The sequence below is a fragment of the Pseudopipra pipra genome, chromosome 27, assembly GCF_036250125.1.
Source record: "Pseudopipra pipra isolate bDixPip1 chromosome 27, bDixPip1.hap1, whole genome shotgun sequence".
Lineage (NCBI taxonomy): Eukaryota > Metazoa > Chordata > Aves > Passeriformes > Pipridae > Pseudopipra > Pseudopipra pipra.
In genome coordinates, this window is record NC_087575.1 from 769,447 (window position 1) to 838,915 (window position 69,469).

Here is a 69,469-nt window from a genome sequence, read left to right on the forward strand (position 1 = left end):
CATTTGAAAACATCACAGCCCCAAATCTCCCTGTCCAAAATCAGCTTGGGCAGAGCATAGTGCTGCTAAACCAAGGCTGGGGGTTTGAGCCCCTTATGGGCAATTCACTTCAGAGCTGATGAGCCTTCCAACCCACAATATTCTGTGACTGTATTTGTGCTGGACTGACTTGTCTGTTCTATTATTTAAATTCAGATTTATCTGCCTGCACCCATCAAATCCTCCTCTTCCTCCTCCTCCTCCTCCTCTCCATGTCCCACCAGTGCCCACCACCTCGTACCCCCTCAGGCTGCTGCTCCCACCTCCCTGAGCTCACACTCACACTCGGCTTCTGAGTAACTCAACACCCATTCTCTTACTTAAATTGAGATTTATCTGGATGCACCCATCAACTGCTCCTGCTCCTCCTCCTCCTCTCCATGTCCCACCAGTGCCCACCACCCCATGATGGTCCCTGTGCTCTGTTCAGGCTGCTGTTCCCACCTCCCTGAGCTCTCACTCACACTTGACTTCTGAGTCGCTGAACACCCATTCTTTTATTTAAATTGAGATTTATCTGCCATCAACTCCTCCTCTCCCTCTTTCTCCTCCTCCTCTCCCTGTCCCACCAATGCCCACCACCCTGTGCCCCCCTTAGGCTGCTGCTTGTGCCTCCCTGAGCTCACACTCACACTCACACTTGGCTTCTGAGTAACTCAACACCCATCCTCTTACTTAAATTGAGATTTATCTGGATGGACCCATCGACTACTCCTCCTCTACCTCCTCCTCCTCCTCTCCACATCCCACTAGTGGAGACATCCATGGTGACCTCCGTGCCCCCCTCAGGCTGCTTCTCCCACCTCCCTGAGCTCACACTCACTCCTGGCTTCTAACTCAACACCCATCCTCTTTCTTAAATTAAGATTTATCTGGCTGCACCCATCAAATTCTCCTTGTCCTCCTCCTCCTCTCCATGTCCCACCAGTGCCCACCACCCCATGGTGGTCCCCCTGCCCCCCTCAGGCTGCTGCTCCCCCTCCCCGAGCTCCCGCTCACACTCTCACTCAGCCCGAGTGACTCAACACCTACAACAGGGGGTTGAGATTTTGAGCCTCAAGCGGAGCACAGACTCCCCCCCCCCCGCTGCCTTTTCGCTGTAAATGTTAACGGGAAGCTCGAAAGCAGCTTCAGGAGCCACCTGACCCCAGCCGGCGATGCCGCGGGCTCTGTCCCCGCTGTCACCGCCTCTTACGTAACCGGACAGGAGCGCAGCGCTCCCGGGCTGCCCGGGCCAGAAAAAAGTGACAAACTAAAACCAAAAGAGCCTAAAAAGGAATCCCCGGTGAGGCGCGGAGGCACCTGGGGGTGCGGGGCTGCCCCAGGAGGGGTGAGGTGAGGAAGGGATGGGACAGGAGGAGTTCTGGCCGTGCTCCGGGGGGCTCCGGGCTCAGGAGCCGGGTGACTCCAGGGGCTGTGTCCGACCCGCAGGGTAAGTCCTGCCCACGTTGGTGCCGGGGAGTTCATGGAATTGGGGCTTTTTCGGGTGTTGTGGGGCAAAGAAGGCAACAACTCTCCAAAAAACCACTTCTGTGCTCGTCCCTGAAGCTCTGCATCTCTCCCGAACCATGGATGGCTTGTGGCATGAAAACTGCTGGCTTTTTGATTTTTTCATATTTTTTTTATTCTTTCCTTTTTCTCCTTTTTTATCTTTTTTCTCCCCCACTTTTTATTTTTACGTATTTTTTAATCTTTTTTTAATCTCTTTCATTCTAATCTTTCATTACTTATCTTTTTCATCTTTCTTTTTTTCTTCTTTTTCTTCTCTTTCCCTTTTCCCTCCTTCCTCTCTCTCTCTCCCCTGCATATATTATCTCCACGCACTCTCTGCTTTCCTCCACCATTCCCTGAATTTCTCTAAATTTTTGGCATCCGGGACCCCTCCCTGCCACACCTGCCCACCCAGGGACACCTGGCTGTGCCCACACCTGAGTGCTCACACCCTCCCCATAATTCATTTTCCAAATTCTTCCTTCCCAATTTCTCTTCCCATCCTCGGAAGGAGTCATGGAAGTGGTTATATTAATAGGTTTTATTGTATTATTCTACTTTGTTTTCCTGATTGTTGAGGTTGGACACTTTTGTTGCCTTTTCTTTCCTCTGTGCTTATTTTAGTAGCTGGTGTTGCTTTTGATTTAAAGAGAGTTTGACAGCAAATAACTATTCTGTTGATAAAAAACCTGTTTGAAGGACAATTCTTGGGTCTTCCCAGACTAAGAAGTGACCACTGGGCTCCCACCCAAAGGTTGAAAGCTCCTGTTCCACATGTGACAAATCCCTTGTTGGTTCAGACAGAATACAACACTTAATTTTTGAAATATCAAATTTTTTTGTAAATTTTTTGCCACTCTAAATTTGAATTTTGCTGTGCTGAGCCTTCTGAAAGGCTGAATATCTTGGGGGCAGTCAAAGATTTTTTGGGAGAAGGGACACACAGTTCCAAATTATCCAACTATCCCATATCTAGAACTCTGCTCATCAGAAATCACTGTCGGAATAATTAATTGTAGGGTGGCTTCCATGCCATTGTGAGTGGAAGAATCTGTAGCTGTCAGGCAGATAAAATTAATCACTCCAATCTCTGACATTTCTATTGTCAAATGTAACAGGTTTCATTTGGAAAAGACCACTTTTAAAATTCAGGCATCTCTCGAGACATCTCAGAACTGCAGTTCTCCAATAAAGACACTCTAAAACATGAACTATTTTAAAAAACCACTCCAGTCTTAACTTTAACTTTGCAGCGTGTCTTTAAAAGCCAAATTCAAGTGATGTTGAGTGGTAAAATCAAATGTGAAGAACTTTTGGGTTGGTTTTGTTGGTGGGGTCAGGTTTGTTGTTGTTGAAGAGGAGTTTTCTACTTGTTTTTGGGGCTCCTCAGTGTTCCATTTTTAATCCTCAAGAATTAACCACAGTTTTCTTTAACTGAAAGCTGACACTTCAGTGTAATGAGGTACCTTCAGGAAAACAGCAGATATTGGGAAAGTCTTATTAAACTTCAGGATTTTTTTTCTTGAACAACTGTAAAACATCTGTTCAGCTGCAAAAAACAACCCAAGGACTTGACCTCATCCTTGTGATTCCTGCCCGGACTTCTTCCCTGGAGGAGAAGCCTCTGGAACACAGTCCAGTTCCTGCTGTTCAGCCTTTCTATCTTATAATATATATCTTTATAATTTATCTCTTTATAAATTATCTCCTCATAATTTGCGCTCCCTCACTGCGTTGTCCTGTAGGGTTGGTCTGAGATGGGCTCTTGCTGTGCCACCATGTCAGTGTGGCCACAGCACCTGGGAGGGTGAAGTAACCCCTGATTTTCAGTCTTTGGGGGCTCAAGGACTCATCCTGTGCTCCTGGGGGTCCCTGAGAACTGTGGCAGGTGAAAACCCTTGGGTGATGTGCGTCGCTGAAATCGGTGCCAAGGTCACAGCTCCCTTCTCCAAACCTGTGCCCTAACTTTAATAAAGTGAGATAATAGCAATATATATAGCAATAGGAGCAATAATAACAGAAATAAGTCAGGTAAGGTGCAGTTAACATCAGAATTTGGCTTTGTGTTTTGAGAAGGAACAGTATCTTTATTTTCTTATGGAGTCAAGAAACTCCCACTTCTTCCATTTTGTGACAGTGCACTGTGAATATTAATATTAATTCTAATATTGCACAGAATAACCCAAGGGATGCAAGGGAGAGTTAATTGGTTTTTGCTGGTTTCTGTAAAGGTTATTAAAGCTTGGCTGCTGATTTCTGCTGCTGGGATGGCTGTGCAGCACTAGTGGAGTCACTCCAGATTTGGCTCGAGTGCAGTTTCAGACAAAACCCAACCCCTAATTTAGAGCCCTCACTTCAGTTCCCCAGCAGTATTTTGAGACTGATGAAGCACTGATAAGCACCTTGGTGCTTGGGGCACAGAGGACTCCAAGATTTCGGGTGGAAATGAGCAGTTTCACCTTTCGTGGGTTGTCATGGGTTGTGTGTGTTATAGAAACTCATCAGAGGTGACTCTGCCCGAAAAGTCTTCAGAAGTTTCATTTATTTCCTGCAATAACACAGTGAAAGGGAAACCTCTGACAGAAAATCTTGATATTAGCAATTAATGAACGAGGGAGGTGATCAGGCTGGGTCGAGAGTGCCAGTGATGGAGGAGGCCTGGTGGCCTTCAAGATGAGCCCGTAACGATGACTTACTTCCTTTAAGGAGCACAGAGAAAGCTTTTAGAGAACTTCAGATCCCATGACAGGATTTCTGCAAAAGAACACAAGGATGGGAGTGTTCCTGCCAGAAAATGATCATGGAATCATAGAATGGTTGGGGTTGGAAGGGAACTTGAAGCTCATCCAGTCCCACCCTCTGCCATGGGCAGGGACACCTTCCACTGTCCCAGGTTGCTCCAAGCCCTGTCCAGCCTGGCCTTGGACACTTCCAGGGCTGGGGCAGCCACAGCTTCTCTGGGCAACCTGCAAACATCATGAGATGATGGGAAAGATGCCACATGCAGAAATTTGTGATCCTTGATAAACTCCACTGCTAATCTGCTAAATATTTCTACACATCTCATTGTGAATGGCCCAAAACAGGAGGGTAAAAATAGGATCAGTTTTATTTTGGTTCTTCAAGAAACTTCTGTAAATGGGACCTTGTGATCAGCCCTTCTGGAAGTGCTTGTGCTGTAGGTGGGAGCAGGAAAGACTGGGAGAAGGAGAGAGCTGGACTTGCTTTAAGTTTGTGTATTTAAAACAGAATAATTTCTTAGGGTTAGAATCTGGATGCCAGCACTGCTGGATAAGAAAAATCCCATGGGATTTACTGCCTGTGTGTGTCTCTGTGGCTCAGCCATGAGTTAAAGGCCTCATTCAGTTTTGTAAATGAGGAATAATGTGCAGCTGCTGCTGTAACTGCCCAAGGAGCAGGATAATGGGGATGGAACAGGTCCTGGAAGTTTTACTGGCTGAGGAAATTATGTTGGGTTGGGCATTTTGAAACAGATACGTGAAAAGATGAAGAAAGGAATCAGGAATATCAAATATAGGAGAAGGCTGTGCTTCCTGGTGTTGGATTTTGAAAATGGAGGGTAAGTCCTTGTTTTTACCAGGATTTGTTTTGCTTTTCCTCTTGAGGTGTTGTCACAGACATGGTGACTGGGGTGTCTTTGCAGCTGCTGCAGAGCGGGGGTTTGGTCATTTGCAAGTGACCCCATTCCATTTTTAGAACAGGGATTTTATGCGCCCTGAAGACCTAGTGACCACAGATGATTGAATCTATGAAAGATCAGAAATGTGTTCAATACTATCCTGGTGGTTCTTGACTTCTAATTTCCAGGACAGAAAGCCACTGACTTGCAAATGCCAGCAGCAGATCTGCTTAAGCCAGTGTTTCTGGCCTTGCCTCAGCTCTCAGCCTCAGTTTAATTTTTAAAATAAGGCTTCTGCTGAATGTTAAATTTAAATTTAGGCCCCATCATAGCCTGCAATGACATTCGTGACCTGTGGAGAGGAAGGGACTTACCTTTGGGTCTTGGCCGCCTCTCACTTCTTCCTCATGACGAGGCATCACCGTAACTTGTGGGGTAACCTTCAGATAATTATGAGCTTTATCTCTATGAATCAATCTTTACTTTAAAAAAACCCTATTGTGACAGCAGTTTTTGTCACATTCAGTATGAAGCAGATGGAATTTTCCATTCCTCTGGGTAGGCAGAGAGAGGTGGAGAGCGGATGCAGGGCTGCACATCCTGCACGTCGCACACGAGCATCCCACTGCTCCTTCAGCCAGCCTTGTGAGCTCCTGGGCCTGCTCTCCTCTTCTCCCATCAGTTGTGAGAGCGAAGACCCAGTGACTGGAAAAGGCTTCCTGCAGGTCCACCAAGGTAAATGCAGCCACACCTTCCTGGTTCTTGTCAGCGAAAGCGCCGCTTCAAACGTCCTTGCGCGGGAATTAAGGGGTTTGTGCCTTCCCTCTGTGCTGCTGTGTGGCATAAATATGTTATTTACTGCTTTATTGTGAATGGTAGGACACAGGTCTGATACAGAGGGGCTGCTCCTGCAATCTGTGCACTGTGACTGTGGTCTCAGTGAGGCAGCTTCAGTACTTGGTGGTGGCAGCGGTGCCAAGTTGGGTTTGTTGGCATTAGTGAGCCTGGGGAATTCCAGTCTGTCTCAGCATCGTTGGGTCTGAATGAAACACCTCAGATACCCCTGTGCTGCCCTGTGTCATGCAGAGAAGAAATGGCAAAGGGAAGAAGAATATTTGGGTTATTCATGTTCTATGTTCCTGGAGCAGGGCCCATCATAAGGTGCTCAAACTAAAGGAATAGCTAAAAATGTTTGGAAAATACTTGGAGTATCCAGATTGTTTTTCAGGCACAAATAGCATTCCAAGGAAAGTTTTAGTTGTTTTAAAAAAAAGACCAAAAATTATATGAAAATACTAAGATGTTGATTGGTTTGCATTTTCATAGAATCCCAGGATGGTTTGGGATGGAAGGGACCTTAAAGATCATCTTGTTCCACCCCATGCCATGGGCAGGGACACCTTCCACTAGCCCAGGTTGTTCCAAGCCCCGTCCAACCTGGCCTTGGACTTCTAGAGATGGGGCAGCCACAGCTTCTCTGGGCAACCTGTGCCAGGGCCTCCCCATGCTCACAGGGAACAATTTCTTCCTAATATCTAATCTGAACCCACTCTCTTTCAGTTTGAAGCCATTCCCCCTGTCCTGTCCCTTCAGGCCCTTGGAAATAGTCTCTCTCCATCTTCCTTGTTGACCCCTTCAGGCCCTGCAAGGTCACAATCAGATCACCCCAAAGCTTCTCTTCTCCAGCTGAACAATCCCAATTCTCTCACCTTTCCTCCCAGCAGAGCTGCTCCAGCCCTCTGACCATCTCAGTGCCTCCTCTGGACTTGCTCCAACAGCTCCGTGTCCTTCCTGAGCTGAGAACCCCAGAGCTGGTTTCAGTTTTGAGCTGAAAGCCTTGAGTCCCCAGTTGTACTATTTCAGAATTGAACTAAACTGTCCCTGTCAAGCACAGTCTGCCCAAAAGTCAAGACTTTCAACCCAAACTATGAAACAAAGCAGAGGAAGAAAAAGGATTTCTTTAAAGTCCTTTCCCAGAGGAAAAAAAACCCCACATCTATGAAGTACCTTATACTGAGCTACGGTGGGAAGGGGTTCAGATTTCTTGGGTGCAGAGGCAAGTTAAGAGAAGCAAATACCATGAAGACTTCATTATTTTGAGATTCTTCAGCAGCAGCACTCACTGAAGCATTTGCAGACCAAGAAATGTGAAAGTTGGTCAAAGATCATTAGTGAGGTGGGGGGTTTTAGGGCTTTGCAATACATTTCCATCTTACGGTCTTTGTAGACCCACAGGAAAGTTTAGAGGTCAGTTTGTTCCAACCTGAGTAATACCTGAGCTGGTTTTGAGGCTTGTTACCATGAGAGTGCAGCCTCAGGGCTGTGGCTCTGGCCACAAGGACTGAGGGATCAAGGAGGGCTCATGCAGCACTTTTGCTGCCACTGGTTTGGTAATTTTGGGTAGGTTTGCATGGTTTGAAGTCTCTACCTCAAGACCAAGAGACAAAATTAATCCTCCCAAGCTCCCAAACAAACCACCCATTGTGAATAAGTTGCACAGACAGTGATTTAATATCTTTGAGTTCAATATGTCCTTCAGACCAGGAATCTGTAGAGAAAAATGTGATTTTGGGGAGTTCAGCATCTGTGATTATGTCCAGGTTTCAAGAATAATCCACTCCAGAGAATCCTTACGGATTCTTGAGTCCGAACTTACAAACAAGTGCCTAAACAAGTGCAAAGTTTCAGTGGAGACCAGATTTTAGAAAAGCTGGTGGTGAAAATCCTTGGGTTTGAAATTCTGGGATGCACTGACAGACTTGCAGCAACATTCGGCGCTTTGAGCCAACAATCATTTGGTGTTTTCAAAACAGACACGCAGCAAACTGTGACTTTGGCATGGTGGGGCTGTGTCTGAGTCAGTTTTGGTTTGAATTTGAGTTTAAAGCTTCGCAGCAAGAGCAATTCCTCCACCAGGAGCTGCCACAGAAGTTGTTGGCCCTGAGTTCATCGGGTTCTGCTCTGTTTTCTCCTTTTCTGCCTCCTTTCATCACTAGACCACGTTATTTCCCACTGAGACACAAGAAGTGAGTAAGAGCTGTTCCTCAACAGCTCCTGTTAACCACTGCTTTAGTGTGAACATGAAATACTCAGGAATATGAGTAATTAGAATGAAGCCCTTTTATCTTGAACAGACCAGGAGGTTTAGAGAGTTCTCTCAGATACCACCAAACCACAGGTTTAATTTTTTTTTCTTATTACTGAGATGAAGAAGCAGCACCAAGGATCAAAACTTGTTTGTACAGTGCAGTGTCCCTGGGAGAAGTTTTCAGAGGTTTCTGTTGTAAAATCATTGTCTCATTTTATGAGCATAAATTCTTAACTCCTGTGGGTCAGACACTGATGTGCTGGAGGAGCTTGAGATGAACAGCTGAGTTCTGATTTAGTTCAGGGTGAACTAATTTAAGAGTGAAAAGAACTAGAATTAATATTAGAACTAATTCAAGAGTGAAAAATAGGCAGCTCTCAAGCTCCTTTAAATTAGTGTAAAGCAAGGACAGCTTGGCTCAAACTTTGTGCTCTAAATGCTAAATTCTAAATTCTCTTCCCAGCTCAACAAAGGCAGGTAAACTGTGATGTTTCCATGGATTGGCTCTTATATATATGGATGCTGAACTGAGTGTGATCAGGAAACTGGGAATGAAAATTTGATCCAAAAATTGCCTGTAGGGGAGGGAATTTCATAATGGAATTATGTCTTTTATGAAAAATAATAGGAAACTTCCTTCCCTTTTGTTGTTTAAAGTTATATTGGAAATCAAATATATTGAAATTCAAGGGTACAAGTTATATTGAAAAACAAATATACAAGTTATATCGAAAATCAAATTTACAGTATATTCAATTTGTATTGGATTCAAACACAATATATGTCCTGCAGTCTGAGCATGTGGTTTAGTTTTAGGAAGTCTTGCAAGGAGAAGTTGATGATCCTTATGGATCCCTTTCAACTTGAGATATTCTATGATTCTGGCATGGGAATATCACAGCAAATCACCCATTTGCACTTCAGAGTGAAGAACAGAAATGCTCAACACAGGGAAGATCTGCCAAGTCACTCTGTGCCCTTTTATATTACATTGACTTCCCTACTTAATTTAAATATATGCAGATTTATGCTTGGATTTTCATTCTTGAGATTTTAGTGATGAATTCTCCTCTCAGCTGTGTTTTTAATCGAGGCTCCAAACTGCAAATCATTATCAATGGTTGTAGATATGAATTTGTGGTATACATAGGGGCAAATAAACAGATCTAAGAATGATTTTGCAACTTACAGAAAGCGAAGCCATAGTGAGAGGCAGTAAAATTTCGAGTCATACATTAAAAATAGCAAATTGAGAATAATAAAATACAGATATTCACTATATTATGACAATCCACTTCATCCTGTCTTCTGATGCAAGGAAAAGGTAAAACCCATGACTGTGGTTCAGTTATGGAGCATCAAGAACCTTCTTGCTGTGTGGTGGGTGGACCCTGGATGGTTGCCCACATGACCTGATCTTTTGCCTGATATTCCCTTGTCATTTCCTTTTAGTTATCTACATTTTATTTTATTTTAAATTCTATTTGTATTGTAGACAAATTTTAATTGTCTCCGTTATCCTGAGGCAATGAACTCCAAATTTTAGATAGAAGATGTGCTTCCCTTTGCTGCTTTGAAATCCACTGCCTGATAATTCCAGCTCGTGTTCTTTATTCATGAGAAATATTGAGGTAACCTTTCTGTTTAGAGAAACTGTTCTGAATCTGCAGCTGTTCTGGTGGCCCTTTGCAGGATCTGTTTTAATTTGACTCCATCCCTGGAAAAAAGAATAATCTGAGGGTCAAGGGCTTGACACACTCAGAGAAAAGGGAGGTTCACCTGCTGTTTTCTGTGTGGTTTGATTAAAGAAAAGTGTGTATCAACTCAGAGATCTGCAATGAATCAGTTCCTGTGAGAGATAAGTCTTTTCTGGAGGGTTCTGCACAACCTGCTGGAAAGCACAATTCATCAGTCTGCTCCTATCTGCTGCTCAGAGGGGAGATAAGGAAAGAAAGAGAGATAAGTTTGAACAACTCACTGAAGGCTGAGCCCTAAGATGGTCCTCTGTCAGTGTAAGGAAATAGTTTTAGCAGAAATGAGGATATTTTGACGAGGCAGATGAAGAGCAGGTACAAACCCCTCAGTCCAGCACGTCCTCACTGCCACAGAGGTGCACATTCAACCAGGACATTGCACATTTAGCCCATCACAGCTGATCAGATGCATTGTAGAGGTGATAAGGATAATTTTATTGTGTATCTTCATGTATTTAACAGTCTTTATATAAAAAAATGTGACTTGTTTTCTGCCTGCTCAGAAATGCGAGAGGCTGGAAAAGCTCCAAGGCTGCTCCCCAGAGAAGCAGAGCTTCAGAGAGATGCTCTGTCTGACCAGATCCAGTAGATTTAGTGCAAATCAGAGGTGAAAAATGAAGGAATGCCATCATTTCCCAGCATTCATCACCCCACCTCTCCATTGGGGGTGCAGAGGACACAGAACACAGCCCGTGTTCTGCCAGGATGGTGGTGAATGTCTTTCACTTTTTGGCCACAGGAGCAACGCATACCAAAGCACCTTTAGAGAGCACTGGTTGCATAATGCCCTCGGCCAAAATGTTCTGCTGTCATTGCTGATATTAAGGTCTCCAGCAGCCCTGTGGGCACGGGCTGAATGTCACTTTGTGCACTCGACTGCTGGAGGCTGCGCCCGAGAAGAGCCCCGAGACACTCGTCGTGTGGGCATAGGTGTGAGTTTGTGGGCTGCAGATATAAATAACAGGTAGAGTTTAGACTCTGTGGCCTAAGCCTTGATGCTTTCACATACTGGCCCAGCTAAGCCTTCATTCCTTGACCTTAAAAGGCCAGATCCTGCCTCGGATAAGAACTTCTCCTGCCTCCCACTCCACACCCAACCTTCTCCCAGACCTTCCCCCCTCCAACCCAGAAGAGCTGTGTCCTCCCTCTGGTTTGGCTCCCTGGACTCGACTCTTACTTCTCACTATTTCCCTTCCATTTGCTGCAAGTGTTGGGGTCTGAAGGAAATTTCACCTTGGCACAGCCAGTTTGAGTGTGAGGGATTGAGCAAACGTGGGAAAGGTTAAACAAAATGAGTTTTCTGGAAGGTTCATCGTTCAGGTTCGTTGTGACTTCCTGTTCTGTCTCACAAATGCCTCTTTTGGGTCCCTTTTATTTCCCAAGCTTCCCAGCTCTACTGGACAGGGAATACTGGGTGCAATGACCTTGAAACTTCTTATAGGATCTCCTTATAGCACCAGGAGAAAGAGAAGGACAGGGAGAAAACAACCCGTTTTGTCTTCTTTGGGTGACGAGTTTACACAGAGAAAAAGCCACCTGTTGATCCTTGACTCATTTGACAAACAAGCCATGTCACATCCTAACCTGAAACTTTCCTTGTAAGTGAGGAAACCCTGAAAAAACCCTGTATTTCTGCCTCTTGACACTGTGAGAAACCACAAGTACACTTGCTGAAATTCTCCTTTTGATGCTTTGAGCTCAGAAGAAATTTTGATTGAAAGCTAAAGGAATTGCCCCAAACTTCTTTGTGCTAAAGGACATTCTTTGTTTTGGTTACACTCAGAACCTTTACTTACTCTTTGAGGACAGTTGATAAATTTAAATAAATGTATTTAATTACAAAATCCCACTGATTTGGACAGAGAATACTTGCGTGGGACTTGTCCTGATTTAAACCAGAACAAAACTGATCACACTGAGCAAACTTAGAGGGTGAAGAAATGTAGATTTGTCTGTTTTGCAGGTCTAGGTTGTGCAGAGATCACTGTTGATGACAACCTGCCAGTTCTGAAGGTCTCTAAATCTGCATAAATAAATAGCTGATATTTCATCTGCAATCAGCAGAATATTTAATCAAAGAGCTTCTACAGCAGTTTTCGGCTCGGTGTTGACATTTCTGCTGTACAGGGTGTGTGTAACCGTGTGTGTGTGTGGTGGAACTCCTTCACATCCATCCTCACACTTTGATTTTTCTGCCCCATTTGTTGGGTGCTGTCTTGGGATACCTTAAAAAGGGATCTGATTTTCAGGAAGAGCTTTAAACTGACAGAGAGGAGGTTCAGATTAGATATTTGGAAGAAATTGTTGGCTGTGAGGGTGGGGAGGCCCTGGCACAGGTTGCCCAGAGCAGCTGTGGCTGCCCCATCCCTGGAAGTGTCCAAGGCCAGGTTGGACGGGGCTTGGAGCAACCTGGGCTGGTGGAAGGTGTCCCTGTCCATGGCAGGGGGTGGCACTGGATGAGCTTTATGGTCCCTTCCAACCCAAACCTTTCTATGATTCTATATTTTGCTTCCAAACTTTTTATGATTTATGACTTGGATTCTTATGGAATCACTAGTTACTCTTGGAAAATCTGACCACATTTAAATGTGATCTTTTTACATGAAACTTTGAAAGTGAAGAACCCCGGAAGTTTTCAAAACCTCCAGACACAAAATACAACTGGGCAGTGTTTAGGAATTATTTACTTTCCACACCCAATGTGAACTCTTTTGATTTGTGTTGATGTGAACATTCAGGAAGAAAAGTGGAGCATCCAAACATCCTAATTTCTGTTTCTGTTCACTCTTCTGTGTTCAGAGGGACACACAGACTCTGCAATTCAAAATCCTGAATGACTTGGGATTATTGCCTTTTGCTTGAGGATGGTTGTCACTCCTTGAGAAAGAGCAATTCACATCTGTCACACAATAAATTGATTTAACAAGAAGGTTGGCTCTTAGTCATGTGGATTTGCCCTGTTGATTTGCAGAAGGTCACATTTCACAGCTCACAGCATCTGGCTGCACAAACCCATGCGAGCCAAGAAGAGTTGGAGCTCTCACTTCACCGGTACCTCTAAACATCTCCATTTCTGTTGACTCTTAAATAGCTCTTTGAAATTTCTGGCTGGCTTTTGGAAGTTATTTTGGTTTCTTTCCTCTGAGTCTGGGCACTTTTCAGCACAAAACATTTCATTTCTTAGGGGTAAGATGGTAGGTAAGTTTTCAGCTGAAAGTGTCGGCCAGGCCTCTTCACCCCAACAGTGTGAGCAGCCCTGCCAGGAACCTCGATGATGCTGTGCCATGACTCAGAAAAGCACTTTGCAGTTCTCTAAACAGCTACTGTGTCTATTTGGTGTATTTGGTGAACCATGAGTGCATTTCAGTGCTAATAGTGGGGGGGAGGGCATCTTGGCCACCATTTGTGCATTGGTGTTTTTGGGTCCCGACAGGAAGGAGGCTGAAATGAAGGGCCTTGTGCAAGGGCTGTGGGGATTGAAACGTGGCCAAAGCCCCAGTGCACCAGCTGCTAATCAAAGTGAAACAATCATGCCTTTCTTTACCATTTTAGGGCAATCCTGTAGAGGTGATGGTTTATCAGGCTCCATGGTGGTTGTCCCTCTGGCCCAGCTTTCTGTTGGTTGGGATTGTTCAGCCTGGAGAAGAGAAGGTTCCAGGCTGGAATTGTGGCCTTCCAGTACCTGAAGGAGATACAGGAAAGAAGGAGAGAGAATATTTACAAGGGCCTGGAGTGACAGGAAAAGGGGGAATGGCTTCAAATTGAAATACAATAGGTTCAGATTAGATATTGGGAAGAAATCCTTCCCTGTGAGGGTGGGGAGGCCCTGGCACAGGTTGCCCAGAGAAGCTGTGGTTGCCCCATCCCTGGAAGTGTCCAAGGCCAGGTTGGAGCAACCTGGGATAGTGGAAGATGTCCCTGCCCATGGCATGGGGTGGAACAAGATGATCTTTAAGGTCCCTTCCAACCCAACCATTCTATGATTTGCTTACAGATCTACCAAAGTCACAGACTTCACCAAATCCAGCTTTCCAGGGTGGGACAAGGGGTTTTGGGGAAATCTGGGGGCTGAGTCCACTCAATGGATTTGTAATCCTGCTTCAGCTGCTGACTCAACTACGTGACTGAGGTAAATCAGTTCTTCTCCCTGTGCCTCTCTTATCTGTGAACCAGGGGTAAATGACTCTTATTTCCTTTGTAAGGCATCTGGAGATTAGTGGGAGATAAGTACTAATTTTTGTTATCTTGATTGAAGTTACTCAGACAAAATGTTCGTGATTGTTCCCTGAGTCGGCAAAATATGTGGGGTTTAACTCTGCTCAGTCACACACATTTTTGGGTGTCCTGTGCTGGACTTTGCAGATGTTGGTGAGATGTGAGTGATTGATGTGCTAATACAGCAGAATCTGAATACATTGAGAATGTGGCTCCAAAATGAGAGAAATAACTGAGGGCAAGTGTCCCCAGTTTATATGTGTGTGGTGCTCTACTGGGATGACTGGAATAGACACAAAACAACCATGTGGCAAGATTAATTTATTCATTACATTAATGAACCTTTAGTGGTAACAGCTTGTGTTGTAGAGAACATCCAAAGGAGGCAAGAAAGATGGTGAAGGGCCTTGATTTGAAGCTGTGTGAGGACATTGAGGGCACTTGGTGTGTTCAGCTGGACAAGAGGAGACTGAGGGGAGACCTCAGTGCAGTTCCAACTGCCGGGGCAGGGGCAGAAGAGGGGCAGGGACTGAGCTCTGCTCTGGGGGGACCAGGGACAGCACCCAGGGAATGGCTGGAGCTGTGTCAGGGCAGGCTCAGGTTGGATCTCAGGGAAAGATTCTTCCCCCAGAGGGTGCTGGGGCACTGCCCAGGCTCCCCAGGGCAGTGGGCACGGCCCCAAGGCTGCCAGAGCTCCAGGAGCGTTTGGACAACGCTGGGTGGGATTGTTGGGGTGTCTGGGCAGGGCTGAGGGTTGGACTGGATGATCCTTGTGAGTCCCTTCCAACTCAATATTTTCATGACTCTGTGACCCTTTAGTGGTACCATATTTGTGTTCCAACCCTGGCAGAGCCCTGGCCGCATTCACCACCATGGAGAACTTCCTGGCCCCACTGAGCTCCGTCACTGAGCTGACTCTCCAGCCCAACAAGGCCCAGCTCCTGCTAGGCAAGGCTGGCGGTGCCTCCCGGCGCAAGCGGGAGTTCATGCCCGACGAGAAGAAGGACAACACGTACTGGGAGAAGCGGCGCAAGAACAACGAGGCCGCCAAGCGCTCGCGGGAGAAGCGGCGCCTCAACGACGTGGCCATGGAGACCCAGCTGGCCGCCCTCAGCAAGGAGAATGCCGTGCTCAGGATGGAGCTGCTCTCCCTCAAGCTGCGCTTCGGGCTCATCAGCCCGGACACCACCTCCTACCAGGGCCGCCCCCTCGGGATCTACCTCAGAGGGCACAGGGCCACCTCCCCGCTCCGTGGGCTGGAGCCCTTGGTGGCAGAGTCCTGCTTCCCTGTGCGGAAGAGCTTCATGCCCAGAGTGGTGGAACCTGCTGACTTCTCCTGCAAAACCTTTGGCCCGCCCAGAAACATCCTGGGGTGTGACTCGAAGCCGCTTCCCGTGGACACACCGGGCCTCCAGCAGCCAAAAAGTCTTGAAGCATCCTTGGGCTCTCCATTCCTCAGCTACCACTGGCCAGATAAATACCCCTTCCCTTGGCCTTGGTCGGGCAGCTCCTGCCTGTTGTGCCCTTCCCCCAGTGCCACCGAGGGGAGCAAAGAAAGCAGCATCACTGTGTCGGACGAAGATGATGAGCAACAAGTACCCAAGACTTCTCCACTGCCCCCCTGCAGCCTGCCCTGCCCTTCTGAGGATCACCTCAAGGGCCGAAGCCATGCCGCCCTCCCTCACAAGCTCAGGATTAAGACCAAAGCCCTCAGCAGTTTGGAGGAGGGTGGCCTGGACTCCCACTGAGGCAGCAGAGGAATGACCCATCACGAGGCCAGTGCAAGACTTTGGAAAGACATGAAGGGTTTGGAAAGGTGGGGTGGGAGGGGAATGTCTTATTCTTCAAAGAGGGATGTGATTTTTCCTGCTCTGCAGAAATGCCATGGGGGTTCTATGCCTGGGCTGCTCCACTACAGCTCAAGTGCAGCTGGCCATGGGGTTCCTCTTGCTGGGTGAGACTGTCAGACCCTGCAGTCCCCGAGTACCACCTGGCTGCTCTGCTGACACAACAAGCTCAAGTGGGAGGTGTGAAGGGGCAGGAAGGTGCCAAGACAGTGGAGGTGGTTCCCACACCACATAACACAATCGCAGGTGCTTGGGGTGGCAACCCTTGTAATCATCTTTGCTTCATCATCACCTTCATCTTCAAGGTTGTGCCTCAACTCTTGATTGCTCCACATGGGAAAATATTGATGGAAACAGCTTCAGACCCCTGGAGAAAATAAAATGGGATAGTGACTCTGTGACTATGGATTTACACTGGCATGAAAGGAGAGCAGGACCTTGTCCACTTTATTCACAGTTTATCATAATTTATCTTCAGAGACAATGAACTCTTTCTCTGTGACCATGCAGAGTGTGGTCCAGAATATAGTTTCATTTATATTTGCAACAGTTATTTTGAAAGACTAAATTTTCTACTTTTTTTTAAATTGAAATGCAAAAAATATTTTACTTTAGCTTCTTACTTTTTAAATAAGACATTTTAAAAAATGAGCTTTTTATATTTGGGAATTTCCCTTAGAAAACACAGGCAACTTTTACCTATGCACGTGTTGCACATAGTGTATGTACTCCTATATCTGCAGGGATGTTCTCCCTGTCCATCCTGACTGCTTTGCCTTTGGGAAAACCTCAGGAAAGCCTTTGGGAAAACCTCAGTGAGCAGCAGCCTCGCAGAAGGTTCTAGAGCCTACTTGATGCTGTTCCTCAGCCACCTCAGTTTTCCAGCCAAAGATAATTCTCAGGGATACATTCCAGGCATAGCTATAACTTCTTATCCTCAGTTCTTTCATGCTTTGTCTTTTTTTTCCCAAGGAAAGGAGGCTGATGTAGTTTGGATGGTGCTGTGTCCAAACATTTTTTGACATGATGGACAAACACAGCCCAACCCGATGATTCCATCAGCCCAGCCTGATGGAAGACATCTCAAAGTGAATAAGCAACTCCAAACTGTTCTCCTCTGCCCCAAGCACACATTTTCATGCAATCTACAGTGTTCCTAATGACAGAAAAGCTGCACTGTCTGCTCAGCCCTAAAGGAAACCAGAGATGACACCGGGAACTCAGATCCTGGGAGTCTTCACTTCACCAGTTGTGCTGCTCACAGGACTGTCCTATTCCTTTTGTGTCTGGAGCGAGTCCTGACACCTTCCTGATTCCTCTGCCCATAAATGTGTTTGCCCCACGTCTGTGTCTCCGTTCTCACAGCAGGACCCTCATTTCTTCACCCCAGAGTCCTCCTGCAGCCCCACACTGCTGGTGGGGTGGGGTGGGGCTCTCACACAGCTCACCATTGTTTGTAGGGATATCCCACAAAGACCAACCCTTCTGACTTTGTTACTGGATGAAACATCCATCATCTTTGATTGTTTTATCTGTGTTTTAGATATTTTAGGGAAGGTGACATATTTAAGAAGCTTCTCTTTACACACAGGCAGGACAGTTCCTAAAATACTAAAATTGAACAGGTTCTCATGAGCAAGAAGCTGCAATTTTAGGACAGAAGACAGCAAACCTTTTAAAAAGTATCACAACATCTATAAAGCAGACACTGGAGCTTTCTAAATATCCTCATTTCCTCCCCTTCCCCTTCAGAAGACATTTTTCAGTGTTTACTAAAAACCAATTAGATATTCTGAGGCTACAAGACAAATATTTTTCAAGCAATGGTATAATATTTCAGGACTTCTTTTGGCTCAACATTGGAAGAAATAAAAAAGACTATGAAATACCACAGCAGCACACAGGCACTAACTTTAATTCTACAATAAAATACTGTTGAATTTCTAACACCCTCTAATTTAGTTGGGGATTCATTTCAGAAGATAAGTAGATGGTGCTGGGGCACTGCCCAGGCTCCCCAGGGCAGTGGGCACGGCCCCAAGGCTGCCAGAGCTCCAGGATCATTTGGACAACGCTCTGAGGGACAGGGTGGGATTGTTGGGGTGTCTGTGCAGGGCCAGGAGTTGGACTGGATGGTCCTTGTGAGTCCCTTCCAACTCAGGATATTCTGTGGTTCTATGCCTGTCCATCTCCCCCATTTCTGTGCTGAGATGGGTGCAGAGGAATGGGCAGAGCTTCGGGCTCGCGGCTGCCAGGGCATGAGGGGGCAGCTCTGCTGTACCCAGTGCCATGAGGGGAAACCAGAGCATGGCAACAGCTCCTCAGGTGTGAAACTCGACGTAGTGATGCTTTCAGATGAAAAGAAACCACAAGTGGTTCCATTTCCTGGCTCATTCCCTCTGTCCTCTCTTCCCCTCAGAGCTGGGAGGGACAGCCCACAGCAAGAAGGGGGCTCAGAAAATGTTTTGCCTCCTCCCACCTCTTGCTCATCCCCCTCACAGCGGGACCAGCTTTTCTCGGGGCTGGGCAGGGCTGTTCAAAGGGTCACCTGGGCTGGAGACACATCAACGTGTGCCTAATAAAACTGTTTCCACGAGCTGCCAGCGGTGTCCTGGCCTGTCTGTTGGGATTGTATCCACTCGGAAATTCCCTCCTCAGGAACAGCCAGTGTGAGAAACCCACCCTGTGGAGCCAAGCCCTGCTCAGCAGCAGCACAGGGCACAGATGAAGTGAGTTGTGGGGCACACACACCTTCCTGATTCCTCTGCCCATAAATGGGTTTGCCCCCTGCCTGAGAAAAGGATCAGTTTTTCTCAGGACTGGGCAGGGCAGGCTCCATGTGCTGCAAATGTTTCAGGGGGCAGCAAGTGGGTGTGAGGGAGCTCAGCCTGCTCTGGAGGGTGGGTTTGGTGTTTGCAGGGAAAGGGTGGCCCCCAGAATCTGCTGTACCTCCTAATCCTGCTGTACCCCCTAATCCTGTGTACATCCTAATCCTGCTGTATTTCCTAATCCTGCTGTACCCCCTAATCCTGCTGTACATCCTAATCCTGCTGCACCTCCTAATCCTGTGTACATCCTAATCCTGCTGTACATCCTAATCCTGCTGCACCTCCTAATCCTGCTGTACCCCCTAATCCTGCTGTACATCCTAATCCTGCTGCACATCCTAAGTCTGCTCTACATCCTAATCCTGCTGTCCCTCCTAACCCTACTGTACCTGCTGCCTGGGGCCCAGGGAGAGCCAGCCCTGAGAGATTTAAACTTGCAGGTGCCCAAAGGTGCATTTTTGTGGGGAGCAGGCAGAGTTGGTCTGAAAATGATGCAGCAGTGAGTAACATTTCCTGTTTGCTGTGTCCCTGCTGTTGCACAAACCAAGGGCCAAACACGGTTTGGAGCTGGGGTTCATGGCAGTGGGAGCTTTTGGGCCCTCGTGGAGGGAGAGGAAGGGTGGGACAGCAGGAAAAGCAGCAGGAGAGAAGGAAAGGCTATGGAATGAGCCAGCCCTGGCCCCACATCTGGCTCAGCTCACACCTACTTACAAACCTTTTCCACTCTTTCTCTTGCTCCAGGTTTGGCTTTTCCTCTCCTCCAGGGCCACTCACCTGGAGGACATCCACAGGGGAGGGTGTTTCCTCTCCCTCCACACCTGAACTTCTCCTTGTCCTGAAGAGTTTCCTACCTGGGGGAGATCCAGCCATCTCTATCCATTCTCCCATCCCCAAATCCCACATTTAGTAACATCCTCAGAGAAGAGTCCTTATTGTACTGATTGTTTCAGGTGATGGTGGCTGTGAGCCTTGCCTGGAAGGGAGCTGAGCTGTTTCTGCTCCTGCTCAGGCTTCGAAGTTAATTCTTTAGTCTTGTTCCAAAGTAATCTCATATAGTTTTCAAGCTGGTTATTACTGGGCTGAGTGTTATATAAGAAAAAAACCTCTGTGTGTTTCAAGAGGGGAAGACAAAGAAAATATTTCTTGTTTGTATCACTTTGGAAAACTGTTCTAGTATTTTTTAATCTGTCTACCAGAATGGGAAGAAGAAAGGGACATGTTACAGGTATCTAAATATACATCAATGGGAGAGCTGCAGAACCTGAGCAGGGGAAAATTGCTCACTGGTTTCCACAACGCAGAACGAGTGAAAGTGGGCAGAGGCTTTAAGAAAAAAAGCCAAAGAATGTACTTTATTTATGCAGCATGTGGTTAAACCAGGCAAATTATTGCCACAGGATGGGGTGGTAACATGGATATAAATGAGGACAAAGCAGTATTTCAGGGAGGATTAGTCTGAGCAGTGGTGAGACTTTAGCTCAGGACACCCCAAAGCTCAGCAGGCTCAGCTCAGCTGCTGCTCTCACAGGTTTTTGGAAAGCATCCACCAGCTTTGGACACAAGCTGGATGGAGGCAAAGTCTGATCCGAGTGCTCCTCCATCCCTGTGCCTCTGAAAAGGAAATTTCTCTGTCACCTGATGAACTCCAAAACCCCCTGACAAATCTCACACCTTTCAGGCTCTGTTTGTCACACTTTGCAGTATTAGGCAGAGAAATGACTACAGAGGCTTCCCTTAAGAGCATGAGTTAATGATGACCTTTAGCTCAGGCTTAGGACCCAAACTGAATCATTACTGATGGAGGAAAAGTTAGCAATGACTTCTGGAAAGAGATGCTGCACTCAGAGGACCCTGTGACAGACTGTGGAGCTCCTGGTTGCACCTGTAAGGGCAATCCTGCTCCAAAAATCTGTTTTAAATTGAATCTTTCCCTTTAGGAGGGAAAATTCCAAACTATATACAATTATCAGTGTTAATCATCTGTGAAAGGAACTGCATCGTGTCCCCCACTCACACAGGAGACCAGGGGATTTTAACACTTGTCAGGGAGCTGGGAGGCTGAACTGGGGATATCTTTTGGCATTTGCCTCTAAATTTCTCTGATTTTGAGCAGCCCAAAAGTCAAGGGCTCTCATGAAGAATTTACTGCTGTGGCTGTAAATGGAAGTGAAAAAGTAGTGTCTTCAATGGAAGAAATGATTGGTTTTCATGCAGCTTTTGTTTTTGTCCTGCAATGCTCATGTACAGGGCTCACCATGAATAAATATTAAATTTAAGTAATTATTCTAATTTCACACCTGAATTTGGTTTGGGGAAAGGGTTGTTGTTAAACTGCTGTGTTTTTAGTACAGTGGCATTTCTTACATTGGTGGGTCAGATGTTCTTTAAATAATGTTTCTCAGCCTCAGGTTTGTTTCCCTTCTCCCATCCTATAAGAGCCTTCCAGTTTAATCTTATGTGAATCCTAGATTATTTCCAGATAAGAGGGTTGATCTTTTAGTGGAAAACAAAATAATCAGCATGTTCTTTGTTGGTGTTTCCACTATCAGAAATCCCAGGTGAGCTCAGCAGGATCAGGGCCTGGAGTGCAGCTCGGCCAGGTGGAGCTGCTTCGAAATCCTTTGAGAGCAGAGGGTTGGGTTTCTTTCCAAATCCCAGTCTGGAGGTGATTCCTGGTGCCTGGGGGGCTGTTTGCAGCGGGAAGGTGATGGTCCAACCCTTCTGGGGAGTCACAGCTTATGGACACTGGAGCTGGGGCTGGGTTTTTTTGTTTCCAGCAGAGAGATCCTGTGGGGTTGGGTTGAGTGACCACAGGCAGCAAGAGCATTTCTACCTCTTATCTCATTCTGGCCTTATCCTCGTGTGATCTGCTCTGCTCTGAGCTGCTGGATCACACCCCTATTTCTTTCCTGCTGAACTTCACCCTTATCTTTATATCCAGGTGCCTTCTTCGCACGCTCTCCTGCAGCCCCTATAAATCCCCTGCCTGTGCTTTGCACGTCTCACCAACTCTGCAAACTCTTGGCTCAGTTACCCCAGGGCTGTTTGGGCACCATCTGTGAAAGCTTGGAAAAGTGTTTAGAAGAACTGGTTTTAACAGGAAGGGTGTTGGAGGCTGTTTGTAAAATACCACCAGGAAACCAGGCAGGATTTTCATGCCCACCTACGTCTCTGTTACTGGAACAGGCAAAAGGTGGTGCTCAGCACCTTGGTGAGAGCTGAGTGCACAGTAACTTGCACAAGACAATGTTTTGGTGCCTGTGGTTTTGGGTTTGCAGGGACTAAGTCCTGTGGTGGAGATGTGCATGGCCATGGGCTTCTTGGCCTGATTTATCCCAGGGGGATTTAGGGAGGATAAACTTCAAAATGCCTGTGAGTTCTGTCCATCCTTCACTGCAAGGTCAGGCTGAAGAAATGATCTTGAGACACCCACTGGCCAACATCTGGGGTGCCCTTCAGCCTCCTGTGTCACCTGAACTGCAGCTCCACCCTTTGACTTGCAAAAGATAAAGCAGATCATGCAATTTAGCTCCTTTTAATGCAAAACACTGCGAGTTTCTGTCTAAATTCCTTATCCTACCAAAAAATATCCTTGTCTATGAGCAACAATGTGCAAAAATGTGTTAAGATGAAGTGATTATTAGAAATGTCTTGGGTACAGAGGTCAATATTTATGTACTACCTTCCAGCTTCCATCTTTCTCTTATCAGATTCTCAGTCTTTTAAATTCATATTTGTGTGCAGAAAAAAAAAAATAAGAGAAAAAGAAAGATTTCCTTTACATTAACCTGTAGAAATGATGTTGTAAATGCAACTGAAGAAGTGTGAACACACTGAGTTATTCCTCTTCAACCAGGTTTCTCATATCAGTTCCTCTGAAGGCCACAAGCTCTCCTTTCTGGGGCTCAGTGTTACTCATACCTGGGCAGTGATGAAACATCAGAGGGAACCTCAAACAAACTATTCAGACAGCAACACTCCAGGATGAATCAAGCTTGCCTGGTTCTTATTTTTGTTCTTTTCAGGCACTGAAAATGCCAGTTGTGATGTGTTTGGGCTGGGTGGGGTAAAGGAACAGCTGAAAAACCTGCACCTAAACTCAACCTAGGCCCCCAAATTCAAACTTGGCCCCCAAACCTATAGCAAGAGGTGTTTCCACCCCAACTTCTCCTTGTGTCTGGTGCAGCCCTGGCTCACTGGGGCAGACACAGTCCCAGTGCCCTGCTGACGAGGGTCTTTTTCCTGATTTTCAGGCTATGGCAGAGCAGGGTGCTGAGCTCCACTTCTCACACACACATCACTCAGGGTTGTGGTGTCTTTATTTCTGCTTCTTTCTGCCCAGCTCCTTCATTTAGTGATGGCTGCAACAACCAGCTTGGACTAAAGTGTGATCCAAGCCTTCCTGGAAATCCTGCAAATTCTCCAGAACTCAGGTCTTACTGTGCTGGGCTAAACCTGGAAGTTGTCTGGTATTCCTGTACTGCTGTTCTATCCCTCTCTTTCCATGGACCCAGAGCTCTGGGGGCTGGCTCAGCACTGGTTCCTGCAGAGATCAACCCCCTCCCTCACATCTGGGGCACAGCTGGAATGGTTAGATCTTTAAGGTCCCTTCCAACCCTTCCATGTGCAGGTGGTGCTTTGGCCCAACAAAATGCAGCTTTTTTTGATGTCCAGCTGGTGTCATCTGCACCCCGGGGGAGAGGGGAAGGAGAAGCCTGACAGAGGATTTCTTGCTTGCAGATGAACCAGTTGCATTGTGGCAAGAGGTGTGAGGAGCTTGGTGGTTGTTCCTGTGTGTCCATATCCCCCCAAACAGGAGGGAAGAGCCCTGTCAGCCACATCTGTGCCTGAGATGGTGGGACACTGAGCACAGGAGAGGAGGCTCTGCTTGTCAGGAATCTGAGACCCCTTCCTATGCTGGGTTTCTTCCCGGATCTTCTCTCTATGGTGACCAGTGACAGGACCCCAGGGAATGACATGAAGTCGTGCCAGGGAAGTTTTGGAATGGATCTCAGGGAAAGGTTCTTCCCCCAGAGGGTGCTGGGGCACTGCCCAGGCTCCCCAGGGCAATGGGCATGGCCCCAAGGCTGCCAGAGCTCCAGGAGCGTTTGGACAAGGAGTGTTTGGATTGTTGGGGTGTCCCGGGCAGGGCAGGAGTTGGACTGGATGATTCTTGCAGGTCATAACTCAGGATATTCCATGATTCTATGATTCCATGCACTGAGCCTCCCCCTGCTCTGACCCCTCTGCTGGGTTTCCACATCCATAACCCTGAATATTCAGTGGTGACACAGACCCATGGCTCTGGCTGCTGGAGGTTCCGCCTCTGGAAGAGATCAGGGGAAAAAAATTAGGGTTTTCTTGATCCCCTCAGATTTCCTGTGGAATTCAGTCACAGGATGTCAATGCAGCAATCCAGATGTGGCCTCCTGGTCACCCCCAGCTCCAGATGTGCTGCCTCTGCACTCTTTGCACTCCAGCTAAAGGACAGGGAAATCCCTCCTGGGCAGTTTTCCTGCTCATCAGCAATTACAGCTGTTGAGGGAATTTTCTTTTTCCTCCCTGGCAGGTGAAAGCCACATGAGCTGATAATGGTTTTCATGTTGTCAGCATTTCCCTCCCTCCACCCCCCAAAATGTCAAGGGTTTAAATTTGAAGTTGCACCTATTTATTTCTGTAACCAAAATAAAAGAGAGAGAGAATCTCTTTACTGTAATTTGCTTGGAAAATGTGGTGATGGAGGAGGTGTTCAGGACAAAATAACCTTTCTATGGAATGTTTTGCCAGGAGCTGGATGGGATTATTTGATTAATTCCTACTGTAACTGTCTGTCTTTCTTAATCTCCTTCTGGACCAAATGGGAATGTGAGACATGGCTGAGGGCACCACGGATTCATCCTCTGTATGACCTGGGTCTATTAATGCACAAGTTATATCAAAACTTTCTTATTTTGTCTAACCCAGGGCAATTTTCCTCATTTGTCTCAGCATTTTTCCTGCTGGCATAAATAATCTTCCTGAATTGTTCAGTGTTTGAAAGCAGTGGGAATAAAAAAAGCTTGAAAATGAGGAGGGAGGAACAGCAAAACACAAAATCCAGAAGTGAATAGAAGTGCTGTTGCATTATTTATTTCATGCCTTGAAGAAACAGGGAAAATAATCCTTTTTGGTAAACACCACTGTGAAATTAAGCATGATCTGCCCACAGCTTGTGTCCCAGGTGTGTGGGGGTGAAATGAGGGACTTGTTTGAGCCCCACAGTGGCCCCAAAATTCTGAACAACTGCACAGTAACACAAAACCAGCTCCAGAGTCCCGGGTGGCCTCGTGTTTGTCACAAGAGGATTAATTATCTTTGGAGCACAACCACAGGGCTTGAGGCTCCTGAGCCCCCAGCTATGGTAGCAAGGAATCTCCCTACCAAGCTGGGTAGAATTTGGGAGATTTCCTTTAAAATATGTTATTTTCTCACTGCTTGCATGATGCTGGTGATGGACTGAGGATGCTGGTGATGCTCTGAGGATGTTGGTGATGCTCTGAGGATGTTGGTGATGCTCTGATAGTGCTGGTGATGGACTGAGTGTGCTGATGATAGACTGAGGATGCTGGTGATGCTCTGAGGGTGCTGGTGATGGACTGAGGGTGCAGAGGATGTTGATGTGGCTGCACTGCAGGAGGGGCTGAGGTGGGAGATGTGGGGGAGGCAGATGGTGCTCAGAGCATCTCACTGACCACATACCTACAGCCTGGACATCTGTGAAAGAGGGGAATTCACCTCCTGTAAACACTCTGTGGGTTGGTTTTAATTTCTTAGCCTAAATCCAAGCCAAGGTCCCACTCCCAGGGCTGTGCTGTTCTGCCTCTGCTGCCAAAGCTAAAGAAGCTGAGCTGGATTTGTGCTGCAAATACAGCCCTCTCTGGGGCTGTGAAATGTGGACTAGGTTGGAAGATTTAAGTTATTTAGGTTTCTAATAATCTTTTTGACCCAGATCCTAAAGAGTTGGGGATGGGCTTCATTGAGAGGGACTCGGGAGTCTTTGGGGACACTTGGTGACAAAAGCTGAGTCTCCCCAGGAGAGAACAAGCAGCTTCCTCTCCTGACTTTCTGGGGCACTTGGCACTAGAGCAGCAGTTGAAAACTCTTAATGAGTCACAGTCTGTTTCATCAGAAAAAAACTATTTCAGTTCTTAATGCCTTTGAAGCAGAGGCTGCAACTTCAGGAGTTTAAAGGGTTTTGATAAAAAAAAAAGCCTCTTATTGCCTTTTTAAAGTGAATAAACACGGAGCTGAGTGCCCAGAGTGAGGCAGTCAGAGCATGAGGAGCTGTGGGCACCCACAGCGATGCCTCCTTGCTTGGGGGGGGGTTTCACAGCTCCCTCCACACCTTCAGTCCTCCCTCAGGAAATTGTGGTGGGTTGTGAGCAAGAAGTTGCACAATACAGATACAATCCCTTTATCTCAGAGATTCTCCTCCCTTTCTGCACCTTCCCAAGGCACCTGCTCCTCCTCCCCTGGGCTCAGCCCCTCGTTGTAGCCTCTGGCCATGAGCCTGGGCCAAGGGAGCTGCACCAAAGGGTGCAGGATAAGGCACAGCTGGAGGAGCTGTGCTGGCAGCTCAGCCTCATCCTGCTTTTCTTTAAATTGGGTAAAGGATGTGCAAAGGCACATCCATCTCTCTGGACTGGGGTGCTCTGGGGGGTGCAAGACTGAGGCTGGGGCTCCCAATAGCCACCCCCAGCTGGTGCTGGGAGGTGCATTCCTGAGCTGTGCCCGTGTGCTGCAGGCAGGGATCTTCCTCCATCCAGTGTCCAGCCTTCAGCCCCCTGATCCAAAACACTGGGAGTGCAGCATGGAGTGAAGATGTGATGTGATATCAGGGATATTAAAGCAATTTGTGGCACTTGATGCTCCTTCTCCCTGCAAGGCCATTTCCCCTCACCACCAACGACCAGGAGATGCTCCCTGGAAATGAGGGAACTGCATTTCCCCTGTCCCAGCTCACTTTTTGAGCTCTTTTTCTTGCCCTTGCAGCTGGGACAAGAAGCAACAGTGTGGACAAGTTTGTCCCTCAGAAACCTCCCTGGGAGGTTTCACACTGTTAGGTCTTTCCTGCAGCTGGAAAAACACCTTCCAAGCAGGGAGACAGCCCTGAGTGTGCAGGAATCTGTAACAGTGGGACAGTCAAGGGGATGCTCGTGGCCAGCTCCCCTGGGAAGGTTCAGCTCCATCTGCCTTCCCAGGAAATCTGGCCCAGAGATGGCAAGAAATGAAGCTGATTTCCAAGCCCTGGGTGCCACAAGTAGATTTTTGCTGCCCATTTTTTTTGCAGAAGAAATTTTGCAGCGCAGGGATGGAGGTGGTGGCTGTGGATGGAGCAGCTCTGGGCACGGTGTGTCACAGCACAGCAGCACAGTGACAGCCACAGGCTCTTGCTGGGGAAACACGAGAGATTTTGGCAAGTGGGGAGCAGGAGGAGGAAAAAATACGTGAGTGAAAGGGAAGGGAGCTGAAAGGCAGCATTTAAAGGTTAACACTTGCCCCAGGCGAGAGGAGGTGAATGTCTGTGCTCCTAAATAGCATTTGCTGACGAGGTTGTCTCACAGCTCTTTGCTTTGGGTTTTTTTCTTAAAAGACCAGTTATGTCCCTTTTTTTTCCACTGTACTTGCTCAAACCCGGCGATGAGGGAGCTGCTGTTCATCATTGTGAGATCTCCGGTCGTCACCACCTTCCCAGTGCGGTAACATTAGTTCACACCTCCCACGCTCGTTGCGTTTCTTTAACACAGCAGGAACAAACCTGGCAGGAGAGGGAGATTACAGCAGAAAAATACTTTCCGCTGAATTACCGCAAAAATCACACCAGCCCTTTCTTCCTGGGCCATTCCTTCCCACAGACATGAGGATGAGGGGGTTTTACATCCCAGTTTTAGTGGGGTCCCGGGGGGTTGCTGTGTCAGGGCTCCAGCACTGAGCTCATGGGGGTTACCCTGCGCCCTGTAGGCCCTGAGCCTGTGACGTGCTGATGGGTGACTAATTCAGTGTGAATTTTTATCACTTTATATATCATATATTATATGAATAAATGTATATAATTTATATTATTTTATATATTTATAATTATATATTTATATATGCACATATACAAGATATATATTCTATGTTTATTTGTATATATTTATATTTTTATATATTATATAATTTCTATTATATAAATTGTCATTTTATATATTATATAAACATATATTTTTATGTATAACTTTATATAGAAATATATATTATTTATATAATAATTTACACCTCTCCCATATGATTGTTATTATTATTGTTATTTATTGTTTATTATTATTATTATTATTATTATTATTATTATTATTATTATTATTATTATTATTATTATTTAACCTGGAAGCTGCCATCAGCTCTGGGCTGGACCAATCCCTTTGGCACAAAAATGTCATATCCATCACTGCCTGGATGAGATAGCCCCTGATTGCAGCTGGCCAGGATGCCAGAGCTGAGCACCAGTCCCTGGCATCTTGCTGGGCTGTGCCAGTGCCCCAAATTCTCTTTGCACATCTGCACAGTGTCACCCCTTGATGTGCAGGGGCTGTGTCAGCCCAGAGAGTCGGTGGGGGGGTGTTTCTGGGGGGCTGGGCAAGGCAGGATTTGAGGCAGAGCTGCCCCGGGGGTGGTGCAGAGTGGGCAGGGAGGGCTCTGGCAGTGCTTGAATTCGAACTCTCAAAAAGCCCCTCAGGAACTGCTGCTGCCTGCCGTGGAGCCTCTTCCCAAACACTCGGTGAAAGGAGCCATCCTTCTCCATGGGAGAGGGCGGGTGGGTGACAGAAAGTACCTCTGGGAAGATGAGAGGGGGATCATGGAATCACAGGATGTCCTGAGTGGGAAGGGACCCACAAGGATCATCCAGTCCAACTCCTGCCCTGCCCAGGACACCCCAACAATCCCACCCTGTCCCTCAGAGCATTGTCCAAACGCTCCTGGAGCTCTGGCAGCCTTGGGGCCGTGCCCACTGCCCTGGGGAGCCTGGGCAGTGCCCCAGCACCCTGTGGGGGAAAAGCAGTGTGGCAGTGCCCAGGTTTTCCCCGGGAGAGGGCAGAGGAGCTGCTCTGAGAGCACTCGCAGCTCGTGGTGAGGGGGAGCAGAAAGGCTGAGCCCAACTCCCCCCTCCTGCCCCTGCCCCCCGGGTGAGCTGGGGGTGAAGCAGGAGGGAAAGGTGCTGCTGCTCCAGCTTTTTGCTGAGCAGCAACAGGAAAAGGGGGATTTTCTGGGCTGCAGCTGTGCCCAGATGTACCTTGCTGGGGCAGGTCCTGGGACTGGCTGGCTCTGCCTGGCTCTGTCTGCACCCTGGGAATGCCCCCTGTGCCCACACACAGCAGTTGTGGCCCTGCTGCCTGGCCTGGCCCCTGGCAGTGCCAGAGTGGGGCAGAGGCCGGAGTGGGATGTCCCTGGGACATGTCAGGAGCTGGGCTGGGTCCTGCAGAACAACGTGGGTGGTGATGGTGGCCCAGGTGGGATCCAGGTCCTGCACTGCTGGGAGTCTCTTCAAACCCAGTAAGAGGAACCGGAAAGGGGTGGTTAGAGGGGGGGAAGCACCTCCAGCCCCAGTGATGGGATTTTCTGCCTCTGTGTGCTGAGCAAGTTCAGTCCCACCAGGATGCTCCTGCTGTTGGGCAGGAGTGTGGTGGAAAAGGAACTGGTGCTGCCTCACCAGTGTGCCTCACTGGTGCTGGCTCACACCAGCCCAAGTGTCCTAGGGGGTTTCCTGATCTGCTTGGGGAATTTTTTGTTGTTGATATTTTTTGTAATGCTGTGGCTCAGTGGTGTCCATGTCCAGAGGAGGTGACACCCGTGGGCACACGGTGCCACCAGCTCAGCCCACAGGTGACACCTGGGGAGGCAGCAGCCAGTGGGTGTCCAGGGCTGGGAGTGTCTCCGTGGGATCCCAGAGCTGCTCCTTCCTCCAGGCAGCCCAGATCTGGGGCTGAGTCTGTAATGAGAGATGAATTTGTGTTCTCTGGAAAGTTTCAAGGGAAATGAAGTGGCCACTTTGAGTCAATCTGAGAGGAAAGCACTCTTTACTTGGCAGAGAGCCGTGGGAAGGTGTCCTGCAAGATGCCTCCTGTATTCTTGCGCCATCCCTGCAGCATCCTCCTGCATCCTTCTGGTATCCCTGCAACATTCCTGCATGTCCTAGTTAGAACAACTGGGACCAGTTCATCACTGGATGGGTGGAATCCAAAACTGTGTATTCTACAGCCTTCCATGCCATTTCCCAGAAACTGTTATCAATGAACCATTTACACCCTCTGCCCAGAGCAGCCCTGACTCCTCAGGCTGTAAACTGTGTGTTCAGAGGCCTGTGAGACAGGAGGATGCTCCTGTGCTCACACCTAGTGTGGAACTCCCCGCCCTGAGGGAGGCACTGGGCATTCCTGCCTGAACCTGAGGATATATAATCTTGGAGTCTTGGGACCTTTTTAACCACTCGTGGGATCCAGAGGAAGACTGCAGATCACCACTCTCAACCAGACTGCAACCACCACTTTTCAACCAGACTGCACCAGCACTCTCACCAACAGGTTTTTCCCTCTCCTTTTCCTTTGGACTCAGGGGGCCCAAAGAACACCATTCTGTTCATGCCCCAGGGTGCTGGGTTATACATTTGGGTTTTGTGGGTTAAAACCAATTGTTTGTCTGTATAATCATACTTATTGTATTATTTTATTAAGTTGTTATTCTGACTTATAATCTCTCTTTTGAGTTGGGTTCATTTCCCCTGCTGGTTTACCTTTAAACCAGCACACTGCAGCATCCCTGTGCCATCCCCTCCGCAGCGCTGCAATGTCCCTGTCACATCCCTCCCTCCTCCATCCCGAGTCCCTCCCACGTTCCCTCCAGTCCCCAGCTCATGGCAGTGCCTTTCCTGGCCCCCTGGGCAAGTTAGGAAAATCCTTTCCATGGTGTGGGAGAGGTGTCCTGACGTTGTGGTGCTCCCAGAGCCCAGGCCTGGTGATCCTGGTGCCACTGGAACAGTGCAAACCCCGGGGTGCGAGTCCCTGCTCCAGGCTGGGCCTGGGACTGGATTTGGGGAGCCCCAGCCCAGGGTCCCTGCAGAGCTGGGTGGCAACACATCCCCAGGGAGAGGGGACACATTCCATGAGGCTCCACCACCAGTGGGATTGGGGGGAATGTCACAAAGGGAACTGTGACATCACCAGCTCTGAGGTGGTGCCAATGGAACCCCTGCCTGTGTTAGAGGGTCTTACCAGGCACCTCAGCCCTGCCCCAAAAAGGACCCAGACATGCCTTGCTGGGGCAGGTCCTGGGGCTGGCTGGCTCTGTCTGCACCCTGGGAATGCCCCCTGTGCCCACACAGCAGTTGTGGCCCTGCTGCCTGGCCTGGCCCCTGGCAGTGCCAGAGTGGGGCAGAGGCCAGAGCGGGATGTCCCTGGGACAAGTCAGGAGCTGGGCTGGGTCCTGCAGAACAACGTGGGTGGTGATGGTGGCCCAGGTGGGATCCCTGCATTGCTGGGAGGCTCTTCAGACCCGGTAAGAGGAACTGGGAAGGGGTGGATACAGGGTGGGAGGCACCTCCAGCCCCAGTGATGGGATTTTCTGCCTCTGTGTGCTGAGTGAGTTCAGTCCCACCAGGATGCTCAAGGTTGTTTGAGCAGCATGTAGGTGACAGTAAGCCACCCAGGTGACACCAGGCCACAGGACCTGTGTGGTGTGGTCACTGTCTGGCCGTTTGCAGCACAGATCCAGCTGCTTTTCCAACAGGGAAGCCCCAGCAGAGCTGAAACCTTGTATTGCCTCTGTGCTCCTTCTACTGATGCTTTGGGGAAACTCCCAAATGAAGCATAAAAATGCAATTTCCTAATTTTCTTCCTCCTGCTGCCCCTAAATCTGGTGTTTTTACCAGAGAGGACCAGGTGAGTTTGTGCAAAGGCCCAGCAGTGGCTCAGAGCGAAATTTGTATTTGCTTCTTGCAGGCTGATGGGAGGGGAATAGAATTCAGTGATTGGCTTTGACAAAATGATACATTTGCCGATGAAGCAGCCATTTCACAAATTAAATTGCTGTCTGGGCACCCTGGGGCTCCCCTGGCTGAGGTTCCTAGCGGGGCAGGGCAGGGGAAAGGCTGATGAGATGTAATTAGTGATGGAGGAATGAGGGGGGAGCAGGAAGGATATGCCCTTTCCTAGGGAGCTGTAAATCCCAGCAGTGAAGCTGGGACCACGTGGGAGATGGAGTGGGTGGTCTGGATCCTACCATGGACAAGCAGCTCAGGTTGTTCCTGTTTTTCCCATGGAAGATGGAACAGGAGGGAGTTCTGCTGCTGGGAAATGGTGCTGGGTTGGTGCTGAGAACACGAGGTTACAGTGTGTGAGTCCCTGAAGGGTGTCCTTGCTGCACACAGGGCTTTTTGGCCTCTATTTCCAAAGCAGATGGAGCATTTTCCTAACTCTGAGAGCCAAATTGACTAGGAATTGCTGGAGAGAATGATGAGAGGCAGCTGAATCTTATCTCTGCGCTTCAGGCTTGTTTCCAGTGTTCAGCACAACGTGTTTAAAGAGCTGAAAAGGAGATTGATAAACTGTCTGACTTGACAGTGATTACCAAGGCAGTGCCAGGCAGGTCCAGAACAGGAGAAGAGGTGATCCTGGTGCTGCCAGATGCCAGTTCACACCTGGTAGCAGCAGGGACTCTTGAGATGAGTGGAATGAGGACAAATACAAGGACAGAAATGCTCAGGAACAAGCCCTGGTGCATCTGCAGGAGAAGAGGGGCAATAAAGGCAAAGGTGGTGCTGGGTCAGACTGAGCCTCTTCACCCACTGAGGGTGGCAGGGTGAGCCCCCTGTGTCACTGTTTAGCTGGCCTGGCCCCACAGGAGCCCCTGTTTGCAAGAGCAGCCCCACAGCAAATGTGGGCTGGTGTCCAACCTCACCTTGGAGCTCACGGCCACCCCAGGCAGGGGCTGCTGAAGAGGACCACGGTGTGTGGAGCCTCCTTCCTTCTGGAAAGCAGCCTCAGTGAGGCTCGTGGGCACCAGCCGTGCCCAGGGTGTGCTTGAGCTCGGCCCTTCTCCCTGCAACTGCTGCTTTCTCAGCTCCTCAGCCACTTTCCCCTCTCTTGGTGCCCCTTCCTCGGAGGGTTTCAGTTTTAGTTGTGGGGGTTGGGGTTTGACTCCCTGCCCATGTTGGCAGAGGTCTGTGGGGTTGGAGGTACCTGGCACAGCCCGGTCTGCCAGTGAGTGCTGGTACCAGGGGGATGTTTGGCATGTTCCTGCAGAAAGGCATGTTTGAACAATTCCTTAGGGAAATGGGGTCTCACAGGAAGGTTTCCTTGGCTCTTTGGATCCCCACAGACAGGTCAGGCAGAGCTGAGTGCTGCTGTGTTGCATCAGGGCTAAAGCTTCTCTGCATTAGATCAGCTCCATGTGCCCCGTGCTCCCAGTTTGTCCTGGACCTGGAGTTCTTCCCAGAGCTCCCCTGGGAAACTACTGTATTTTCTGCCCTCCCTTTTGTCCCTGAGCTGGACAATGGTGCCAGCTCTGCCCTGCTGGGTGTGTTGAGCCTCTCCTCTGGTCCCAGCAAATCCTGGGAAGAGCCTGTGGGAAGAGGTGACTGACGTGGCTCATGATGCTGAGGGGCAGCTCTTCCCCCATGGCCGTGGTGTAAAATAGAAAATTCAGAGTATCTACCAAACAGGTCCAAAAAATAGCCCCTTCCTCTCCCAGTGCTCACTGCCACATTTCCACAGCCTGTGGCACCACTTGTGTGTTTTTGGGAGTAAGAAACTCTGTGGGGAGAGGGGAGCCAGGGTGAAGGAGGCAGAGGCACAGCAGGGATAGTTGGATGAAGATCCCGGGGGTTTCCCAAGGCTGTCAAGGCAGGAGCTGGTGCTCTCATGGCAGAAAGCTGTGCCAGGGGGGTTGGGATGGATCTCAGGGAAAGGTTCTTCCCCCACAGGGTGCTGGGGCACTGCCCAGGCTCCCCAGGGCAGTGGGCACGGCCCCAAGGCTGCCAGAGCTCCAGGAGGGTTTGGACAACGCTCTGAGGGACAGGGTGGGATTGTTGGGGTGTCCTGGGCAGGGCCAGGGGTCGGGCTGATGATCCCTGTGGGTCCCTTCCAGCTCAGGACATCCCATGATTCTGTGATTAGACCCAGCTTTTACTGAGTGCCCCTGGTCAGACCCCGAGCTGGGAAGTCCTTCCCACCCCCAGAGTTCCTGTCACACGGTGGCAGCTCCAGCCAGGACACCCCCAGTGACAGGACACCTGCAGAGGTGTTTTGCAAGCAGCTCTGCAGGCGTTTAATCTGATGTTTGCTGACATAATTGGTGCTTGAAAGCCTTTGTTTGATCGAGCAAACAGGTTTCTAATCCTCTGTGGAGGAAACTGAGCCGGGGGAAGAACTAGTCCAACCTGAGCTTTACTTTGAAAGCCCAAAAGTCAGTTTGGTTTTGTAGAAACATTGCCTCGAGTGGGAGGATTAATGACTAATCGTGGTTTCATTAATTCTAATGCTTTCACTTTCAGTGGGGAGTTCATCTAATGGTAGTATCATATAATTACACAGAGATCAGCTCTGTCCCCTGCAGAGAGCTGGGGCAGAAAAAGGGAATTTTGGGGGAATTCTGTCTGGCTGAGCTGGAGGAGCAGAAGGAGGTCCTGGTCTCTGAATCAGACCCCACACTCTGGGCTGACAACCAAGGAGCAAACAACCAGGGATTTCCACAGGGCATAATTTGTGATTAGGGGTGAAAAGTGTCAATGCAGAGGAAACAGGACTTCATGGCAGTAAATGTTGCATTTATTCAACTGGAATCAGCAGCAATCTCCACAGACACAGCCTGGCTGCATCCCACTCAGATTTAACAATGCATCTGTATCTCATCTCTTGTCATAATTATAAATAGAAATATTTTAATTAATTTAAGATATGAAATATTTTAGTTAATTTAAGATATTTACATTTCAAAAGCTAAGTCATGACAAAGCTAAAATCTAGGTGAAATTTCTAAGGCTACAACAGTCAGTCCCCAAAAATCTACAAATTAGTATAATTTTAAGCCTTTTTCAGAAAACTGACGTTAACACTGAAGGGCCTTGCAAACTGCAGCTCTGTAGAGCAGAATTTTACCTTTTTGTGGTCTTTATTCTCTGTTGATTGTGCAATAGTTTAAAATACTGCAGTGCTTTAAAAAAACCCACTTTCCTCAGCATCTGCATTATTGGCAGTTTCCTGTAGTATGGAAATAATTCTGGCAATAGTGCAAAGATTCGTCTCAAGATGAGAGAAAATGCTGAAAATAATTTATTAAAGAAACATTTTTCTAGTATTTATAAATATTCTTCCTTCATCAGTGGACAAACAGGTCTGTGAGGACCCAACTTCATCTGTCAATGCACTTTTCCTGTGCTCAGGTGTGGGAAGTACAACCCATACAAGCCTTGCTGGACCTGGTATAAGTGGGACTTTCTTCTCAGGCAAGAGATGACCTGGAGAGAAAAGGACAAAATTAATGGCAAAAATAGGAATCTGTGCTTTGCCCATCATTAGATGCCTCCAAACTACATTTGGAGGGTGGGAATGGAGGGACTTTGGGAATGAGACATTTGTCTAAAGCTGCGAGGATGACACTGGCACAACCCCCAGCTCTGAGATGGAGGTTTTTCCTCTCCTAAATCTCCCTGGCTGGAATTTTCACTCCTGAACCTCTAAGGAGAGTAATTCTTATTCTCTGTAGATATAGCCCTTCCCTTTAGCTGCTGCAAAGCAAACAGCTGCTTTTGAAACAGTGCTGTTAAGATTTTGATGCCCATTAAACCACCCCCAGAGATGGGAAGGGGAGGTACTGACTTTTCCAAGGATATACAGCTGGAGTTTGGCCCTGCAAGGCTGCACAATCTGCAGGTTAAGAGCACTAAGCACGAAATACTTGATGTGGTTATGAAATATGTTGTCTTTGGCCCTCCCTTGCCTGTAACCTGATCATTCTGCAGATACCGAAGAGGGAAGAGGTTTAAGAAGTGCTGCAGGGGATGCCCTAATTCCACCTGTCCTCTTGGGCTTGGCCTCACCTTTGGGTTTCTGTTTTTCTCTCTGCAAAAACTCGAGCTCAGTCATGATCCTGCTGCTTTTCTAGAAAGAAGATCCTGCTTCCTTTCCTAGAAATCTACTCAGCTGACTATAAATTCCCTTCCCCATCCTCCTGTGCTCAAGTCCTTGGAAGAGTTGGCAGTAACAACAGGATTTGGCATCTCATTTGCTGTTGGGGTGTTAAATACTGTTCCCACTGGGCCTCTTGGGAATGTGAATGTCCCTCCTGTGAGTCCCCAGGTGTCTGGGCACTGCTGGAGTCCAGGGAGAGGTAGGACAGCGAAGGGGACACTCACCAGGAAGCATAAGAAGAGGAGGAGGATGAAGCCAAGCAGGGTGAAAACACAGATGAGGATGATGGCCCAGAACTGAAGCTCTGCAAAGGGAAAATAAGAGCACATCAGATGTTTGGACTCATCCACAGGGGATTCAGAGTGGGAAATCTCTCCCTGGCAAAGTTCAACAGTGCTGAGGCCAAATTACAGAAACTTGGGTAAAATGGAGTGAGGGTCTGAGGATCTACCACTTTAAATGTGACAGTCTGAGCCCTCAGAGGGTTTCAAGGATGTTCAGAGAGACAAAGTTCTCTCTTAGCTGCTGGCTGGACTCTTTTGGGGAAGGAGACAGGGCTAAGGGTGGCAGCAAAAGCTGTCATTTTGCCAATGTGTTTGTGGTGCACAAAAAAGCAACACTTCAGAGTACTTTTTTTCTTTCTCCTGTTTACTGTTAGCTCTGGGGTGGTGGCTGTCTTTACAACACCATATCTGGGTATTTTTAGGTTTTTTTTTTTTTTATAAATACTGCAGTTATAAACATTTATTGGTGCCAGAGCTTTAAAACATCTTCCCACATTGGACTGGTTTTGCCTGTCCTTCATCTCCTCAGGCTGGCTGGCTCTGGTGGTACCCACTGTTTGCTGCCAGCCTACCAAGAGGCCCAGATTTTGGGTCTCTTCCATGGGTTTAGTTTCCATTTCAAGGGTCTAGTCTCCATTTCAAGGCATGTAATGCTAATTTATTCTAGTTCAAGTCTGCAGTGGCTGTAGGGTCAATCCCTTCCAAAAAGCACTTACCAGATCTTTCAGACTCTGGTTCATTTGTCTTGAGTGGAGAATAACCTGGAAATAAAGAATGGGACAGATGAGAAACAGAAGCCTCTGGAGCTTATTAAAACCAAGAAGAATCTCCCAAATGTCACTGCAGAGCTCTCACCTTCAACAACCAGACTCTGCTCCTCCAGCTCGTAGCTGGGGCCCAGCTTGGTGAACCCCTGGGTCAGTTGTTTCAGCTCCTCAAACACCTCTTGCTTTTGTAAAGACCCTGAGAGGGGATCCAGGGTGAACTTGCAGATGGAGAAGACTTCTGTGTATCCTCTCCCATGGACAGGCCTGGAGAATGACAGGCACAGAGTCATTATGGAGAAGAGAGGAAGAAGCAGAGCTGAGTGGGAGATTCAGGTTTGCAGATGTCTCAGCGGTGTTTTATTAGCAAGGGATCACTTTTTGAGTTGATTCCAGGCGAGACAGGAGCTCTTGCAGCCTTGTGAAACCACCCACTGAGTTAATCCCCATTTCTAAGAGGTAAATCAACTCGGCTTCTTTGTTCCTCCAAAGAGGTGTTGGAGGAGACACACACAGCAGATCCTGTCCTTGGGCAGGGTCAGTCCCACTCATTGTTTTGCTAATGTGTGTCTGTGGAATTTTAGTGTATTTGAGTACTTGAAATAAGAGAATGAACGTGTTTGTTTTCCTCCGGAATTGTTTATGCTGTGCAAGCACGGAAACAAAACCACCTCTCGTTTGGACAGAAACCTTTTGTGGTAAAAGCAGAACTTGAATGAAGGTGCTTCCTGTGTGTGATCTGGAGCACAAAGGTCCCCAGGGAGGCGTGAACACCCTGCTGTGACCCTGAATGACTTCCTGAACTGCTCTTTGGGGCTCAAGGAAAAGCCACTTCCAAGCAGGACTTACCCAAAACTCTCCACGGTACAACCGGCAAAGTGCTCCTTCAGGCGGCCGGTCCTGAACACATCGAGCTGACAGGAAACACAAAACAGTGGAGGAAAACAGAGTCAGTTGAACACATCCTTTGGACAGGGAGCTCGAGCTACTGCTGCTCAGTTCACCTCTTTCTCGATGTTCTCTTTGTTCACTCGGTACACGTGTGACCTGGGGTCCTGCAGCTGTGCCGAGAAGGGCAGGCTGGAGATCTGGAAATTCAAGCCAAAGTTTTCTTTCCCAGATTTGAGGGGTGTTTTGTAAGTTGCTGCCTCAATTGCTAATTCCAAGGCTGGAAAATGGAGGGGAAAAGTCAGTATAAATTCTAACAGAGAGAAACTAGGGCTCTTCTACCAAAGACTTTCACTAGTCTGACAGGAAATTCCCAATCAGTCCTTCAGCCACTCCTTTATTTGGGATGCTGTACGTTGGAAAAAAACCCTGAAAGTCTGTTTATCTCTAAATGGTTGAAGTTCTGATGAGTAGTTGCCACTTCATTTTCTAATTATTTAATATTGAATAACACCTTAAAAATTAATAACACCTTAAAATTGAATAACATTTTAAAATTGAATAACACCTTAATACTGAATTACACCTTAATATTGAATAACACCTTAATATCGAGTAACTACTTATCATTGAATAAGATCTTAAGCCATTGAAGACTCAAGGGCTACACTGAGCCAGACTAAATGTCTGAATGGCCCAACTTAGAGCTGAACTCAGCAGTTCAACTTAAAACCAGATTTATTTCCACTCTAATAGGCCAGAAATTGGGGAATTCTGAGCATTCCATGGCAAAGTGAGGTGACTGGGTGGACACTGGGCAGAGATTTGAGCTCTACATACTGTCCACTGAGAATTCCTGCAGCCTGTAGCTGCTCCCCAGCCACAGCCCAGTTTCATTGGAAGTCCCATCCTGGAAGGTCCTTTCAACCACGGCCCTGTTGATGCTGGGTTCAGGGTGGAAGAAACACTGGCAGTCGACCACTATGGATCCAGCCCTGTGGGCAGAGGAACAGAGGTTCTGTGGTAAAGAGGCTGATGATCACAAAACTTCACATGGGAAAGAGTTTCCTGAAAGGTTCCTGCTCTGTTTGGAAGTGACGGGGTGGAATGATGGCGTGGAATGGGCTGATGGGGGGTTTGCCTTGGGCAGGGACAGCAAAGGAAATACCACCTGTTCTCTCTAGGAACTTAGGCTTTACTGCATGAACACAATGAAAGATCAGCAGTTTGGGGTTTTTAAAAGCTTTTACCCTCTGGGAGGGTCCCTTGTCCAAGCCTCTTTCCACCCAGAGCTGGACACTACGGCTATACCTGAAGCCCACTTTTAAAGCCTAGTGGAGTTCAAGTGAAGAGGGGGAGTGCAGAGGTTACAGGATCATCAGCTCCCATTAAGAGGATGGGAATCAGAAATTCCTGGGATAGTCAGCAACCTGAGAATGCCTGACTGAGACTGAGAAAAATATCAGTTTATAATAAGTCAGAAAAAATTCAAACCGACAAATGAAGCCTAGAAATGACTTCTTAGGGCATAAAGTTCCAACATGAGAAGGAAGGGGAGGAATTCCACAGGGGACAATGGCACTTGGCCATGGGGGGAGGGGTGCCAGGGAGTGGCAACCCTTCAGCCACACTCAGACCCCACCCCAGACCTCAGGCGGGTGATGTTGCAGCCCAGGAACTGGTCCCGCAGGTCGCTCTGCCGGTACAGCTGATTCATCTGCAACACAAATGTCATGGTAAAGATTCATGAGCCCAGGGCACTCTGCAAGGTGCTTCAGGCCAGCAGGAGGGACTTGAATGCTGGGGAAAGCCCAGGCTTTGGGGGGTTTTTTTGCTTGTTGGATTTCATGGGAATTGGTTTTGACTTTGGAACGTGCCTTCTAGTGATGGAATCTGACTCCCAGCCTGGCAGATCTTCTGCCTTATCTGAGCGAGCTGCCAGTGTTAAAGAGCCCAGTCTGCTGACTGGCAGCTGTCAACTCATGCACACCTCACACACCCAGAATTCCAAGTACAGTGTGTTACAGTTTCACCTAAAGAGCAAAATTAGGGCGTGATCAGTCTGGTAGGTTGGGTTGGGGCTGAAGGGAATGTGTTGGATTCCCAGCAGTGAGTTATGGGTGTGTTGACTCTGAGCTGGCAGGGATTTGCAAACACTTCTGGAGATGGGACTGAAATGCTGAGTCCCTGTGCATTGAACAGATCACCCAAACCTCCTGTATTTCATTGTCCGTGTCTTTGGCTGGACGTAATTTATTAATCCAGATTCCCAGGATTGTTTGGGTTGGAAGGGACCTTAAAGATCATCCAGGTCCAACCCCCTGCCATGGGCAGGGATGGCACCCACGAGGTGCAACATCCAACATAACAAAAAGTGATTCAAAGGTCAATCTCATCTTTAGGATTCTAGAAATTTTTGTTCCTAAATGTTGATTTTTTTTTTTAATTAAGACATAAAACTATGGCAAAAAATTGACCAAACATGGTGGTATTTGAGCTGCAATTCCTCACCTTGTTAGTGATGCTTTCCACTGCTGCTTTGTACTCTGGAGACTGAGAGTCTGGGTTGGTTAGATTTTCATTGACTATTCTAAAGCTCAGTCTGTAGCCCTGTTTGGCTGGAGCTTCAACAAAGACTGGCTTTCTGGTGGTAGCTGTTTCTGTGAGGGGAAAACCTAAATAGAAAAGACAGAGTGCATTTATTTTTACATCAGATCTATCCATACCATAAAAACAATATATGTGTGGCTCTGCTTAGATTATATAATATAATAATGAAATTCTCCAGGAATTTGTATGATTTAAGGGTTGGAGATGCTTCTAGAATGGCAAGATGCTGCTGGATTGGTTTTGCCACAGTGTCAAAACCTACAGAAAACCAACAAACCAGAGGGTTCCTCAGTGCTCCAGCCCCAGTGGAGTGATGGGGAGTGATCTCCAAGAGATCCCAAAATCCTGATCTGTTCATGGATACTCACCATTGACATACAGGCTGTTCTGGTCCAGGCTGTAGTGCCCCAGTTTGGTGACACCCTCTGTCATGGTGCTCAGCTCCCGATAAACCTGTTCCCTGTCAAACCTGGCCAGGCTGGCACTGTCCTGGTAGCTGCAGATGGCATCTACTCCTGTGTCATCCCTGTGTCTCCCAGACCTGAGCAAAAACATCAGACACATTCTTTAGGACACTCTGTGTGATTTGTATGACCAGGAATGACACCAAAATCACTGTAATTGGGCTCCTACATCTTTCACCACACTTTAGAATTGTGCTGATGACATTTAGATCCCAAAATGATTTTACCATCGTGAATGGACAGGGAGGTGTCCACAGGGAGGCTTCTCTATTCTGACATCAGAACAAGTATGATAATTTATGCAAATTTAAGGTATGTAAGAGCAGATAAAGGTTAATTCCACTTTCAGGAGTCTTTTAAGGTACTTTCAGACACTTTTAGTATCAGAAAAATAAAGATACTTTCAGTATCTTTATTAGGGAGGTGTCAGGGGGCGGAGCCAGACTTCTGTTGGTGTCAAGTATTAAGATGCAACAGACAGGAACTGATGCCCAGGAAGTTCCACCTGAACATGAGGAAGAACTTCCCTGTGCAGTGACCAAGCACCAAGAGAGGGTGTGGAGCCTCCTTCCCCGGAGATATTCCAGAACCATCTGGACACACTCCTGTGCCATGTGCTCCAGGCACACTGTGGGCCCTTCCAACCTGACCCATCCTGAGATTCTGAGTCTTACCTGAACCTCATAGTTTTACATCCTGTGTAGGCAGAGCTTACGCTGCTTCTTTTGAACAGAGGGTCAATCTGTCAGGGGAAACAATAGTACAGCTGAGAACTGGAAATCGGGTGCTGAGCTTAATGCAGGTGGATTAAGGGCAGCACCAAAACCCCAAATGGGCAAACCCAGAGCCAGACTCACATAGTGGTTGAGAACATTCACTGTGGAAATGAATTTGCGGGAAGTTGGGACATCCAGGTCTGGGGTGTACGGGAGGTTGGTCACGGTGAAGTTAAGGGTGAACTTTCTGGTTGTTGGTCCTGATGCAGTAGTTGTGCTTGGAGCTGTAATCAAAGGGAAAAAGGATTATGAATTTATTACAAAAGAGTTACCTTCACTTTCAAAGACATTCCCAACCCCAGCACGTTTCAAGGCTACTCTGGATAATGTCTTCCCCTCTCAATAATCTCTTCCCCTGTTATTTTCTGAGGGCACCACTCCTTTGACACCTTTCCCTGGAGTGAGTTCAGCAAAATACTTACCTGATCTCTGAAGTGGTTCGTTGTAACCTGGAAAGGAAATGCAAGAGAAATGTTATGTAAGAGAACCATCCACTTAAGAGAATGAAAGTGGAGAGGGGATGATTAAATGGATGACTTGGGAGTGAATCATCAGAACCTGCCCCCCCCCTCCCCCAGGGTGTGAATCTATTAAACAAACAAAGCTTAAGCAGAACAAGGTGCTTTTGTAAGACTGGTGACTACGATGAGAAAACGGCCGTGCTGCTGTGTAATTAAATACTGGTGGGATAGAAAGCAGGTGAAATGTTCACGTGCAGGTGAATGACTGAGGTCAAGACTAAAATTAAGTCACTCTTCAATGCAATATAGAAATTAAAGTCTTCAAAAATGTCTGTGTGAAAAGATTTTAAAGCTTACACTTCATCTTACACAGAAAACTCCAGTGGGATCTTCTCCTTCAGGCCACTTTTTTAACATTGAAGTGATCCCTGAGACCCCAGGTGGTCCCAAACTGCTCAGTGCCCAGAGGAGCAAGAAAATCAAACACTTACCATTGATATAGAGGCTCTTGCTGTCCAGGTTGTAGATTCCTAACTTGGTGATGCCGCTTGTCATGTTCCTCAGTTCTTGGTAAACCTCAGCTGGGTTAAACTTGGGCACTTGGGAGCTGTTTCTGTAGCTGCAGGTGGTGTCTACTCCTGTGCTATCCCTCTTCTTCATTGCCCTAAGGAATTCAATATCATGAAACTTCTGTTAGTTATTAAAAAAATATATTTTTTTTCTGATGTGATGAAAAAAACCCCAAATAAATCTGTCCACAGTCCTCAGATGAACTACAAATGTATGGTCTTACAAAGAAAAAGGCTTTGTAAGAAAAAGACAATAGAAAGGTGCATAGGAGCTTTATTATAGTGATGAAAACTACTTGAAAAGGAAAAGGAAAAAGAAAAGAGGAAAAGGAAAAGGAAAAGGAAAAGGAAAAGGAAAAGGAAAAGGAAAAGGAAAAGGAAAAGGAAAAGGAAAAGGAAAAGGAAAAGGAAAAGGAAAAGGAAAAGGAAAAGGAAGTATCAGTCAAACTTAAGGAAATCCATTTGCTGCAGTTCAAAGTTAATCTTTCAGTTTATTGCTCACCTGAATCCTGTTACTTTGCAGCCAGAGAAATAGGGGCCAATGATGCTCCTCTGAAGCAGGGGGTCAATCTGACAAGGAAAAATCTTTGTGAACAGGGGAAACCCCAAATTCTGGGTGATTTCAGTGACAAACAACGTGACTTTGGCTTACGTAGTGTCGCATTATCCTCTCAGTGGAACGGAATTTGGCAGAGTTTGGTGTCTCCAGGTCTCTCGTGAACATGAGGTTGGTTATGGTGAAGTTGAGGGTGAAGTGCTCTGTTGTTGGTCCTGGACTTTGTGGGGGGGTTGGTTTCACCACTGAGAGAACAAAAACCACCCAGATTAAATAAGAACAGAATCTGCATAAGACACAGGGCTGTTATTAAGTTTCTGAGAGCAAAGAGCCATATGAGCGTGATCATACACTTTGCAATGTTACAAACATTGCCAAATCATGAGGAAGCAAACTCAATTTATGCCTTTGAGTAGCTTTAACATGTCTTTAAATATACTTACATGACGGACTGTGTGGTTCATTGTAATCTGAAAAACAAATGGACAATTATTGGGAAAATATTCCAAGAAAGTCTCAGCAGGACTAAATACATGGGGTTTTATTACAAGATTACAGTTATTGAATTCATGACTTGTAACTTTGTGACTCTGACAGGTTTTTGCCTTCTACTTTTTGTTATCTGCTTTTGAGAGGTGTATTAAAATCCTCTTCATTTTAATTTCAAATTACTCTGTGTCAACACTGAAGGTTGGACTTGATGATGAGAGGCCTTTTCCAACCTTAAAGAGTCTACGATTCTAACACAGAATCCCAGAATGGTCTGGGTTGGAAGGGACCTTAAAGATCATCTCATTCCAACCCCCTTCATTGGACAGGGACACTTTTCACAAGACCAGGGTGCTCAGAGCTCCATCCAACACGGCCTTAAGCACTTCCAGAGATGGGGCAGCCACAACTTCATTGGAATAACACTTGGGGTGGTTTGTTACCATCAATGTAGAGGCTCTGGCTGTTGAGGCTGAAGTGTCCCAGCTTGGTGATGCCGTTTGTCATGTTGCTCAGCTCATGGTAAATGGTTTCTCTGTTGAATTTGGGACCTGAAGGCTCATCTCTACAGCTGCACATGGCATCTACTGCTGTGTCATCCCTGTTCTTATTTGACCTGGGGAATGAGGCAAAGTTCTAGGTGTCTTAGCCATTATTGAGAAATTCATCTTAACTTTTAGGACATGATCAAAGATATATATAAAAAAAAAACACTCAGAGGCAAAACTACCAATTAAAAAAAAAACACTCAGACATGTGTTGAGTGCTGAGAAATGGGAAGGAACATTTTAAGAAGCAGGTCATGGAGATATGGCTCTTACCTGAATGCCATTACTTTGCACCCAATATAAGCAGGGCCAATGCTGCTTCTTTGGAGTAAAGGGTCAACCTAGAAATTCAACAATAACATGTAATTAGGTCAAATGTCACAGCAAAGGTGAGAGATCAGAGATATTAAAAGAACTAGGCCCAAGCAGGACATGGTTTTGCCTGACTTACATAATAGGACATGACTTTTTCTGTTGACTTGAATTTCCTGGAATTTGGTGTTGCCATATCTGCAGTGAACGGGAGGTTGGTTATAGTGACATTCAAAGTGAAGTTCCTCACTGCTGGTGGCAGAGGTGGTTGTGCATTTTGAGCAGCAGCTGCAATGAGAAAGGAAAGTCAATGCTTGAAAGTCCAATTTGTGATCATCACACCAAGAGGAAACACTATGGGAAAAATTCTCAGATATTCTATTTGGCTTCAAGGTTGGAGAACATGTGGTTCCATAACAGGCTCCTGAATTCTCTGAACACTGTTTTATAAATCTAGCAGAGCTCTTGGTTGCTTGGTCCAACCTGCTTTTTTTGGCTGTTGCTAATGAGCAAAATCTTCTTGCCACTTCAACAACTCTTCAAAGGTACTTACATAGCTCAGGCTGCAGCTCATTGTAACCTGTGGGGGGTAGAAAAGGGACATATTTGAGAAACCTGCTTCCAATTTGGAAGGTCTGGCACACGTTTCAATACAGAACTGGAACAGGTTTTTTCTGAGAGGTCCTGTGTAAATATTTGATATGAAAAACTGATTTGATGACAATCTGTGCATAAATGCACATTCATCCTGCTCTATATTGTTGGCAAGCTGCTGCTTTTCTTAGTACTGCACAGAATTTTCCCTTTCCTAGGGATGTTGAGAGGGAATTACCCATTCCCTAAATCCAGTTTAGAATTCCAGAATGGTCTGGGTTGGAAGGAACCTTAAAGATGACCTTGTTTCAAACCCCTGCCATGGGCAGGGAACAATTGGACTTCTAGACTGGCAACTTCTGTATGATTTTGTCAAGTGCCGTTCAGTTCTAGTGCTGTTCCTTGACCTTGGCAGGTCAATCCTTGTATTTTCCCGGCAAGGACCTCTGGTGTGTTTTGATATGTTACTGAGTGCAAAGCAATCAGAAGGTCAAAGGCTGTGGGTGACAGTGGCTCCTCTGCTTTGGTCCCATTTGCTCTTGCTCCCCTGCAGGTTTTATGGCTTCTGTAGTTACAGAATCCCAGAATGGTTTGTGTTGGAAGGGACCTTAAAGACCATCTTGTTCCACCCCTTGCCATGGAGATGCTCCAAGGGCTGGAGCCCCACTGCTCTGGAGCCAGGCTGGGAGAGTTGGGGGTGTTCCCCTGGAGGAGAGAAGAATCCAGGGAGATCAGAGAGCCCCTTCCAGTGCCTGAAGGGGCTTCAGGAGACCTGGAGAGGGACTGGGGACAAGGAATGGAAGGACAGGACAGGGGGAATGGCTTCAAAGAGAAAGAGGGGAAATTTGTGTGGGACATTGGGAGGGAATCCTTCCCTGTGAGGGTGGGGAGGCCCTGGCACAGGTTGCCCAGAGCAGCTGTGGCTGCCCCATCCCTGGAAGGGTCCAAGACCAGGTTGGAGCAGCCTGGTCTAGTGGAATGTGTCCCTGCGCATGGCAAAAGGGTGGAATGAGATGATCCTTAAGATCTGTTCCAACCCAAACCATTCCACCATTTATACAGAAGGATATAAAATACAAACCAGTATATGAGGATGTCGCGTAAACCCAACAAAAATTATGAAATATATGGTTGATTGGAAGAGCCAAAAAAGTTAGAAAAAAATGGCATTCTTAGTGAAAGAGTATGACAAGAAATAAAATAATATCAGTAAATAGGAAAACATGAAAATTACAGAAACTGGAAAAAAAAATGTCACCGTTGACGTAGAGGCTGTCCTTGTGCAGGCTGTAGGGGCCCAGCTGGGTGATGCCTCTGGTCTTGTTGCTCACTTGGTGGTACAGGCCCACCCTGTCGAAAGGTGGAGCCGAGGGCTCCTTCCTGTACGTGCACACGGCGTCCACCCGGGTCTCGTCCCTTTGGCTGCCCGGCCTGCAAAGCACAGGGATGTCACTGAGCAGCCTCCTCTGTGCCTTCTGTCTCAAAGGATGGGTTCTGGGGCTTCTGTGGCCATCCTCTGAGAGAAGGAAAACTCTCCCTTCCAAAGAGTGTGTGTGTTGTGCCCTGCCACTGCTCTCCAACTCCCCTAATCCCCTGGGCGTGTTCAAGAAGCACAGGGCCAGCAGGACTTTAGAGTCATCTTGGAATTAGGCCTTCACCACCCCGAGAAGGGAGGGCAGGCAGCGAGGGGAGGCTTTGCAGCAGGAGAGCGTCAAGGAGAAGGTCCTGCCTCTGTAGGAGAGGCATCTACAGAACACGACCATGGCAGGCCACTGCCCCTGAGCAAGGGAACTGCAAAGGGACATTCAAATACAGCCCATACCTGAATGCTGTTGATTGACATCCCTGGAAATCGGGGCCAATGGTGCTTCCCTTCAGCAGGCGGTCGAGCTGCCAAGGGGAGGGTTGCACAGTTAAATCCAGGCCAGATCCCTGCACTGCCACCAAGTTAATGAGACCAGCAGGGGCAAGGATATATCCCCCTTCTGGTTCACTTACCAAGGTGTTCATGACTCGTTGTGTAGACTTGAACCTTGCTGAGTCAGGCTTGGCCAGGTCGGAATTGTAGGGGAGGTTGGTGATGGTGAAGTTGACGGTGAAAGGCTCGAGGGCGGCAACTGTTGGTGCTGGGTGGGGGGGAGCTGCAAAATGCAGAGATAGGGAGTGAGGAGGGAGCAGAGTGAGGGTGACAGGGCCCTGGCGGGACAAGTGCCGAATTCTCCTGCCAGCCCACTGGAAAGGCTTTCAGGCTCCCTGCGTCTCTCTGGGACCTCAAGTCCCAGCCCCCAACACCCTCTGACTGAAAGAGGAGCCCACGAGGCACTTGCTGCCCTCTGAGCTCCAGCAAGGTACTCACTGGGCAGGACTGGCTGCTCGTTGTAGCCTGGGAAAAGAGAGAGACAGAGGGTCAGGAGCTGGAGCTGGGCAAGGGGCAGCACTGGGGGTGGCTGGTGGGGGAGAGCAGAGGGGGCAGAGAGAGGAGCGCGGGTCACCGTTGACGTAGAGGCTGTCCTTGTGCAGGCTGTAGGGGCCCAGCTGGGTGATGCCTCTGGTCTTGTTGCTCGCTTGGTGGTACAGGCCCACCCTGTCCAAAGGTGGAGCCGAGGGCTCCTTCCTGTACGTGCACACGGCGTCCACCCGGGTCTCGTCCCTTTGGCTGCCCGGCCTGCAAAACATCGTGACATTAATGAGCGCCCTTCTCTGTGCCTTCTCACATCAGGACTGGGTCTTGGGACTTCTGTGGCCCTTTCAGGCATGACTTTAGAGTCATCTTAGGCCTACAGTATCAGCAAGTAGAGTGAAGAGCAGAGGAAGACACGGGAACCTCAGAGACAGGACAGCATCAATAGAGAGGTCCTGCCTCCATAGACTAAGCACCAACTGAATACAACAAGAATGGACCCTTTCATCTGAGCAAGGACTTTCAAAGGGACACTGAGGTGCAACTCATACCTGAAGGCTCTTGTTTCACAGCCCTGGAAATCGGGGCCAATGCTGGTTTCCTTCAGCAGGCGGTCGAGCTGCCAAGGGGAGGGTTGCACAGTTAAACCATGCCCAGGCCCCTGCCTCCCGCAAGGTTATGAGGGCAGAGGGGGCAAGGCAATCTCCCAGTGATGGTCCACTCACCAAGGTGTTCATGACTCGTTGTGCAGACTTGAACCTTGCCGAGTCTGGATTCTCCAGGTCGGAATTGTAGGGGAGGTTGGTGATGGTGAAGTTGACGGTGAAAGGCTCGAGGGCGGCAGCTGTCGGTGCTGGGTGGGGGGGAGCTGAAGAAGCACAGATGGGGGTTTGAAAACAGGCCAAGAGCCAGGGGGTCAATGCTTTGGCTGGACAAGCACAGAGGTCTCCTGCCAGCCCAATTATCCATTGGAAAGGCTTTCAGGCTCTCTACCTCTCCCCAGGATCCCAAGTCCCAGCCCCCAGACTCCTTTACTCAAAAGAAGACCCTCACACACGACTTTCTGCCCTCTTTGCCCAGCCCACTCCTGCAAGGTACTCACTGGGCAGGACTGGCTGCTCGTTGTAGCCTGGGAAAAGAGAGTGACAGAGGGTCAGGAGCTGGAGCTGGGCAAGGGGCAGCACTGGGGGTGGCTGGTGGGGGAGAGCAGAGGGGGCGGAGAGAGGAGCGCGGGTCACCGTTGACGTAGAGGCTGTCCTTGTGCAGGCTGTAGGGGCCCAGCTGGGTGATGCCTCTGGTCTTGTTGCTCACTTGGTGGTACAGGCCCACCCTGTCGAAAGGTGGAGCCGAGGGCTCCTTCCTGTACGTGCACACGGCGTCCACCCGGGTCTCGTCCCTTTGGCTGCCCGGCCTGCAAAGCACAGGGATGTCACTGAGCAGCCTCCTCTGTGCCTTCTGTCTCAAAGGATGGGTTCTGGGGCTTCTGTGGCCATCCTCTGAGAGAAGGAAAACTCTCCCTTCCAAAGAGTGTGTGTGTTGTGCCCTGCCACTGCTCTCCAACTCCCCTAATCCCCTGGGCGTGTTCAAGAAGCACAGGGCCAGCAGGACTTTAGAGTCATCTTGGAATTAGGCCTTCACCACCCCGAGAAGGGAGGGCAGGCAGCGAGGGGAGGCTTTGCAGCAGGAGAGCGTCAAGGAGAAGGTCCTGCCTCTGTAGGAGAGGCATCTACAGAACACGACCATGGCAGGCCACTGCCCCTGAGCAAGGGAACTGCAAAGGGACATTCAAATACAGCCCATACCTGAATGCTGTTGATTGACATCCCTGGAAATCGGGGCCAATGGTGCTTCCCTTCAGCAGGCGGTCGAGCTGCCAAGGGGAGGGTTGCACAGTTAAATCCAGGCCAGATCCCTGCACTGCCACCAAGTTAATGAGACCAGCAGGGGCAAGGATATATCCCCCTTCTGGTTCACTTACCAAGGTGTTCATGACTCGTTGTGTAGACTTGAACCTTGCTGAGTCAGGCTTGGCCAGGTCGGAATTGTAGGGGAGGTTGGTGATGGTGAAGTTGACGGTGAAAGGCTCGAGGGCGGCAGCTGTTGGTGCTGGGTGGGGGGGAGCTGCAAAATGCAGAGATAGGGAGTGAGGAGGGAGCAGAGTGAGGGTGACAGGGCCCTGGCGGGACAAGTGCCGAATTCTCCTGCCAGCCCACTGGAAAGGCTTTCAGGCTCCCTGCGTCTCTCTGGGACCTCAAGTCCCAGCCCCCAACACCCTCTGACTGAAAGAGGAGCCCACGAGGCACTTGCTGCCCTCTGAGCTCCAGCAAGGTACTCACTGGACAGGACTGGCTGCTCGTTGTAGCCTGGGAAAAGAGAGAGACAGAGGGTCAGGAGCTGGAGCTGGGCAAGGGGCAGCACTGGGGGTGGCTGGTGGGGGAGAGCAGAGGGGGCAGAGAGAGGAGCGCGGGTCACCGTTGACGTAGAGGCTGTCCTTGTGCAGGCTGTAGGGGCCCAGCTGGGTGATGCCTCTGGTCTTGTTGCTCGCTTGGTGGTACAGGCCCACCCTGTCCAAAGGTGGAGCCGAGGGCTCCTTCCTGTACGTGCACACGGCGTCCACCCGGGTCTCGTCCCTTTGGCTGCCCGGCCTGCAAAACATCGTGACATTAATGAGCGCCCTTCTCTGTGCCTTCTCACATCAGGACTGGGTCTTGGGACTTCTGTGGCCCTTTCAGGCATGACTTTAGAGTCATCTTAGGCCTACAGTATCAGCAAGTAGAGTGAAGAGCAGAGGAAGACACGGGAACCTCAGAGACAGGACAGCATCAATAGAGAGGTCCTGCCTCCATAGACTAAGCACCAACTGAATACAACAAGAATGGACCCTTTCATCTGAGCAAGGACTTTCAAAGGGACACTGAGGTGCAACTCATACCTGAAGGCTCTTGTTTCACAGCCCTGGAAATCGGGGCCAATGCTGGTTTCCTTCAGCAGGCGGTCGAGCTGCCAAGGGGAGGGTTGCACAGTTAAACCATGCCCAGGCCCCTGCCTCCCGCAAGGTTATGAGGGCAGAGGGGGCAAGGCAATCTCCCAGTGATGGTCCACTCACCAAGGTGTTCATGACTCGTTGTGCAGACTTGAACCTTGCCGAGTCTGGATTCTCCAGGTCAGAATTGTAGGGGAGGTTGGTGATGGTGAAGTTGACGGTGAAAGGCTCGAGGGCGGCAGCTGTCGGTGCTGGGTGGGGGGGAGCTGAAGAAGCACAGATGGGGGTTTGAAAACAGGCCAAGAGCCAGGGGGTCAATGCTTTGGCTGGACAAGCACAGAGGTCTCCTGCCAGCCCAATTATCCATTGGAAAGGCTTTCAGGCTCTCTACCTCTCCCCAGGATCCCAAGCCCCAGCCCCCAGACTCCTTTACTCAAAAGAAGACCCTCACACACGACTTTCTGCCCTCTTTGCCCAGCCCACTCCTGCAAGGTACTCACTGGGCAGGACTGGCTGCTCGTTGTAGCCTGGGAAAAGAGAGTGACAGAGGGTCAGGAGCTGGAGCTGGGCAAGGGGCAGCACTGGGGGTGGCTGGTGGGGGAGAGCAGAGGGGGCGGAGAGAGGAGCGCGGGTCACCGTTGACGTAGAGGCTGTCCTTGTGCAGGCTGTAGGGGCCCAGCTGGGTGATGCCTCTGGTCTTGTTGCTCACTTGGTGGTACAGGCCCACCCTGTCCAAAGGTGGAGCCGAGGGCTCCTTCCTGTACGTGCACACGGCGTCCACCCGGGTCTCGTCCCTTTGGCTGCCCGGCCTGCAAAGCACAGGGATGTCACTGAGCAGCCTCCTCTGTGCCTTCTGTCTCAAAGGATGGGTTCTGGGGCTTCTGTGGCCATCCTCTGAGAGAAGGAAAACTCTCCCTTCCAAAGAGTGTGTGTGTTGTGCCCTGCCACTGCTCTCCAACTCCCCTAATCCCCTGGGCGTGTTCAAGAAGCACAGGGCCAGCAGGACTTTAGAGTCATCTTGGAATTAGGCCTTCACCACCCCGAGAAGGGAGGGCAGGCAGCGAGGGGAGGCTTTGCAGCAGGAGAGCGTCAAGGAGAAGGTCCTGCCTCTGTAGGAGAGGCATCTACAGAACACGACCATGGCAGGCCACTGCCCCTGAGCAAGGGAACTGCAAAGGGACATTCAAATACAGCCCATACCTGAATGCTGTTGATTGACATCCCTGGAAATCGGGGCCAATGGTGCTTCCCTTCAGCAGGCGGTCGAGCTGCCAAGGGGAGGGTTGCACAGTTAAATCCAGGCCAGATCCCTGCACTGCCACCAAGTTAATGAGACCAGCAGGGGCAAGGATATATCCCCCTTCTGGTTCACTTACCAAGGTGTTCATGACTCGTTGTGTAGACTTGAACCTTGCTGAGTCAGGCTTGGCCAGGTCGGAATTGTAGGGGAGGTTGGTGATGGTGAAGTTGACGGTGAAAGGCTCGAGGGCGGCAACTGTTGGTGCTGGGTGGGGGGGAGCTGCAAAATGCAGAGATAGGGAGTGAGGAGGGAGCAGAGTGAGGGTGACAGGGCCCTGGCGGGACAAGTGCCGAATTCTCCTGCCAGCCCACTGGAAAGGCTTTCAGGCTCCCTGCGTCTCTCTGGGACCTCAAGTCCCAGCCCCCAACACCCTCTGACTGAAAGAGGAGCCCACGAGGCACTTGCTGCCCTCTGAGCTCCAGCAAGGTACTCACTGGGCAGGACTGGCTGCTCGTTGTAGCCTGGGAAAAGAGAGAGACAGAGGGTCAGGAGCTGGAGCTGGGCAAGGGGCAGCACTGGGGGTGGCTGGTGGGGGAGAGCAGAGGGGGCAGAGAGAGGAGCGCGGGTCACCGTTGACGTAGAGGCTGTCCTTGTGCAGGCTGTAGGGGCCCAGCTGGGTGATGCCTCTGGTCTTGTTGCTCGCTTGGTGGTACAGGCCCACCCTGTCCAAAGGTGGAGCCGAGGGCTCCTTCCTGTACGTGCACACGGCGTCCACCCGGGTCTCGTCCCTTTGGCTGCCCGGCCTGCAAAACATCGTGACATTAATGAGCGCCCTTCTCTGTGCCTTCTCACATCAGGACTGGGTCTTGGGACTTCTGTGGCCCTTTCAGGCATGACTTTAGAGTCATCTTAGGCCTACAGTATCAGCAAGTAGAGTGAAGAGCAGAGGAAGACACGGGAACCTCAGAGACAGGACAGCATCAATAGAGAGGTCCTGCCTCCATAGACTAAGCACCAACTGAATACAACAAGAATGGACCCTTTCATCTGAGCAAGGACTTTCAAAGGGACACTGAGGTGCAACTCATACCTGAAGGCTCTTGTTTCACAGCCCTGGAAATCGGGGCCAATGCTGGTTTCCTTCAGCAGGCGGTCGAGCTGCCAAGGGGAGGGTTGCACAGTTAAACCATGCCCAGGCCCCTGCCTCCCGCAAGGTTATGAGGGCAGAGGGGGCAAGGCAATCTCCCAGTGATGGTCCACTCACCAAGGTGTTCATGACTCGTTGTGCAGACTTGAACCTTGCCGAGTCTGGATTCTCCAGGTCGGAATTGTAGGGGAGGTTGGTGATGGTGAAGTTGACGGTGAAAGGCTCGAGGGCGGCAGCTGTCGGTGCTGGGTGGGGGGGAGCTGAAGAAGCACAGATGGGGGTTTGAAAACAGGCCAAGAGCCAGGGGGTCAATGCTTTGGCTGGACAAGCACAGAGGTCTCCTGCCAGCCCAATTATCCATTGGAAAGGCTTTCAGGCTCTCTACCTCTCCCCAGGATCCCAAGCCCCAGCCCCCAGACTCCTTTACTCAAAAGAAGACCCTCACACACGACTTTCTGCCCTCTTTGCCCAGCCCACTCCTGCAAGGTACTCACTGGGCAGGACTGGCTGCTCGTTGTAGCCTGGAAAAAGAGAGTGACAGAGGGTCAGGAGCTGGAGCTGGGCAAGGGGCAGCACTGGGGGTGGCTGGTGGGGGAGAGCAGAGGGGGCGGAGAGAGGAGCGCGGGTCACCGTTGACGTAGAGGCTGTCCTTGTGCAGGCTGTAGGGGCCCAGCTGGGTGATGCCTCTGGTCTTGTTGCTCACTTGGTGGTACAGGCCCACCCTGTCCAAAGGTGGAGCCGAGGGCTCCTTCCTGTACGTGCACACGGCGTCCACCCGGGTCTCGTCCCTTTGGCTGCCCGGCCTGCAAAGCACAGGGATGTCACTGAGCAGCCTCCTCTGTGCCTTCTGTCTCAAAGGATGGGTTCTGGGGCTTCTGTGGCCATCCTCTGAGAGAAGGAAAACTCTCCCTTCCAAAGAGTGTGTGTGTTGTGCCCTGCCACTGCTCTCCAACTCCCCTAATCCCCTGGGCGTGTTCAAGAAGCACAGGGCCAGCAGGACTTTAGAGTCATCTTGGAATTAGGCCTTCACCACCCCGAGAAGGGAGGGCAGGCAGCGAGGGGAGGCTTTGCAGCAGGAGAGCGTCAAGGAGAAGGTCCTGCCTCTGTAGGAGAGGCATCTACAGAACACGACCATGGCAGGCCACTGCCCCTGAGCAAGGGAACTGCAAAGGGACATTCAAATACAGCCCATACCTGAATGCTGTTGATTGACATCCCTGGAAATCGGGGCCAATGGTGCTTCCCTTCAGCAGGCGGTCGAGCTGCCAAGGGGAGGGTTGCACAGTTAAATCCAGGCCAGATCCCTGCACTGCCACCAAGTTAATGAGACCAGCAGGGGCAAGGATATATCCCCCTTCTGGTTCACTTACCAAGGTGTTCATGACTCGTTGTGTAGACTTGAACCTTGCTGAGTCAGGCTTGGCCAGGTCGGAATTGTAGGGGAGGTTGGTGATGGTGAAGTTGACGGTGAAAGGCTCGAGGGCGGCAACTGTTGGTGCTGGGTGGGGGGGAGCTGCAAAATGCAGAGATAGGGAGTGAGGAGGGAGCAGAGTGAGGGTGACAGGGCCCTGGCGGGACAAGTGCCGAATTCTCCTGCCAGCCCACTGGAAAGGCTTTCAGGCTCCCTGCGTCTCTCTGGGACCTCAAGTCCCAGCCCCCAACACCCTCTGACTGAAAGAGGAGCCCACGAGGCACTTGCTGCCCTCTGAGCTCCAGCAAGGTACTCACTGGGCAGGACTGGCTGCTCGTTGTAGCCTGGGAAAAGAGAGAGACAGAGGGTCAGGAGCTGGAGCTGGGCAAGGGGCAGCACTGGGGGTGGCTGGTGGGGGAGAGCAGAGGGGGCAGAGAGAGGAGCGCGGGTCACCGTTGACGTAGAGGCTGTCCTTGTGCAGGCTGTAGGGGCCCAGCTGGGTGATGCCTCTGGTCTTGTTGCTCGCTTGGTGGTACAGGCCCACCCTGTCCAAAGGTGGAGCCGAGGGCTCCTTCCTGTACGTGCACACGGCGTCCACCCGGGTCTCGTCCCTTTGGCTGCCCGGCCTGCAAAACATCGTGACATTAATGAGCGCCCTTCTCTGTGCCTTCTCACATCAGGACTGGGTCTTGGGACTTCTGTGGCCCTTTCAGGCATGACTTTAGAGTCATCTTAGGCCTACAGTATCAGCAAGTAGAGTGAAGAGCAGAGGAAGACACGGGAACCTCAGAGACAGGACAGCATCAATAGAGAGGTCCTGCCTCCATAGACTAAGCACCAACTGAATACAACAAGAATGGACCCTTTCATCTGAGCAAGGACTTTCAAAGGGACACTGAGGTGCAACTCATACCTGAAGGCTCTTGTTTCACAGCCCTGGAAATCGGGGCCAATGCTGGTTTCCTTCAGCAGGCGGTCGAGCTGCCAAGGGGAGGGTTGCACAGTTAAACCATGCCCAGGCCCCTGCCTCCCGCAAGGTTATGAGGGCAGAGGGGGCAAGGCAATCTCCCAGTGATGGTCCACTCACCAAGGTGTTCATGACTCGTTGTGCAGACTTGAACCTTGCCGAGTCTGGATTCTCCAGGTCGGAATTGTAGGGGAGGTTGGTGATGGTGAAGTTGACGGTGAAAGGCTCGAGGGCGGCAGCTGTCGGTGCTGGGTGGGGGGGAGCTGAAGAAGCACAGATGGGGGTTTGAAAACAGGCCAAGAGCCAGGGGGTCAATGCTTTGGCTGGACAAGCACAGAGGTCTCCTGCCAGCCCAATTATCCATTGGAAAGGCTTTCAGGCTCTCTACCTCTCCCCAGGATCCCAAGCCCCAGCCCCCAGACTCCTTTACTCAAAAGAAGACCCTCACACACGACTTTCTGCCCTCTTTGCCCAGCCCACTCCTGCAAGGTACTCACTGGGCAGGACTGGCTGCTCGTTGTAGCCTGGAAAAAGAGAGTGACAGAGGGTCAGGAGCTGGAGCTGGGCAAGGGGCAGCACTGGGGGTGGCTGGTGGGGGAGAGCAGAGGGGGCGGAGAGAGGAGCGCGGGTCACCGTTGACGTAGAGGCTGTCCTTGTGCAGGCTGTAGGGGCCCAGCTGGGTGATGCCTCTGGTCTTGTTGCTCACTTGGTGGTACAGGCCCACCCTGTCCAAAGGTGGAGCCGAGGGCTCCTTCCTGTACGTGCACACGGCGTCCACCCGGGTCTCGTCCCTTTGGCTGCCCGGCCTGCAAAGCACAGGGATGTCACTGAGCAGCCTCCTCTGTGCCTTCTGTCTCAAAGGATGGGTTCTGGGGCTTCTGTGGCCATCCTCTGAGAGAAGGAAAACTCTCCCTTCCAAAGAGTGTGTGTGTTGTGCCCTGCCACTGCTCTCCAACTCCCCTAATCCCCTGGGCGTGTTCAAGAAGCACAGGGCCAGCAGGACTTTAGAGTCATCTTGGAATTAGGCCTTCACCACCCCGAGAAGGGAGGGCAGGCAGCGAGGGGAGGCTTTGCAGCAGGAGAGCGTCAAGGAGAAGGTCCTGCCTCTGTAGGAGAGGCATCTACAGAACACGACCATGGCAGGCCACTGCCCCTGAGCAAGGGAACTGCAAAGGGACATTCAAATACAGCCCATACCTGAATGCTGTTGATTGACATCCCTGGAAATCGGGGCCAATGGTGCTTCCCTTCAGCAGGCGGTCGAGCTGCCAAGGGGAGGGTTGCACAGTTAAATCCAGGCCAGATCCCTGCACTGCCACCAAGTTAATGAGACCAGCAGGGGCAAGGATATATCCCCCTTCTGGTTCACTTACCAAGGTGTTCATGACTCGTTGTGTAGACTTGAACCTTGCTGAGTCAGGCTTGGCCAGGTCGGAATTGTAGGGGAGGTTGGTGATGGTGAAGTTGACGGTGAAAGGCTCGAGGGCGGCAACTGTTGGTGCTGGGTGGGGGGGAGCTGCAAAATGCAGAGATAGGGAGTGAGGAGGGAGCAGAGTGAGGGTGACAGGGCCCTGGCGGGACAAGTGCCGAATTCTCCTGCCAGCCCACTGGAAAGGCTTTCAGGCTCCCTGCGTCTCTCTGGGACCTCAAGTCCCAGCCCCCAACACCCTCTGACTGAAAGAGGAGCCCACGAGGCACTTGCTGCCCTCTGAGCTCCAGCAAGGTACTCACTGGGCAGGACTGGCTGCTCGTTGTAGCCTGGGAAAAGAGAGAGACAGAGGGTCAGGAGCTGGAGCTGGGCAAGGGGCAGCACTGGGGGTGGCTGGTGGGGGAGAGCAGAGGGGGCAGAGAGAGGAGCGCGGGTCACCGTTGACGTAGAGGCTGTCCTTGTGCAGGCTGTAGGGGCCCAGCTGGGTGATGCCTCTGGTCTTGTTGCTCGCTTGGTGGTACAGGCCCACCCTGTCCAAAGGTGGAGCCGAGGGCTCCTTCCTGTACGTGCACACGGCGTCCACCCGGGTCTCGTCCCTTTGGCTGCCCGGCCTGCAAAACATCGTGACATTAATGAGCGCCCTTCTCTGTGCCTTCTCACATCAGGACTGGGTCTTGGGACTTCTGTGGCCCTTTCAGGCATGACTTTAGAGTCATCTTAGGCCTACAGTATCAGCAAGTAGAGTGAAGAGCAGAGGAAGACACGGGAACCTCAGAGACAGGACAGCATCAATAGAGAGGTCCTGCCTCCATAGACTAAGCACCAACTGAATACAACAAGAATGGACCCTTTCATCTGAGCAAGGACTTTCAAAGGGACACTGAGGTGCAACTCATACCTGAAGGCTCTTGTTTCACAGCCCTGGAAATCGGGGCCAATGCTGGTTTCCTTCAGCAGGCGGTCGAGCTGCCAAGGGGAGGGTTGCACAGTTAAACCATGCCCAGGCCCCTGCCTCCCGCAAGGTTATGAGGGCAGAGGGGGCAAGGCAATCTCCCAGTGATGGTCCACTCACCAAGGTGTTCATGACTCGTTGTGCAGACTTGAACCTTGCCGAGTCTGGATTCTCCAGGTCGGAATTGTAGGGGAGGTTGGTGATGGTGAAGTTGACGGTGAAAGGCTCGAGGGCGGCAGCTGTCGGTGCTGGGTGGGGGGGAGCTGAAGAAGCACAGATGGGGGTTTGAAAACAGGCCAAGAGCCAGGGGGTCAATGCTTTGGCTGGACAAGCACAGAGGTCTCCTGCCAGCCCAATTATCCATTGGAAAGGCTTTCAGGCTCTCTACCTCTCCCCAGGATCCCAAGTCCCAGCCCCCAGACTCCTTTACTCAAAAGAAGACCCTCACACACGACTTTCTGCCCTCTTTGCCCAGCCCACTCCTGCAAGGTACTCACTGGGCAGGACTGGCTGCTCGTTGTAGCCTGGGAAAAGAGAGTGACAGAGGGTCAGGAGCTGGAGCTGGGCAAGGGGCAGCACTGGGGGTGGCTGGTGGGGGAGAGCAGAGGGGGCGGAGAGAGGAGCGCGGGTCACCGTTGACGTAGAGGCTGTCCTTGTGCAGGCTGTAGGGGCCCAGCTGGGTGATGCCTCTGGTCTTGTTGCTCACTTGGTGGTACAGGCCCACCCTGTCGAAAGGTGGAGCCGAGGGCTCCTTCCTGTACGTGCACACGGCGTCCACCCGGGTCTCGTCCCTTTGGCTGCCCGGCCTGCAAAGCACAGGGATGTCACTGAGCAGCCTCCTCTGTGCCTTCTGTCTCAAAGGATGGGTTCTGGGGCTTCTGTGGCCATCCTCTGAGAGAAGGAAAACTCTCCCTTCCAAAGAGTGTGTGTGTTGTGCCCTGCCACTGCTCTCCAACTCCCCTAATCCCCTGGGCGTGTTCAAGAAGCACAGGGCCAGCAGGACTTTAGAGTCATCTTGGAATTAGGCCTTCACCACCCCGAGAAGGGAGGGCAGGCAGCGAGGGGAGGCTTTGCAGCAGGAGAGCGTCAAGGAGAAGGTCCTGCCTCTGTAGGAGAGGCATCTACAGAACACGACCATGGCAGGCCACTGCCCCTGAGCAAGGGAACTGCAAAGGGACATTCAAATACAGCCCATACCTGAATGCTGTTGATTGACATCCCTGGAAATCGGGGCCAATGGTGCTTCCCTTCAGCAGGCGGTCGAGCTGCCAAGGGGAGGGTTGCACAGTTAAATCCAGGCCAGATCCCTGCACTGCCACCAAGTTAATGAGACCAGCAGGGGCAAGGATATATCCCCCTTCTGGTTCACTTACCAAGGTGTTCATGACTCGTTGTGTAGACTTGAACCTTGCTGAGTCAGGCTTGGCCAGGTCGGAATTGTAGGGGAGGTTGGTGATGGTGAAGTTGACGGTGAAAGGCTCGAGGGCGGCAGCTGTTGGTGCTGGGTGGGGGGGAGCTGCAAAATGCAGAGATAGGGAGTGAGGAGGGAGCAGAGTGAGGGTGACAGGGCCCTGGCGGGACAAGTGCCGAATTCTCCTGCCAGCCCACTGGAAAGGCTTTCAGGCTCCCTGCGTCTCTCTGGGACCTCAAGTCCCAGCCCCCAACACCCTCTGACTGAAAGAGGAGCCCACGAGGCACTTGCTGCCCTCTGAGCTCCAGCAAGGTACTCACTGGGCAGGACTGGCTGCTCGTTGTAGCCTGGGAAAAGAGAGAGACAGAGGGTCAGGAGCTGGAGCTGGGCAAGGGGCAGCACTGGGGGTGGCTGGTGGGGGAGAGCAGAGGGGGCAGAGAGAGGAGCGCGGGTCACCGTTGACGTAGAGGCTGTCCTTGTGCAGGCTGTAGGGGCCCAGCTGGGTGATGCCTCTGGTCTTGTTGCTCGCTTGGTGGTACAGGCCCACCCTGTCCAAAGGTGGAGCCGAGGGCTCCTTCCTGTACGTGCACACGGCGTCCACCCGGGTCTCGTCCCTTTGGCTGCCCGGCCTGCAAAACATCGTGACATTAATGAGCGCCCTTCTCTGTGCCTTCTCACATCAGGACTGGGTCTTGGGACTTCTGTGGCCCTTTCAGGCATGACTTTAGAGTCATCTTAGGCCTACAGTATCAGCAAGTAGAGCGAAGAGCAGAGGAAGACACGGGAACCTCAGAGACAGGACAGCATCAATAGAGAGGTCCTGCCTCCATAGACTAAGCACCAACTGAATACAACAAGAATGGACCCTTTCATCTGAGCAAGGACTTTCAAAGGGACACTGAGGTGCAACTCATACCTGAAGGCTCTTGTTTCACAGCCCTGGAAATCGGGGCCAATGCTGGTTTCCTTCAGCAGGCGGTCGAGCTGCCAAGGGGAGGGTTGCACAGTTAAACCATGCCCAGGCCCCTGCCTCCCGCAAGGTTATGAGGGCAGAGGGGGCAAGGCAATCTCCCAGTGATGGTCCACTCACCAAGGTGTTCATGACTCGTTGTGCAGACTTGAACCTTGCCGAGTCTGGATTCTCCAGGTCGGAATTGTAGGGGAGGTTGGTGATGGTGAAGTTGACGGTGAAAGGCTCGAGGGCGGCAGCTGTCGGTGCTGGGTGGGGGGGAGCTGAAGAAGCACAGATGGGGGTTTGAAAACAGGCCAAGAGCCAGGGGGTCAATGCTTTGGCTGGACAAGCACAGAGGTCTCCTGCCAGCCCAATTATCCATTGGAAAGGCTTTCAGGCTCCCTACCTCTCCCCAGGATCCCAAGCCCCAGCCCCCAGACTCCTTTACTCAAAAGAAGACCCTCACACACGACTTTCTGCCCTCTTTGCCCAGCCCACTCCTGCAAGGTACTCACTGGGCAGGACTGGCTGCTCGTTGTAGCCTGGGAAAAGAGAGTGACAGAGGGTCAGGAGCTGGAGCTGGGCAAGGGGCAGCACTGGGGGTGGCTGGTGGGGGAGAGCAGAGGGGGCGGAGAGAGGAGCGCGGGTCACCGTTGACGTAGAGGCTGTCCTTGTGCAGGCTGTAGGGGCCCAGCTGGGTGATGCCTCTGGTCTTGTTGCTCACTTGGTGGTACAGGCCCACCCTGTCGAAAGGTGGAGCCGAGGGCTCCTTCCTGTACGTGCACACGGCGTCCACCCGGGTCTCGTCCCTTTGGCTGCCCGGCCTGCAAAGCACAGGGATGTCACTGAGCAGCCTCCTCTGTGCCTTCTGTCTCAAAGGATGGGTTCTGGGGCTTCTGTGGCCATCCTCTGAGAGAAGGAAAACTCTCCCTTCCAAAGAGTGTGTGTGTTGTGCCCTGCCACTGCTCTCCAACTCCCCTAATCCCCTGGGCGTGTTCAAGAAGCACAGGGCCAGCAGGACTTTAGAGTCATCTTGGAATTAGGCCTTCACCACCCCGAGAAGGGAGGGCAGGCAGCGAGGGGAGGCTTTGCAGCAGGAGAGCGTCAAGGAGAAGGTCCTGCCTCTGTAGGAGAGGCATCTACAGAACACGACCATGGCAGGCCACTGCCCCTGAGCAAGGGAACTGCAAAGGGACATTCAAATACAGCCCATACCTGAATGCTGTTGATTGACATCCCTGGAAATCGGGGCCAATGGTGCTTCCCTTCAGCAGGCGGTCGAGCTGCCAAGGGGAGGGTTGCACAGTTAAATCCAGGCCAGATCCCTGCACTGCCACCAAGTTAATGAGACCAGCAGGGGCAAGGATATATCCCCCTTCTGGTTCACTTACCAAGGTGTTCATGACTCGTTGTGTAGACTTGAACCTTGCTGAGTCAGGCTTGGCCAGGTCGGAATTGTAGGGGAGGTTGGTGATGGTGAAGTTGACGGTGAAAGGCTCGAGGGCGGCAGCTGTTGGTGCTGGGTGGGGGGGAGCTGCAAAATGCAGAGATAGGGAGTGAGGAGGGAGCAGAGTGAGGGTGACAGGGCCCTGGCGGGACAAGTGCCGAATTCTCCTGCCAGCCCACTGGAAAGGCTTTCAGGCTCCCTGCGTCTCTCTGGGACCTCAAGTCCCAGCCCCCAACACCCTCTGACTGAAAGAGGAGCCCACGAGGCACTTGCTGCCCTCTGAGCTCCAGCAAGGTACTCACTGGGCAGGACTGGCTGCTCGTTGTAGCCTGGGAAAAGAGAGAGACAGAGGGTCAGGAGCTGGAGCTGGGCAAGGGGCAGCACTGGGGGTGGCTGGTGGGGGAGAGCAGAGGGGGCAGAGAGAGGAGCGCGGGTCACCGTTGACGTAGAGGCTGTCCTTGTGCAGGCTGTAGGGGCCCAGCTGGGTGATGCCTCTGGTCTTGTTGCTCGCTTGGTGGTACAGGCCCACCCTGTCCAAAGGTGGAGCCGAGGGCTCCTTCCTGTACGTGCACACGGCGTCCACCCGGGTCTCGTCCCTTTGGCTGCCCGGCCTGCAAAACATCGTGACATTAATGAGCGCCCTTCTCTGTGCCTTCTCACATCAGGACTGGGTCTTGGGACTTCTGTGGCCCTTTCAGGCATGACTTTAGAGTCATCTTAGGCCTACAGTATCAGCAAGTAGAGCGAAGAGCAGAGGAAGACACGGGAACCTCAGAGACAGGACAGCATCAATAGAGAGGTCCTGCCTCCATAGACTAAGCACCAACTGAATACAACAAGAATGGACCCTTTCATCTGAGCAAGGACTTTCAAAGGGACACTGAGGTGCAACTCATACCTGAAGGCTCTTGTTTCACAGCCCTGGAAATCGGGGCCAATGCTGGTTTCCTTCAGCAGGCGGTCGAGCTGCCAAGGGGAGGGTTGCACAGTTAAACCATGCCCAGGCCCCTGCCTCCCGCAAGGTTATGAGGGCAGAGGGGGCAAGGCAATCTCCCAGTGATGGTCCACTCACCAAGGTGTTCATGACTCGTTGTGCAGACTTGAACCTTGCCGAGTCTGGATTCTCCAGGTCAGAATTGTAGGGGAGGTTGGTGATGGTGAAGTTGACGGTGAAAGGCTCGAGGGCGGCAGCTGTCGGTGCTGGGTGGGGGGGAGCTGAAGAAGCACAGATGGGGGTTTGAAAACAGGCCAAGAGCCAGGGGGTCAATGCTTTGGCTGGACAAGCACAGAGGTCTCCTGCCAGCCCAATTATCCATTGGAAAGGCTTTCAGGCTCCCTACCTCTCCCCAGGATCCCAAGCCCCAGCCCCCAGACTCCTTTACTCAAAAGAAGACCCTCACACACGACTTTCTGCCCTCTTTGCCCAGCCCACTCCTGCAAGGTACTCACTGGGCAGGACTGGCTGCTCGTTGTAGCCTGGGAAAAGAGAGTGACAGAGGGTCAGGAGCTGGAGCTGGGCAAGGGGCAGCACTGGGGGTGGCTGGTGGGGGAGAGCAGAGGGGGCGGAGAGAGGAGCGCGGGTCACCGTTGACGTAGAGGCTGTCCTTGTGCAGGCTGTAGGGGCCCAGCTGGGTGATGCCTCTGGTCTTGTTGCTCACTTGGTGGTACAGGCCCACCCTGTCGAAAGGTGGAGCCGAGGGCTCCTTCCTGTACGTGCACACGGCGTCCACCCGGGTCTCGTCCCTTTGGCTGCCCGGCCTGCAAAGCACAGGGATGTCACTGAGCAGCCTCCTCTGTGCCTTCTGTCTCAAAGGATGGGTTCTGGGGCTTCTGTGGCCATCCTCTGAGAGAAGGAAAACTCTCCCTTCCAAAGAGTGTGTGTGTTGTGCCCTGCCACTGCTCTCCAACTCCCCTAATCCCCTGGGCGTGTTCAAGAAGCACAGGGCCAGCAGGACTTTAGAGTCATCTTGGAATTAGGCCTTCACCACCCCGAGAAGGGAGGGCAGGCAGCGAGGGGAGGCTTTGCAGCAGGAGAGCGTCAAGGAGAAGGTCCTGCCTCTGTAGGAGAGGCATCTACAGAACACGACCATGGCAGGCCACTGCCCCTGAGCAAGGGAACTGCAAAGGGACATTCAAATACAGCCCATACCTGAATGCTGTTGATTGACATCCCTGGAAATCGGGGCCAATGGTGCTTCCCTTCAGCAGGCGGTCGAGCTGCCAAGGGGAGGGTTGCACAGTTAAATCCAGGCCAGATCCCTGCACTGCCACCAAGTTAATGAGACCAGCAGGGGCAAGGATATATCCCCCTTCTGGTTCACTTACCAAGGTGTTCATGACTCGTTGTGTAGACTTGAACCTTGCTGAGTCAGGCTTGGCCAGGTCGGAATTGTAGGGGAGGTTGGTGATGGTGAAGTTGACGGTGAAAGGCTCGAGGGCGGCAACTGTTGGTGCTGGGTGGGGGGGAGCTGCAAAATGCAGAGATAGGGAGTGAGGAGGGAGCAGAGTGAGGGTGACAGGGCCCTGGCGGGACAAGTGCCGAATTCTCCTGCCAGCCCACTGGAAAGGCTTTCAGGCTCCCTGCGTCTCTCTGGGACCTCAAGTCCCAGCCCCCAACACCCTCTGACTGAAAGAGGAGCCCACGAGGCACTTGCTGCCCTCTGAGCTCCAGCAAGGTACTCACTGGGCAGGACTGGCTGCTCGTTGTAGCCTGGGAAAAGAGAGAGACAGAGGGTCAGGAGCTGGAGCTGGGCAAGGGGCAGCACTGGGGGTGGCTGGTGGGGGAGAGCAGAGGGGGCAGAGAGAGGAGCGCGGGTCACCGTTGACGTAGAGGCTGTCCTTGTGCAGGCTGTAGGGGCCCAGCTGGGTGATGCCTCTGGTCTTGTTGCTCGCTTGGTGGTACAGGCCCACCCTGTCCAAAGGTGGAGCCGAGGGCTCCTTCCTGTACGTGCACACGGCGTCCACCCGGGTCTCGTCCCTTTGGCTGCCCGGCCTGCAAAACATCGTGACATTAATGAGCGCCCTTCTCTGTGCCTTCTCACATCAGGACTGGGTCTTGGGACTTCTGTGGCCCTTTCAGGCATGACTTTAGAGTCATCTTAGGCCTACAGTATCAGCAAGTAGAGCGAAGAGCAGAGGAAGACACGGGAACCTCAGAGACAGGACAGCATCAATAGAGAGGTCCTGCCTCCATAGACTAAGCACCAACTGAATACAACAAGAATGGACCCTTTCATCTGAGCAAGGACTTTCAAAGGGACACTGAGGTGCAACTCATACCTGAAGGCTCTTGTTTCACAGCCCTGGAAATCGGGGCCAATGCTGGTTTCCTTCAGCAGGCGGTCGAGCTGCCAAGGGGAGGGTTGCACAGTTAAACCATGCCCAGGCCCCTGCCTCCCGCAAGGTTATGAGGGCAGAGGGGGCAAGGCAATCTCCCAGTGATGGTCCACTCACCAAGGTGTTCATGACTCGTTGTGCAGACTTGAACCTTGCTGAGTCTGGATTCTCCAGGTCGGAATTGTAGGGGAGGTTGGTGATGGTGAAGTTGACGGTGAAAGGCTCGAGGGCGGCAGCTGTCGGTGCTGGGTGGGGGGGAGCTGAAAGAAGCACAGATGGGGAGTGGCAAGGGGCAAGTGCCGGGAAACATGGCTATGGCTGGACAGGATCAGAGGGCTCATGCCAACCCGCAATGGTCATCCATGCCTCACTGTGTCCTAGTTCTGTATTCTAACATGTGTTTGGTTTCTCCCTAGTCGGAATAATGAATCTTTACTTGTTTTTCACAATTTAAAATACGATATGATATGATAAGATATGATATATATGATATGATTGCATGCACTTTAACAGTGATTTCATGAATTTGTAAATATATAAAGTTCAGAGTAATATATTAGTTTATCCTTTATTATTAGAATATTTCCCGAGTGCCTTTCTTTATTGCCTTTAAATTTTAAAAGGAGGACACAACATCTCCACTTTTCCACGCTTTTAATTTAGGTTCTTAGGGAAGTATCCAAAAAAATGGAGGTATGTGTAAAACACCAAAAGTTAAACCATTCTCAGAATTGAAAAAAATGAGAGTCTCATTCTGCAAAACACTGTAATCATAAATGTAAAAAACTGATCTCCTCAGTACAAGAAATTAAAATAAAAATAATATCTTTTAAATCGAAATAAGGGCCAAGACGCACTGAGGGAAATTTATTAATATTAACACTGATTGCTGCATTACTTACATGTTTTGAGAGCAGTATTAACATCAGGTATCACAGTCGTTCGAAAATACACTGTACTGCTGAGAGCGGGAACAGAAACGAGAGATGTCGGCGTAGAAAACGGAGCTGCTGTGGAGACAATGCGGTGAGAAGTGGCCATTTCAAGAGCGGTGCTAGAGCTTCGTACGGCAGTGGAGAAGACTGTGGAGGTGGTCTGAAGAGGGGATGTTTCTTCCTGAGGGGAAAAGGTTGAAGCAGCAGTCTCAGGAGAGGTGCCCTGGGACACTGAGGTGGAAGGTTCCCCCATTGTGGAGGTGGCCTCAAGGGTTGAGGTGGCTGTAGAGGCACCAGTAGAGGAGCTGGTGGGTGGCGTAGAGGTGGGTGTAGTTGTGGTGAGAGTTGGGGAAGTGGTCTCCAGAGTAGAGCTCAGAGGAAGAGCAGAGGTGCTCTCAGCAGTTGCGCTTGTCCCAGGAGCAGAGGAGGATGTTTGTGCCCGGACCGTGCTGGTCGCCTCTCTTGTCTCTGTAGCAGCGCTTGTGACTTGAGCACGAGTGGATGTTCCAGCTGAGCTGGGAGGGACTGCAGTGGTCGTTCCAGGAGCTGGGCTGGAGCTTTGTGCTGTGGTGGAGGCGAGTCTGGGCCTTGTCTCAAGGGTAGACGTTGGAGCACGAGTGGAAGAGGTTGAAGCCACAGTCTCAGGAGAGGTGCCCTGGGACACTGAGGTGGAAGGTTCCCCCATTGTGGAGGTGGCCTCAAGGGTTGAGGTGGCTGTAGAGGCACCAGTAGAGGAGCTGGTGGGTGGCGTAGAGGTGGGTGTAGTTGTGGTGAGAGTTGGGGAAGTGGTCTCCAGAGTAGAGCTCAGAGGAAGAGCGGAGGTGCTCTCCTGGCTTGTCCCAGGAGCAGAGGAGGATGTTTGTGCCCGGACCGTGCTGGTCGCCTCTCTTGTCTCTGTAGCAGCGCTTGTGACTTGAGCACGAGTGGATGTTCCAGCTGAGCTGGGAGGGACTGCAGTGGTCGTTCCAGGAGCTGGGCTGGAGCTTTGTGCTGTGGTGGAGACGAGCCTGGGCCTTGTCTCAAGGGTAGACGTTGGAGCGCGAGTGGAAGAGGTTGAAGCCACAGTCTCAGGAGAGGTGCCCTGGGACACTGAGGTGGAAGGTTCCCCCATTGTGGAGGTGGCCTCAAGGGTTGAGGTGGCTGTAGAGGCACCAGTAGAGGAGCTGGTGGGTGGCGTAGAGGTGGGTGTAGTTGTGGTGAGAGTTGGGGAAGTGGTCTCCAAAGTAGAGCTCAGAGGCAGAGCGGAGGTGCTCTCCTGGCTTGTCCCAGGAGCAGAGGAGGATGTTTGTGCCCGGACCGTGCTGGTCGCCTCTCTTGTCTCTGTAGCAGCACTTGTGACTTGAGCACGAGTGGATGTTCCAGCTGAGCTGGGAGGGACTGCAGTGGTCGTTCCAGGAGCTGGGCTGGAGCTTTGTGCTGTGGTGGAGACGAGCCTGGGCCTTGTCTCAAGGGTAGACGTTGGAGCGCGAGTGGAAGAGGTTGAAGCCACAGTCTCAGGAGAGGTGCCCTGGGACACTGAGGTGGAAGGTTCCCCCATTGTGGAGGTGGCCTCAAGGGTTGAGGTGGCTGTAGAGGCACCAGTAGAGGAGCTGGTGGGTGGCGTAGAGGTGGGTGTAGTTGTGGTGAGAGTTGGGGAAGTGGTCTCCAGAGTAGAGCTCAGAGGAAGAGCGGAGGTGCTCTCAGCAGTTGCGCTTGTCCCAGGAGCAGAGGAGGATGTTTGTGCCCGGACCGTGCTGGTCGCCTCTCTTGTCTCTGTAGCAGCGCTTGTGACTTGAGCACGAGTGGATGTTCCAGCTGAGCTGGGAGGGACTGCAGTGGTCGTTCCAGGAGCTGGGCTGGAGCTTTGTGCTGTGGTGGAGACGAGCCTGGGCCTTGTCTCAAGGGTAGACGTTGGAGCGCGAGTGGAAGAGGTTGAAGCCACAGTCTCAGGAGAGGTGCCCTGGGACACTGAGGTGGAAGGTTCCCCCATTGTGGAGGTGGCCTCAAGGGTTGAGGTGGCTGTAGAGGCACCAGTAGAGGAGCTGGTGGGTGGCGTAGAGGTGGGTGTAGTTGTGGTGAGAGTTGGGGAAGTGGTCTCCAGAGTGGAGCTCAGAGGAAGAGCGGACGTGCTCTCCTGGCTTGTCCCAGGAGCAGAGGAGGATGTTTGTGCCCGGACCGTGCTTGTTGCCTCTCTTGTCTCTGTAGCAGCACTTGTGACTTGAGCACGAGTGGATGTTCCAGCTGAGCTGGGAGGGACTGCAGTGGTCGCTCCAGGAGCTGGGCTGGAGCTTTGTGCTGTGGTGGAGACGAGCCTGGGCCTTGTCTCAAGGGTAGACGTTGGAGCGCGAGTGGAAGAGGTTGAAGCCACAGTCTCAGGAGAGGTGCCCTGGGACACTGAGGTGGAAGGTTCCCCCATTGTGGAGGTGGCCTCAAGGGTTGAGGTGGCTGTAGAGGCACCAGTAGAGGAGCTGGTAGGTGGCGTAGAGGTGGGTGTAGTTGTGGTGAGAGTTGGGGAAGTGGTCTCCAGAGTGGAGCTCAGAGGAAGAGCAGAGGTGCTCTCCTGGCTTGTCCCAGGAGCTGAGGAGGATGTTTGTGCCCGGACCGTGCTGGTCGCCTCTCTTGTCTCTGTAGCAGCGCTTGTGACTTGAGCACGAGTGGATGTTCCAGCTGAGCTGGGAGGGACTGCAGTGGTTGTTCCAGGAGCTGGGCTGGAGCTTTGTGCTGTGGTGGAGACGACCCTTGGACTGCTTTGAAGTGCAGACGTTGGAGCATGAGTGGAAGAGGTTGAAGACACAGTCTCAGGAGAGGTGCCCTGGGACACTGAGGTGGAAGGTTCCCCCATTGTGGAGGTGGCCTCAAGGGTTGAGGTGGCTGTAGAGGCACCAGTAGAGGAGCTGGTGGGTGGCGTAGAGGTGGGTGTAGTTGTGGTGAGAGTTGGGGAAGTGGTCTCCAGAGTAGAGCTCAGAGGAAGAGCGGAGGTGCTCTCAGCAGTTGCGCTTGTCCCAGGAGCAGAGGAGGATGTTTGTGCCCGGACCGTGCTGGTCGCCTCTCTTGTCTCTGTAGCAGCGCTTGTGACTTGAGCACGAGTGGATGTTCCAGCTGAGCTGGGAGGGACTGCAGTGGTCGTTCCAGGAGCTGGGCTGGAGCTTTGTGCTGTGGTGGAGACGAGCCTGGGCCTTGTCTCAAGGGTAGACGTTGGAGCGCGAGTGGAAGAGGTTGAAGCCACAGTCTCAGGAGAGGTGCCCTGGGACACTGAGGTGGAAGGTTCCCCCATTGTGGAGATGGCCTCAAGGGTTGAGGTGGCTGTAGAGGCACCAGTAGAGGAGCTGGTGGGTGGCGTAGAGGTGGGTGTAGTTGTGGTGAGAGTTGGGGAAGTGGTCTCCAGAGTAGAGCTCAGAGGAAGAGCGGAGGTGCTCTCAGCAGTTGCGCTTGTCCCAGGAGCAGAGGAGGATGTTTGTGCCCGG

The 69,469-nt window shown here is 50.6% G+C and overlaps 2 protein-coding genes across 2 annotated transcripts; one reads left to right on the forward strand and one right to left on the reverse strand.

Moving 5' to 3' along the window:
• The first annotated feature begins 15,057 nt into the window (after positions 1-15,057).
• NFILZ (NFIL3 like basic leucine zipper) lies at positions 15,058-16,027 on the forward strand. Its single transcript, XM_064637192.1, has one exon. It carries the CDS (start codon positions 15,100-15,102, stop codon positions 15,973-15,975), a length of 876 nt encoding a protein of 291 aa, XP_064493262.1. The 5' UTR covers positions 15,058-15,099; the 3' UTR covers positions 15,976-16,027.
• An 18,689-nt stretch (positions 16,028-34,716) lies between these two features.
• MUC16 (mucin 16, cell surface associated) lies at positions 34,717-48,091 on the reverse strand. The gene is made up of 26 exons (XM_064636942.1): positions 47,908-48,091; positions 47,772-47,798; positions 47,414-47,556; positions 47,238-47,305; positions 46,674-46,846; positions 45,375-45,401; positions 44,961-45,109; positions 44,783-44,850; positions 44,405-44,577; positions 43,916-43,942; positions 43,569-43,717; positions 43,419-43,486; positions 42,839-43,011; positions 42,309-42,335; positions 41,968-42,110; positions 41,785-41,852; positions 41,015-41,187; positions 40,548-40,711; positions 39,686-39,753; positions 38,877-39,031; positions 38,153-38,316; positions 37,998-38,062; positions 37,240-37,415; positions 37,101-37,145; positions 36,325-36,404; positions 34,717-35,427 (listed from the first exon to the last, which is right to left on the reverse strand). Exons 1-26 carry the CDS (start codon positions 48,089-48,091, stop codon positions 35,329-35,331), a joined length of 2,856 nt encoding a protein of 951 aa, XP_064493012.1. The 3' UTR covers positions 34,717-35,328.
• Between the last annotated feature and the right edge of the window lie 21,378 nt (positions 48,092-69,469).

What these genes read in the sequence shown, in the direction of transcription:
- NFILZ (XM_064637192.1), top strand. Translation starts at nt 15,100, where the DNA reads ATGGAGAACTTCCTGGCCCCACTGAGCTCCGTCACTGAGCTGACTCTC.
- MUC16 (XM_064636942.1), bottom strand. Translation starts at nt 48,091, where the DNA reads ATGTTTTGCAGGCCGGGCAGCCAAAGGGACGAGACCCGGGTGGACGCC. An exon ending in CAAGAGCCTCTATATCAATG is followed by an intron (nt 42,336 to 42,838) that starts GTAAGTGTTTGA and finishes TTTCCTTTCCAG; the next exon opens with GTTACAACGAACCACTTCAG. An exon ending in GAACAGCCTGTATGTCAATG is followed by an intron (nt 40,712 to 41,014) that starts GTGAGTATCCAT and finishes TTTTCTATTTAG; the next exon opens with GTTTTCCCCTCACAGAAACA.